Source organism: Myripristis murdjan, chromosome 8 (genome assembly GCF_902150065.1).
Source record: "Myripristis murdjan chromosome 8, fMyrMur1.1, whole genome shotgun sequence".
NCBI classification, from domain to species: Eukaryota; Metazoa; Chordata; class Actinopteri; order Holocentriformes; family Holocentridae; genus Myripristis; species Myripristis murdjan.
This window is the reverse complement of record NC_043987.1, coordinates 8,435,387-8,507,475: the sequence shown is the minus strand read 5'-3', so window position 1 is coordinate 8,507,475 and position 72,089 is coordinate 8,435,387. Positions and strand designations below refer to the sequence as shown.

At 41.3% G+C, this 72,089-nt stretch overlaps 3 protein-coding genes across 5 annotated transcripts in view; all 3 read left to right on the top strand.

Annotated features, from left to right (window-relative positions):
- The first annotated feature begins 12,183 nt into the window (after positions 1–12,183).
- emp2 (epithelial membrane protein 2) lies at positions 12,184–31,969 on the top strand. Its single transcript, XM_030058993.1, has 5 exons — positions 12,184–12,480; positions 26,478–26,781; positions 27,668–27,776; positions 27,868–28,008; positions 29,526–31,969. Exons 2-5 carry the CDS (start codon positions 26,704–26,706, stop codon positions 29,693–29,695), a joined length of 498 nt encoding a protein of 165 aa, XP_029914853.1. The 5' UTR covers positions 12,184–12,480; positions 26,478–26,703; the 3' UTR covers positions 29,696–31,969.
- Positions 31,970–36,089: 4,120 nt separating this feature from the next.
- On the top strand, positions 36,090–51,415 carry atf7ip2 (activating transcription factor 7 interacting protein 2). Its single transcript, XM_030058779.1, has 12 exons — positions 36,090–36,127; positions 36,244–36,419; positions 37,049–37,143; positions 37,239–37,370; positions 44,986–45,116; positions 45,222–45,262; positions 45,361–45,407; positions 46,156–46,201; positions 46,408–46,484; positions 47,023–47,169; positions 48,817–49,004; positions 49,927–51,415. Exons 2-12 carry the CDS (start codon positions 36,260–36,262, stop codon positions 50,135–50,137), a joined length of 1,275 nt encoding a protein of 424 aa, XP_029914639.1. The 5' UTR covers positions 36,090–36,127; positions 36,244–36,259; the 3' UTR covers positions 50,138–51,415.
- A 16,332-nt stretch (positions 51,416–67,747) lies between these two features.
- Positions 67,748–72,089, top strand: part of LOC115364398 (NACHT, LRR and PYD domains-containing protein 12-like) — a 12,322-nt gene continuing 7,980 nt past the window's right edge. The window contains exons 1-5 of one of the 3 annotated variants that reach the window (XM_030058958.1): positions 67,748–67,815; positions 69,894–69,997; positions 70,284–70,336; positions 71,319–71,555; positions 71,905–72,089. The exon at positions 71,905–72,089 is cut by the window's right edge and continues 1,706 nt beyond it. In XM_030058958.1, coding sequence (XP_029914818.1) covers positions 69,912–69,997; positions 70,284–70,336; positions 71,319–71,555; positions 71,905–72,089 — 561 coding nt within the window. In that variant the 5' untranslated portion in view covers positions 67,748–67,815; positions 69,894–69,911. Of the gene's footprint in view, positions 67,816–69,893; positions 69,998–70,067; positions 70,082–70,283; positions 70,337–71,318; positions 71,556–71,904 lie in introns of those variants that run through there. The other 2 variants (XM_030058959.1, XM_030058960.1) reach the window with 2 other exon arrangements.

The window sequence follows — 72,089 nt, the reverse complement described above, 5'->3', positions numbered from 1 at the left end:
TCGCATGATGAGGAGGCTCATCTTGCGAATAGCAATTACTCTGATGTATTGCTCATTAACTTGATGCTGCTGGTAGCAATATACCAACAAAAGTATTAGAACGGGAAAAAGATGGCTCACTCCAGTGCCGGCTTTACCTATGTCGCCGACAACTCTACCTATGACGCCGATAAAATCCTGCCGGTATCCCTCCAGTAAACAACCGCTGCCGGCGCCCCTCCGGCCACTAGCGGCGCCCCTCCAACAGATGGCGCCCTAGGCAACTGCCTATACCGCCTATGCCCAAAGCCGGCTCTGGCTCGCTCGATTCATTTTCTGTAAACAGGAAGTAATACTGATGTCAGATGCCGGCCGGCCAGCCTAACAACTCAGCGTAACCAAAGCAAAATGAGCCGCGGAAGTGCATGGGGAGTTGATGCGTCCTCTAATGAGACGAATAAATTTCCCCTGTATGTTTGTCTTGTAAAGTCCGTTACTCTATTTGCAGTGTGAAACCAAACCAACCGGACCAAATGTATTACAATCTAACAGAATCACGGAGTTTGGTTCGGACCTTGGTTCGGACTTTCAGGTGTGAAAACGCCCTATGAAATGAACACTTGTCTCACTTCAAACTCAAACTCAGACAGTTGTGTTGATTGACCCATCCCCCACCCCATGAGCCTCCTTATGCAGGTTGTGTTGTTCTTTATACTATTATAATATGCGCTACAGGCACGAAATATGCTTGTTATCACTTGTTTCCCTTCTAGTATTACTCTGTTTCTCTCTAGCGGCTTGTAGAATTTGATATCAGTCCTGGTATCACAAAAAACATGCGGTGGTAGATCTCAGTCTCTCGTTGGGTGTGGGGCAGCATGTTTGGATTCTGTGGGCTCTCTGCATCTCAAAACCCCCAGCAGGTGGATTAATATCCAGGGCGATGGACAGAAAGTGATTTAGGAACCAAACTGTGTCTGTCTTCTCAGCTCCTTTAACAATCCTGACAAATTTCAGCTTTCAAATTTCACATTTCTCTCTCACAGTGTCTCCAGGTCCATTTTTTTTTACAGTAAGGTTTTCTTTTTGTCCTGTAGCTCGCTCGCCGCTCACACGGGTCAAAATTTAATAACAGAAGACATCTTTAATAACAGGCGGCCATCTTTGTCTGTGTCACTTGACTCCCTGCTGTCTTTTTTTAAGTAGGTTAGATCAAGTTTTGAGACCTTGCGCACAGTTGAAGTGATTATAGCTGGTTATTATGGTTATGGATTAAATTAATCTCCATTTCAGCTTGTGTGCATTAGCTATTGAGGTGGGCGGACCCATTTCTTCTCCACTAAATTTAGGCTAACCATGACAACCAGCCATTTTGTCAAGCATTAAACAACACACACTCATACACACACACACACACACACACACACACACACACACACACACACACACACACACACACTAAAAGTGCAATAGGAATTTCAGAAGTTCTTAGAGGTTATTCTGGTCAGGCTCCAACCGTTGGAATCCCAGACATCCACTCTGTCTTCACAGCTCCTTCCACCAGCCCACAGCCCCTCAACCCCTCAACCCTAACCTCTAACCACACACACACACACACACACACACACACACACACACACACCCTGAACCCGGCCTGTGCCCATACATCACAGCAGTCCTTGTAACAGCTCCATACGACACCGAGCTCATCTTCCTCTGCACCTCGGAACAGAACAGAACAGAGTCTTGCTTTCAGACACCACCTCTCCCTCTATCCGTCGCCTTTTAAAGATGTTAACACATAAGAAAGAGGAGAAATGTCAGAGACATTAAGCCAAATGTAACAAATAACATAAAAAAAATAAAATATAACAAATGTGATATGTGGAGGAGAGAAGAGAAATTCACATTCTTCTGAGAGGGAGTGCTGGGGTTAGTCATAACCAGTGTATCTGGGTGTGCGTGTGTGTGTGTGTGTGTGTGTGTGTGTGTGTGTGTGTGTAAGCCACCTCGCATGCCTTCAATATTGAGCTGTAAACCGTGTCAAGTGTGAAGGTTTCGGCACTTTAATGTCAGGTAGGTCAGGTGAGGATACCAAGCAACACACACACACACAGGTCAGGGTCGATGGAGGTGAGAGTTCATGTGTGGGGTGCGCTACTGGGATTGTTATGTTCTTTGTTTATGTGTGTGTGTGTGTGTGTGTGTGTGTGTGTGTGTGTCTGCTGGTTGTGATGGGTGTATGGGAGGAGGGGAGCGGTGTTTGCAATGAAAATGTCTTTGTTCCAAGGAAGGAAAGCCAGTTGTTGCAGAAGAGTGTGTGTGTGTGTGTTTGTGTGTGTGTGTGTGTGTGGACTGTATATCCTCGCATGTCTGTATGTTTGTGTAAGGGAAGGAAGATTGGCCAGGATAGCAAACTATTTTTGGTCACACAGTGTCTGATATAAGTTCGCATACACACACACACACACACATTGGCGTTTTCAACTTGAGGGACAAAAGAAAATGCTAAACACTGTATTTCCTACCATACAAATGAATCACAGTGGATCTGCTCACTGTGAATAGAACAGTATCTTTGACACACTGAAAACACACACACACACACACACACACACACACACACACGCACACGCACACACAGGTAATTTGGAATAATCTTTTCTTTTCCATTCAGTCTGATCTGGATAATTCACATAAGTTTCTGTTCTGTTCTCAATGCCACTTCCTCCTTTTTGTATTCATGCAAAACTCGTGCAAAAAACAAAACAAAACAACTAAATCCAGAAAAAAACTGTTGATGACAGAAACACCTGCATACTCAGATATACCTGAATGTACACACACACACACACACACACACACACATACACGATCCTTAAATACTGTATTTAGACAGAAGATAAAGGTTAGATGAAGCAAATTGTGTGTGTGTGTGTGTGTGTGTGTGTGTGTGTGTGTGTGTGTGTTTTGTGCATGCTGGGTTTGTTCCTGCGTGGGCATGTGTGTGTGTGTGTGTTTGTATGTGTTAGTGAGTGTGTCTGTGTGCACTTGCATCAGCTAAGAGGGAAAGTGCTGATAAACCAGGGTGAGTGTGTAAATTTCAGATCCCCATAATGGTGGACCGCTTATCAGCATACTACTTGTTCCAACGGCGATTTCCTTGTTGACTTATGGGGTTGGGGCACCTCTACCATGTGTATGTGTGTGTGTGTGTGTGTGTGTGTGTGTTTGAGGGAGAACAAGAGATAGACCCAAAGTGGTTGGACATGGCGCAGCTCTTGACCTAAATCTTGGCGTGACCCCACCTTCTCTCACTTTCTCTCTCGTCCCATTTCACTCTGTCTTTCTCCCTCAGGCAGGTGCGCTTAAACAAATAAATGAAAATCTGAGGATGCAAATGCAATGGAAAGTAAGGTGTGTGTGTGTGAGAGAGAGAGAGAGAGCGAGTTTGTGTGTGTTCGGGATAGTAGAGACCTTTTATCTTCACCAGACTGGTTTGTCTACACTTACACGGCCTTCAGAATCAACCACCTCCCTCCCTCCCTCTTTTTCTCTCGTTCTCTCTTCTTATCTCCCTGTGTCTCTCTGTCTGCTTGGAGCTGCTGCTGGGAACAAGAACGCACTCCCAGCCAAGCGTCCTGGTCAAATCAAGGTTAAGTATAAGTTTTGTCAGTGCTCTTCTCTCCTTCTTTTCATCCCTCTGCTTGCAGGCTGGAGGAAAGGGAGGGAGGTGTGAAAAACAATTTAACTGCCAGCATTGTTCTGCAATCACATCTCTCCGCCTCTGTCACTATCTCTGTCTCTCTCTCTCTCTGTGATTTTCTGTCTCTCTCTATCTCGTCCATGCCTCATTCTTCTCCTGTAGCCTCCTCTATCCTCCAGTATCCTCTGCTCTCCTCTCTGTGTAGTTTTTCCCCTTGCCCGTTCAGTCTGCCTCAAACTAGTTGCCTGCAGTATGGCAATTAATACTCTGCTCTCCTGTGTGGACACAAACGTACAGTACACACACACACACACATACACACACAAACACACACTGTGAGAAACAGGAACCGGGAGGTGGGGGGCGCTTCCTGTCTGATCCTGGATCTGTGTGTGTATGTGTGTTTCCGTGTGTGTATGTGAGGCATGTTCCAGAGAGGTGAGCTACAGGGGGAAGGAGAGCATTACCTTACACTGCAGCAAACCATTTTTGCAAATCATATGGGGGTCTAAAGATTTCACAACATATAATCAACATTTTCAAATGTCAGTTTTTGGTTGAAACAGCCTCCTTATAATACTCTGTCTCTGCGGTTAACAAAGTTGTTGCCATTCATAAACCACAGAACTCACACTTCTCTGTGTAAAGCAAATGTTTCCCAGTTTCAAATCATCAAAACACAGTGCTGCTGCTTTTAGGAAAACTAACGTGGACGACTTTATTATGGTGATGGAATACTGGTGTGAAGAAAGTTTGAAGTCTCTGAAAGTTCATTTTCATATCGTGGTGGAATGAATGGAAACCAATGGCTGGTTTTAAATAGGACCGCTTGCTTTGGGAAAAGATTAGCAGAAATGTAAATACATTTTGCAGATATTACACTAAACATACAAAATCACTGGCATGGTCCTTTAACCTACAGCAGACGACACTGACAGGTTCCAGTTACCGCGCGCTGTATTGGGTGTCATGGATCTGTATCTGGAAATAGTTTTAGACACGGCGAACACTGGAACCGTGCCTGACTTCAAGCAAAAAAAAAAAAGTTTGAAGAGCCTCAGAGGTTCACATTACATGCAACTATGTCTTCAGATGACTGGAGCTATTCATCCGCTATTATATATGGCAGTCAGATGTAACAGCCAGCTTTGGACATCAACCTGTTCTCCTCCCACAGGGAAATGCTTGGGAAATCCTGCGGTACTAATGCAGGACAGCAGCCTTACCTCCATGTAGACGCAGCTACAAGGATATAACATCACTGTCCTTCATGATTGTTGATGCTCTGATTCATTTGTATTCATTTTCAGGGTCTTACCTAATAGCTTTAAAGGATGAAGAGACTAAGGCAGCTGGGAACTCAATGAAATATTTTTTGGAGGCACCTTTTATGGGCTGGTGTGCTGCTTTTTTTTTTTTTAAGGTGAAGTGAATGAAGAAGTGAAGAAAAAAATTTTGAGGCCATGTCTTACTAATTTATGTGCACATCATATAATTAGATTTGCACTAATAGCCCTGATGCAGGATCTTTACCTGTGCTGCTCCCCCACAAGAGTCAACAAGGCAAATGTCTGTAATGCTTCATTTTTCTACTTTCACCTCACATACAAAAGCTACATCTCCTGTGTGCAAATAAACTTTTATGTTTTAGGAACAGATTACAAAGATTTTTTGCACTACGTGTAGCTTGAAAGCACCATACCAGTGATTTTGTGTATCTACAAAATGTATATTCTTTCTACTAATATTTTCCCAAAGCAAGTAGTCGTATTTTTAGAACGTGGATGTCATTTTTCCTCCCTTTTATCCAGGCACTGGATTCCATTCATCCCACTACGATATAAAAATGAACTTTCAGAGACTTCCAACTTTCTTCACACCAGTACTCCATCACCATAATAAAGTCCTACACATTAGTTTTGCTGAAAGCAGCAGCACTGTTGTGGTTTGATGTCTGTGAGGTTTGGAAATGATAATTGCTTTATACAGCCAGTTATCATTTCTGTGGTTTATGAATGTTGATGACTTTTTTTTAGCCTCAGAGGCAGAACATTGTGAGGTGGCTGTTTCAACCAAAATGTCAAGTTGTGATTATATGTTGTTAAATTTCTTGTACCCACCACATGATTTGCAAATTGCTTGTTGCAATATAAAATGTGGTGAAATTATCATAAACGGGCCAGATATAAAGAAAAAAGAATCACTGATATGGACCTTTAAGGAGGTCAAAACATTTCAGTCAGTGGCTTGAACAAGTTTATGTTGTTGTACATGTTCTGTGTGTGTGTGTGAGTGTGATGTGCATGTGTGTGTTTGTTAATGTGTGCAAGGGTTGGGCCTCCCATAGCCCCCTCTCCACTCTCACTAAGCAGTGCTGAGCGCCTCTAGGCCACAAACTGCAGAACTGGCAAAACAAGGCATCCTTCAAATATTGAGTTTCACAACGTGGGCTAGCCTGCACCAAAAGCTAGACGGCTCATGGCATCTGTTGAGGTGAAATGAGTCTACTCAAGTTGATTTGCCTAATTACACAACCATTTTCCCATATCTCTAGCATCACAAGACAGCCTTTTGACTGCAGGGTTGATGTTTTTCACTTTTCTTGTTGCTTGTACTGGAAGTTTGCATGGGATTTTGTGTGTGGGGGAAGTTTTCGGTACCCTGGGATCCATGAGAGTCATTCATAATATGAAGTCTAATAAATTCATGGCTGCAAAAAAAAAAAAGGTTGTTTTTCTTCAGCAGTGATATTTTTGCTGCTGGTGGATGTCTGCAGTTATCATCACACAGGAGAGTTTTAGGTGGACTTCCCCTTTCGATAACGGTTCTGTTCTTATGTGAAAGGAAGAGAGAGACAAAGACACAGAGCGAGAGAGTGTGTGTGTTTAGCATCTACACAGTGTATACAGTTCATTGGTATCAATGAAGGATTGTAGAAGCAAAAGAAGAGGCAAACTGACAAAAAAATCAGACATGAGAAACTATTTAACTTCTTGTACCTCTTTTCATGATCCCAGCAGTCTCTTAAAAGTGGTGACGTTGGAGATAAATTGCATTTCATGGCGGCAGCAGCAATGTATTTCTGCCTCAGGTGGGATATACTGTACTGAACAGGGTTATTAGGAGGCTTATAGGGTGGAGATCTATATGCCTTATTGTTTCCATCTATAGATTGATAACAATAGGAGTAAATGATATCTGCAGTACGTCTAAAGTGACGTGAGAATGTATCTTTGTGTGTGTGTGTGTGTGTGTGTGTGTGTGTGTGTGTGTGTGTGTGTGTGAGCTGGACATTTGACACCTGGTAAAAGAGGTTAAACCTGTTCCCCCCAACCTTTGTGTATGTGTGTGTGTTTTAGTGATGGAGGTGGCGGGAGGGTGGTTTGGCCAAGGAGCTGAGGATGATGGGATTGCTTTGTTGTTTAAACAGACATGAGTTGAGGGAAGACGTGCAGTTGTGTTTGCGTGTGTGTGTGTGTGTGTGTGTGTGTGTATGCAACTCAAATTTTCACGGTTGTTGAAATGAACAACAGCTGTGCAACAGGCTGAAAAAATAGATGAAAGATGAGAAAATAGATGAGAGATGAACAAAGGATATTTCAGCAACTGTTTCAGCATCGATGGATATGTACTTTCAGATTGCCTTTCTTCAAAAGCAGACTGATTCCTAAAAAAAAAGAGAGTTTATTTCAAATTTAAAAAATATTTTGAGATTTAAGCCCTTAAGACAGAGGAAAATTGTGATCCTAAGACATTTTGTAGACAGTTGCTACTCTGCTCCAATATTAAACATCGATAAATGTATAAAAAGAAGCAGATGAGAGACAAAATGACAGAGAGAAAGTGTATTATGTGTCCATGGCTATTAGGAAGACAGAGTGAGAAAATGAGAGAGAGTGTGAGAGAGAGAATGTGTCCAATGCAGGCCTATCTGCATCATTAAGTCATACAATGTGGCCCAGTCAGCTCAACACACAGATTCCACCCAGTCCTGTCCTGCCTGACTTCCTGCATCATGTAAGTGTGTGTCTGTCTGTCTCTGTGTGTGTGTGTTCCTGAGTTCATGCAAATGCGTTCCCTCTGGCTGTTAATTCTTGTCGGCGCACATGTACGTGTATATATGCGCTGCACGTGCACAAACAAAAAGCCTCTCTGAAAACTATTTCGAGTCTAACGAGAATTTTTGTCCGTGGTAACTTGCTGTTCAGCAGTGGCGTGTCCCGGGGCACTTTAAAGAATCTTAATGGCTTTGTTTGGGGTCAAACTGGGCCTTACTAATATGTGCACTCACTTTGAGAAATACAGCCAATATCGGAGATGAACACCGTAAATGTATGACAGCTGTGGAGTAAAAAGGTCAAGGTGGTTGTATGTAATCAGTGAAGGAACAAATCAAACAATTCAAACCTAACATTATTTAAAAAGCTTAGATTAATGATTTACATTGTTGTTATGCTGTTTGATGTTGTAGTTGTGATGGCTAGCTAAACAAAAGTTAATCCACTGATATTGAGACAAGCAGAAATCTAGCATAGAAGAGGGAGAGCTCACTCAGTGCAGGAAGACAGAACACAGAAAATCCATGGTCTGAGCTCCCATGAATGCAGCAGTGATTGACCTAACTCAATTCTTTGCAGATGTTTTCTTGGCTGGACAGTTTCAAGATATATACATATTTGAATACTGTGAGCTTACTGTGTGGCATAAAACTGCAGCAAAGTAGGACGTTCCTTGCCATGAAAGCCAGCAGTGAGATTGTGCTATGTATAGTTATAAATGATGGATCAACACTTTCTGTTCACTGGACTGAAAAATACAGAACCTATCCTTTAAATAAGTGATTTTGTGTAGAGGATTTATAATCCATGCAGCGTTTTTTTTTTTTTTTTTGTCAGTATGATCTGTAAGATATGCTACACCTATCGTTTTTTCTCCTGCAAAAAAATGCACAGTAGCCTGTGTGGCAGATACAGTCAATATGTAGTTAAGCTTTATTTTCTTCCAGTAAAGTGCTGAAATAAATCTTGGATAACCTTGTTGCTTTGATCGTGAGAATTGCAGGCATTTTCAGCTGACAGAAAAAAACATTTTGTTGGTTTTGGGCCTTTGTGACGTTGAAACATATCACAGTGGTGACATTGTTTTTTATTGTTTTATTTATTTAAGATTTTGGGTGCAGTTTCTCTTTAGGTGAATAGTAATAGCAATGTTCTTTTGTAGCATTTCTCTCTTACAATCTCAGGCCATAGCACCATTCTATAAGGTTACTGACCCCTCCTCTTCTTACTATTTGTAACCTCTATTTCTGTTGTTGATCTTCAAACTGCAGTTTATTCTACCGCTGCTCTCGCTGTAAGCACTTCTGGATAAGGTCATCAGCTCAATGCCTTAATTTAATATGGTTGCTAGCTTATGTTCACTTTTCAAGATTTTGCCCTTTGATGTCAGTTTGTGCAAGTCACGCTCATCGATCCCATCCACTTGAGCAGTCATTGTGGTCTAATGTGGAGAAAATGCAAAGAATTATGGGCTGCACAACAAGTGCAGACAATACCCTCCTCATTTAATTACCTTGCGCCAGTGTCCTAACCGTTTCCTTGTGACCCCCACAAAAGAATCCCACCGCTGTCCCTGTCACCGCAGCAACCTCGGAACACTGGCCACTGCCCATCACCATGGCAACGTTGGGGACGTGGCACAGCAACTATTATGAGGTCATCGTTGAAAGTTTGTCCCGGGTAAAACAATTTACAGCAAATTTATTCTAGCGGTAAGTGTTGATTTTTCAGTAATAAATCATTGGGAGTTGATTGGAGAGTTTATTTGCGGCCGTGCTGGGTGTGGGCTTCTGTAAACACTGGCATGGTGTTGAGTAACCCTCCCAGAGTTACTGATAGGCACTGGCACTGGCACTGACAATTCTGCCACAATACAGGGAACAGCCAAAATCTTACCAAACAACTTCAATTCAGACACTGTCAGATATAGCTTTATATGATGCACTAATAAAGAAATAATTAGAGTGCTGGAAAGGTATTGATCGGACTAAAAAAAAAGAAAAGTGCCTTTGAACCAAAAACCAGTGGACATCATTCAGCTGATTCCTGCCCTTATTTTATATTTTATTTAACCAGGTTAGTCCCACTGAAACTATGAATATTCATCAAGGTGAAGCCTGGCCAGGGTCGCAGCATCAAGACAAGCCTAAAAGTTGCACAAAATAACCCACAACGTGACATCATGCCGTCCAAACTGGAGTTTAGTGGAGTCTGGCTTATCTAGCTATGATTATCTGAGAGAACAGACTACCGAGATGTCTGACAAAAATTCGCTCCCCCTGCTTTCTCTCTCCAGTGATTGCAAAAACTGCTGTAAAATAAATGTAGTGCACAGGCACGGGAGGGACTGGCAAGAAAGAGGCAAGGAGGATAAGGGGGGAGGAAGGACAGAGAGCAGGAGAATTGGAAGGAAGGAAAAGAGAGAGGAAAAAGAGAAGGAAGGATATATATTTCACAAACTTGTTTTTCCAACACGTGGATTTGTTTTTTTTTTTAATCATGTATGTTGGCCCTGCCACCTGCTGTGAATGTTGGTATTAGATTATTTAAGAGTAATAATCTGAGACATTTTGATGTACTTTTTTTTTTTTTTTTTTTTTTTTAAATCTCTATCACTTATTCACCACACGAGTCTATCCTCTTAAGATTCACTTGCTTTGTCCGCAAACATGGTATACAGCAATGACATCTGATCCCTACCCTGGCTATGTTTGACTATAGTTTCCCTTGTCATAGTTGCAGAGTTCTTGGATTGCATCAGTAACAAAGCTGAAGCATGAAGCACCAACAAGATGTCAAAATCAACACACAAAACACAAAAAAGTTATGGTTAAGGTTACTAAAAGGTTATGGTTAAGGTTAGGAAAAGGTAATTTTAGGGTAAATAAAAGGTTAAGGTTAAGGTTAGGAAAAGGTCATTTTAGGGTCAATAAAAGGTAATTTTAGGGTTAAGAAAAGGTTATGGTTAAGTTTAGGAAATATTGGTTAGCAAACTAGCATTAGCTATCATGAATCACAAATTCCTTCATGAACATTACAGGAATATTATAAAACTCACTACAGTAATCCCTTCAGGAACATTAAAATTATATGATAAGGGGAAAAATACCACAAACTACCATAGATGTACTGCAAAGTTAGTACTGAGCACCACACATAGGCCTATACCATGTTAGTGAGGATGCAAAGCTAGAACAGAAGCACACAACCCTGATTAACACACTCCCATCACACTCAGTCTCATCACCGGACGTCAAACTGATGAATAATTGGACTGTATTGATGTGGCCCTGATGTAGTTTTCTCATCGTCACAACGTCAAACAGATGGGTCCATTTCTGATGTCCTCCCCACATTGTCCTGATACAGTCCAGAGCTCGGCTGAATGCTGGGCCCCTCTACTAAAACTCCAGTTTACAATGTCACCTCTACAGTCTACGTCGGGCCAATGTTGAGTGCTATCTGGGAAGAGGCGTTTTCAAATGGGCGCAGCTACATGTGGACATCTTACTGAAAGAGACAATCTCACAGAGCCTGACAAACTGTAATATGGCAAAATGAGGGGAAATATCTGTATGCAGTGTATAGACTAAAGGAATATGAGAGGAGAAACGTGGAAAAATGACAGCATGTATAGGCCACGCAAAATGATCAAAAACTTGCTCTCATTCCCTGGAATGTTGGTATACTAGGAGAGAGAGAGAGAGAGAGAGAGAGAGAGAGAGAGAGAGAGAGAGAGAGAGAGAGAGAGGGATTTTCTAGTTTCCGTTGTCAGTAAATCTCCCTGTGCTGCCTTCCTGTGGCCTCTCCCTCTGTTTCTGTCTTTTTCCATGTATTTCCCTTTTTCTGCCTCTCCTTTCCTCCCTCTCTCCTCTCCCTGTTTCTCTCTCCATTCTTCCTCTCTCTCTGTTTCGGACTCGTCAGCCCCTTTCATCTTTTTTAATATCCTTGTGTCTCTCGTCCATCTGACCTGCCTTCCCTCCTTCCTTCTGCTGTCCGGCCTCTCATCTCTTTCTCTCTTGTTTTTTTTTCTGTCTGCATCCTGAGAGAAAGGAAGAGAGAAAGAAAGAACGAAAGAAAGAAAGAAAGAAAGAAAGAAAGAAAGAAAGAAAGAAAGAGGCTCGAGATGAAAATAGAGATGTTATTAGTCAGCTTTTAAACTTCCCCTCTGACATCCATAATACTTTTATAGACACTTTTCCCGCCAAGCCCTAAACTCCTGTCACCAGGCTTCTCGTGTGTCACTGCGGCTTCTCCCTCCACCACACACACACACACACACACACACACACATACACACACACACACACACACACACACACACACACACACACACACACACACACACACACACACACACCTCCCAACATATTAAACCCGAAACCACACCCATGCAGCTCCAGCCCACCCACGCGCGTTCACGGAAGTCGGGGCAGTGAACGCGCCTTTCTAACTTTTTCTTTTCTTTTCTTTTTTTTTTTTTTTTTTGGACCAGCCTACTAGTAGGACCCCAAGCCGCCGTTTTGTCACGTCTGGTGGCCACTTGCATCACCCTCTCTCTCTCTCTACCTCCTGTTTTTTTCTCCCTCTCCCACTCTTGTTTCTTTACACACACTCACATACACACACACACACGCGCACACACACACACACACGCACACACACACATATACACATACACATACACACCTGGGACTCGACACACAACCTTGTGTTTCCTTTTCGCCCCAAAATCCGGTGAGTAGACTTTTGATATATTCAGTTTGCATGTCGTTTGAATGCACGCAACTTATGAACTTCTCATAACATCCAAGGATCTCTGCGTCCATGAAAAACCACTGGAATATTAATATAGAGACTTATAGTGCATGTGTACTAACTTTGCAGCAACTTTATGATACTTTATGGTATTTAACCCCCTTTAATATTCCTAAAGGGTTTACTATAGTGAGCTTTATAATATTCCTGTAATATTCTTGAAGAAATTCGTGATTTCGTTGTCATATCTCCGCAATATTCCTCTAATTTAGGATAGAGGCGCTTCAGAGGATAATTTATCACACAGTATTATATTCTGCTGGCGTTTTAGTCCTCTTATGTCCTGACGGAGCTGCGGGTATTTTTACACAGATCATAACTCAGCTTGCGCTCAGCCGCTCCAAGTTTCGGACGTTGGAAGTGAAAGGGGCGTTGTCAGCCGCTCGTGTGTTTGTGCGTGTGTGTGTGCTTGTGTTATTAATTGCTTACTTTGAGTGATGCTTTTAAATTCCATTATTATCTTATTACAGAAAGCTTGTTGTTCCTGAATGTAGTGAATGAATGTTTTAGTGTGTTTCTTCTCTAGAGATAGAGAGAGTTAGAGAAGGAGATAAAGGGAGAGAGAGAGAGTTGACTGCTGTTTAGTGAACAATTACTAATATTTCTCTAGGGACTTAACGTGTGTATGCAGGTTATAACACCAGTAGTGATGTAAGAGTGACCTTACGGTTTGCTGCTTTATGTTTTTATGGAATTATGTTCCTTAATAGTGAGTTTATAGTGATCCTGTGGTACTTTATGGCATTTATTCATCTGTTATTGCTTCACTATATGTATACATTTTGTGTGTGATATTTCACTAAGGACCTATATGCGTCCACTGTTATTGTACTTTATGGTGTTTTTTTTTTTTTTTTTTTTGTCATCCGAAATCACAGTGATGTTCCTATATTATTTTTCCACAACAGAACAGTTTACCTGTGATGTTTGCATGTGGCCTTAGTTCACTGAACTGCACTTGCAGGTACAGACAGTTAGTTATTTTAGGTTTACTATGTGCTGGGAATAGCTTAGGGTTAATACTCATAGAACACATGCATGCTAGTTTCCATGAAGCAGACACAGCAGTGTATCAGGCCACTGTTGCATTCTCCACTCAGGAAGGACGCCCTCCTGTGGTTGAGGAAGGGAACAGTTTTGTGCAGTGTCCAGTGATCTGCTAGCCCCATTTGGCAACTCTTTTTCAGACTGGGCCACAGAGATTTACAGAGATTATAGAGGCTTCTCCACATCAGCCAGGGTACAAAAAGGCACATGAAATGCAGCAGTGAAGTTAGTAAGTGAATGAATGAATGAATGGATGAATAAACAAACAAACAAAACAAAACAAACAAAATTAAAACATCAACAAAAATAGAATATAAGCATTACACTAGAACTTGGGATGTAGTTGCTAAAGTTTCTAAAATTAAATGGTTTTGAAACTGCTTGTTATTTTAATTTTGTAACACAATTGTCCCGTTTAATATTTTCTGTTAGTGTCCCGAATCTGATCACATATACTCACCCAAAGAGAATAGCAGCGAGAGGTCACACACAGTGCACACAGATCCTTGATGTTTCATCATGTCCATGGTGAAACATGGATACATTTGGACCTCTCGATGTTGCAATATGCTAGTTCTAAAACAAGAAAGTGAAGATCCGCCCCAGAACAGATTTCACAAACATGACTCCTGTGATCTCCCTAAACCAGATATCAGAAAACCACGATTCCCTTTGCTTAATGTCATCAAATGACACTTAAGAGGATAAACAGGAAGACTCACTGAGGGGTCCTGTGGCAATTTTGGCATTGTCTTGGTTATGCTACCATGATGTGAAGCTGAGTGGGTGTAAAAGGTCAAGCACACATTTTAGTGCATCTGCTGTTACTGTAATGAGAGTTTTCAGAAAGTCTTTCTTGGTGATACTTTGGTGACTCCATTCTTGAGTTTCTGCTTCTCTTCTCTTCTCTTCTCTTCTCTTCTCTTCTCTTCTCTTCTCTTCTCTTCTCTTCTCTTCTCTTTTCTTCTCTTCTCTTCTCTTTCCAGTCTGTCCACGTGAGAAATGAATGACATCTGTCCTCTATTTGCCTATAGTGAGTGTTTATATGTGTTATGTGTTTACAAAACAGTAATGTGTGCATGTGTGTTGTGTGATGCATATCTGTATCTGTATGCACACTGGCTGTATGTATGTATGTAGGTATGTTTGTATGTGTGTGTGTGTGTGTGTGTGTGTATTTGTGTGTGTTGGGGGTACAGCATGAATCAACTACAGATGTGCCACTCCACAGGAAGCTGTTACTAGTATCGAGAGAACATACACAAACATACACGTCCAAAAACATCCTGTCTCAGCTCACTCCTCTCACTCCTCACTCTCACTCATGTCTTTATATGAAGAATGTGATCCATTTACCTCACTGCTGCCACTCGATGCCATAATGATGATAGGTACAGACAGCTTCGGGATATGATTAAAAAATGAATAACAACAGGTGAGAAAATGTAGATGAATGTCGGATGAAAATCCTTTATCTCAATTCAGCCACTTTTTGTATCGCTTTAGTTAATCGATTCACTCAATGTGTTTCCCAGACCTACTTTGAAATTACAATTTTTGTACTCAGCGCATATTTCATTTGGTTGGCATAAACTGTGTCGGTATGAGCAAAAGTGGCCCTGTGGCACAATGGATAGTGCATTGAACTCATAAGAAATCACCACTTAGGACATTCAAAGGTTGTGAGTCCCACTGGAGTTGAGCTTTTAGGATGACTTGGTGGTCTGGAGCTTTAGTGAATGTCCTGTACCTGAGAGATTCACACCATCGCCATGGCCTTGTATACAAAGCTATCAAATTGTCCTGGAGAGACACACTGAGGCCATACTGGCTTCAGAGTCTCCTCCATAGATGAATAAAATATCAAAACCCCTAGAACTGTAAATAGAAAAGAGGTATTCTAGCTCCACATGTATTTGGACAGTGACCCAGCTGTCATGTTTTGTCTCCATGCTCCTGCTACTTTGGATGCAAAGTGAAACAAGGCCTCAGAGGTTGAAGTGCAGCGAAGTGTCAGCTATAATTTGAAGATATTTCCAGGCATATTGAACAAAAAGTCCAAGGCTGCAGGGAGAGACAAAAGGATTTGTGATATTCCACGGCAGGAGCGAGCAGACAGAGGGGTCGGAGTGAGGTTTTAAAAGGTGCTGACAGATGAAAATGTCATGGAACAAGAGAGAAGCGATGGAGGGAGGTATAGAAGAAAAAGGGAGATGGATGGATGGATCTAATGATGGATGAATGCAGAGGAAGACGGATGAACGGACATCTCTCTCTTCACTCTATCTCATCTCTTTTTTGCTGTCTGTGGACTTTTCCCTCACTCCTCTCTGCCATGTGGGAGTCATTACTCAGCGCTGTCACCCAAGGAATGTGTGTGAAAATACACACGCGCACACACACTCACACACCTACTTAAAAAACCATGGCAGTGTTCAACATGAAAGAATTCCTGTGTCTGAGGGAAGTCTTTAAACCCAGCAGGGAAAACGGCTGTGTGCATGTGTGTGTTTGTCCATTTTTCAGGACCCTGCCTCCACTGAAGGAGCTGTTTAGTACACACACACTCTCACACACACGTGCCATACCCCGGCCCAAAAATGTGGGCTTCATTCTGCCGAACAATGTCTGCAGTGTGATGCCTCCATTCTCTCCTAGGGCACAACAAAAGTCAACATAGCTAAAATATTTCAGTTGGAAGCCACAAGGCAGTCAGTCTTTCACAGATTAATGTGAACATGTGCTGATGCCATCAGCGCGGGCCATGGTGCTACAAGATTTTGGACTCACTATAAAACTTCTTATAAAGTCCCGGTCTTGCTTTTATGGCAGCCTGGGACATTTTCACATGAGCGCAATCTTTTTCTAACTTTGCCAAGACACTGTATATGATGTTTTACCACATGTATGCATTCATAGACGGCAATATTCATATTTTCAATTTACCATGCAGATATGGCACTTTACGATCTAACAGGGGCTGTTTAGAAAATGCCTGAGCGCCTATAGAGTAGGAGAACTGTATCTCTCTCTCTCTCTTTCTCTCTCTCTCTCTCTCTCTCTCTCTCTCTCTATATATATATGTATATGTATGTATGTGTGTATATATATATATATATATATATATATATATATATATATATATATATTTTGTAAGTAAAATCCAAAGAGAAAATATACAGGCTATGGCCTCAGACACAATCTACTAGAACTAGAGATTGGTTATTTTTCAAGAGTGGATTCGCTCTTGGCTTGTGGTTTCGAAACTGATTTGTTTTAAGATTTGTAGCTCTGTTTGTACTCTATTTCACACAAAATATGCATCCCTTTGAGCACTGTGAGTTTTTAGGTCTTCATGGGTCCAAACATTCGTGCCCGAACCAAAAAAGACACAGAAATGTACTAGCTGGAACTGAACAGACCCATCTATGATCTAAAAGCTGGGACCTGGCCCCATGCAGATCTGAGAAATACCAGACCCAAACCTGACCTGTCCATTTTTTGAAAAGCTAGTCTAAGACCCATGCAGAACTGAGAAATGTAGGACTTGAACCCGGCTTGGAGACCCAAACCTGATCGGCACCAATTTCACAGATGATTTTAACAACTTAATAATTTTACAAGTTGTCAGAACCAAACTTTGTGTCTTACCTAATTTAACATTAGTCGCCTTTTCCCCTGTTTGTGGACCTGAGGCAGATAATCCATTCAAGAAAGTTGTGAAAATACATCCAGTAGACTTTCTGTTTTTCCTCTCTTGCTGATTGAAACAGCATGGCTAATCCAATCGATTTTTCAGTTTAAAAGTCCACTTGCTGTCCCGGTGACAGATGACAAACACGACTCGTTTAGGATCAGTTTTGTTGCATCTGTACTAAAGATTACTGTGACTGTTCTTTTGATCTACAATAAAAATTACTTGTTTATTGCCACGATTGCTAACATTACCCTGTTGTAAATTACAGACACACACAGCACCTCCATCATGATCAGAGCTGTCTGATCACGGCCGGGTCTTCCTGGAGCCACTCGGCTATTACACATAATGTTAAACAGACTCATGACCCATGGCAATTGATTGGGACCCAACCCAGACCTGATTGACATTGTCAGGTCTCGGGTCGTGGGGTTCTGGGGTTCATGGTGGACCTGTGAAGCCCTCTACCACAACGCTTGCTTGGACAATCAGACACTGTGTGCTCATCCAGGGTGTGGAGTTCTGAGGCTGTATCGGATGTGTAGTCTTTAGATTGTGATTATACCAGCAAAGCAATGAAAAAAACATGCAAAGAGTGCGTCCGTAGAGGGCAGATCTCCACCAGGTGGGTGAGGGGGCATGTGGGTGGTGAACATGAACTGCAGGGCAGGCTGTGTGTCAAGCGTGTATACATGAGTGTAGTTGAGTGAAGCTTTCATTTAGGTAAGGACCTTTTAGACTCAGCTGAATAAAAAAGAAACATAGAATAAGGACATAATTCAGTGGTTAAGTCACGGTTCTCACTGTCATGGGTAACAGCATGTCTGATGATTGTTAGAACACATCTGTATCTGTAACACTTTATAGACAATTATAACACTTTATGTATAATGGATCTAATTTATCATGATCATGTTGTTTTACATTTCTTTCCTTATTTTCTTTATTTCGCTTTCTTTTTTCTTCTTATGTTAATTATGAAAATGGAGTTATTTTTTATGTGTCTTTTAGTTTTCTCTTGAGGAACTCAAGGCAGGCTAGCCAGCACTTACTGATCAGCCCTTTGCAATTTTGCATAGTGCACCTTTAATATGGCATCTTTCAAAACCATATAACATCGAGGAGCACCAACAATAGAAAAGACAGGATATCCAACAAAGATAGGTCACATGCTTTACAGAAAGATTGCTTCAACTTTATACTCACTTTTAGATGCAGCTGTCTTCATAAACAATACCAGTTTTTTTTAGATGGGAGTGGGTGGTTCAGGTTCCTGTGTACAGGTTCTGTATTTGTATTTGTTATTTAGACAGGAGGGAAATGGAGAGACAGAGACAATAAGGGATTCCCGGCAGGAGAAGCTCTGGTGGGATTCAAACCTGGGTTATAGTGGGCCGGAGATCTAAAGCACACGACCATCTCTGGCCACCAAAACCACTCTTTTCTTTACTTCATGACCGAAGAGGATTTGTTTGTGAAATTCCTGCAGTCGCAAACCAATATAGATACAAAGCAGAGGGAGGCTTCTGCACTGATTACTGTACTCTATCTGCAACAGAGAGATTCATACTTGTCCTCTGCTACACTGACTCTTTCAGGATGTCAAGCCTCATGTTGGGATTTCACCTCCACCATGGCCTCATGCCAGGATCGGCTAAATTAGGGCTGAAATCCTGCTGTGCATCATTCCTCTGCATTAGTTAGTCTCCATGCTGCCTCTCTTTTGGGTCCAATTAGGCCTTAAATGGTTTGACCCAGCACATAGACACATTTTTTGAACACAGGAAGCCGCGTGTTGTTTCTGCCCTGTTGTAGATCAGACCTGTAAAGGGATTTAGACGCTGCACGGACGAAACCAGTTGTATTTTTAATCATGAAATTGTAGGGTGACTGGTGCGGAACCTCATGCTGACTGCATGTGTGCTCACACATCCCAGCAGCAAGCTGTGTGCGTGTGTGTGTTTGTGTGTGTGTGTGTGTGTGTGTGTGTGTGTGTGCGCTCTTTCCTAAACAAAGCTTTGTTTAGTGACTGGCTTCGCTCCAGGGAAGATCTGCCTTTTGTGTTTTCTCTAAAAATAAGTCTTATGGCTATTGTTGTGTACACAAACACACACACACAGACACGCGCACGCACACACACACACACACACACACACACACACACACACTAGATGCCTGGAGTGCTGGGTGTAAGGTTTCTGGAGTGGTCTGATGCTGTGTTTGGAGGATGGGGCTTATTTTGGCAGTAATGTTAACAGGAGTTATTTTGAACGCTGCACTGACTTACACAAAAAAGGACATTCTTTCAAAGTTATGTAGCTGAGTTTCAACTGTTAATTCAGACTACAGGAACGCAGGAGAGGCAAGAAGAGCAGAAGAGGACAGATATAGCAAAATTGCCAGTGCCATCGTTTAATATTGTTGGGGCCCTTGTCAACTTTGTAGCATTCTGTTTGTACGTGTCTTCACTTCGTTTGTGCATTCGAAAAGACATAAATCAATGTTTTGTTGTGGTTGTGTGGTTGGTCGAGGAAGCCGGACTGAATTCAGTTACATTAGCAGATGTGAAATGATGTGTCAGCTGAACAAAGGTAACTTGGAATTAGTATGGAAGGACTATTAAGCTGTTAGTAAAACAATGTCAGGCACTCAAGTCTGTAGAGTCCTTGCTGAGTGAATCTCAGTGAGTCCCAGTGAGAGTGAAGGTTTTGGAAAAGAGGAAATGTCACATTTCAGTCTCAGCTGTTTGGCCTAATAATGGGCCAGAGGGCTCTGCTGGAAGCTAACTTGCCTCCTCTTGTCTTCAATCAGTTTTTCCATGGCCAGAAAGGCAGAGGGAGAGAGAGAGAGAGAGAGAGAGAGAGAGAGAGAGAGAGAGAGAGAGAGAGAGAGAGAGAGAGAGCGAAAGATGGAGAAAGTGAGACTCAGAGGCCCAGTTAAGTCTGTGGCTTTGTGTTTTATGAAAAGGGTGAAAAAAAAAAACCAACAACATTAAAAGTCAGCATTTTCCAACAGGCAAGGGAACTGGTCGGCATGCACACACACACACTCTCTCTCTTACACACACACACACACACACACACACTCACTGACACAGACAACACATACCCCAGAGTCCCCCAGTCTCCTATTATAAGGCTGAGTGGAGAGGAGGAATGGCAGTATTTCGGCCTGTTTGTCAGTGTGTGTCAGTCTAGGAAGCTGCAGTCTGGATGTTGGTGAACAGGGAACACAGCGCGGCAGCAGCCAGGCTGAAGCAGCTGACTCATTGATTGGGCGACTGTCTGTCAGCGTTAACATAATTAGAGCAATGCAGTCTGTATTCTTGTTTCTTCTGTTTCTTCTTCTCTGTCTGTTGCATTGACTCCTGAACCAAGCCATCACAAATAAAATAGTTTTAAAAACAAACTTGCTTGCTTGTACTATTTTGCATCCCTAATTGATTTCCACCAGATGCTTAAGTTAGGGGATGCAAAATGGCTATTTGAAATTGAGCACATAGGAGACCTTTGACAAAAAGCAATAACAAATGTGAGATATTTTAAATACAGCGACATGGTATGGAAGCATAGTGTGGCCTTGATTGAAATTGTATTGGTGTTTTTTTTCCCCTTTTTCTTATTTAAGTAGAAACTTTTAGTGGTCATTTTATGTGTTCAGTGGGTTTCATGAACCAAAAGCATTTGAAACCTGATTTTAAAAAAAAAATAAATAAATAAGGGAAAAAAGAGCAATTTGGAAATCGGGAAAACCCCACTTTCTGCGGATGGTGTGTGTTTGGTCCAACAACAGCAGCAAACTCTTGCCTATTATTTACCATCAAAGCTACCGATCCTATCAGCTGATCTGTTATGCACATTTTATCGAGGTTCGTGACCCTGATTGGTTTCATTTAATGCCTAGAGTGATGAATGATGAATATGCGATTAGCACTAACCGGGATGATGAAGGACATAGCCGCTTGTCTAATGATTGACACACCACAGCTGTCATCTAAGGTAGGAGCTACCCTTTGTGTGTGTGTGTGTGTGTGTGTGTGTGTGTGTGTGTGTGTCTGGTATGATAGATATAGCATGTGTATCTGTGAAATATCCATGTTATGCATAGCAGACCAGACAGGCTTCAGTATATGGCATGCATGTGGTTATGATTGAGCTCTCTCTCTCTCTCTCCCTCTCTCTCCCTCTCTCTCTCTCTCTCTCTCTCTCTCTCTCTCTCTGTGCGTGTGTGTGTGTATGAGCGTGCAGCTGTTGTCTAGTGTCAGAGGTGAGTATCAGTAATTTCACACTTCACTATCAGAGCCGAGTGAAACCTCTGCAATGCAACACCGTTCCCAAGGTTCCCTGGAGAATAGAGGGTTCCACAGTGAGGTTAATCTGTGTGTGTGTGTGTGTGTGTGTGTGTGTGTGTGTGTGTGTGTGTGTGTGTGTGTGTTTGGCTCCCGAATAGAGTGAGACAGATGAAGCAAGGGAAAAAGAAACAGGAGAAAACGTCAGTGATTTCAGACCCGCTGTTAATCTCATTGCTCCATAAAAACCAAGCATTCATAATTTGGAAAGGGACAATATACTGAAATTCAATATATTGCAATATAAAAATGTGACAATAGGTACTGTGGAGAAGAGAGGTGAATCATGATATCAGCTACATGTTATTTTGCTATAAGCCAATCCCATTGCTAGAAAGAAAAGAAATAATTCTGCACAGTCATGCTTTGGTGTTATTCAGCTTTTACCTATGACATCATACCGCTACAATATAAACAGCAGTGTGTTACTAATGACATTAATGAAGGTCCTGCTCCATGTAGGTCGAACAGGGTCCGGGTCAGGGTCCTGCTGTTGTTCATGCTCCCAAAAAGACAAAAGCGCACTCTCTGAACCTGAGGAATTGGGAAGCTCATTTTCAAGCTCGCGTGCTTCTGTGTGAATGATCAGGAAAAATAATCAGCACCGACGCCAAACACTGTTTTCATCTTTCTGCTCGATAAAATCAGTAGTGGGCGTGTTGTACTTCCACCCGGAAAAAGTCAACTTTACTGCCGCGTCATCAAAGTGCTTGTGTAAGTTATTCATTGTGAAAATGAAAGGAGGATTAGGAAAATCATAGGCTCTGGGTCATTTGCCTTTGACCTGATATTTATAGACAAAGATAATAAAATCTTTATTAGGGACTGCAATGTTGGTAAGACACACCAACGCACGCCAGCACAAACACATCGCAAATACATCTTCCCTAAGTCAGTCAGGTTCTTATAGCCTGCGTTGTTTGAATGAAATATTCATTCTCTCCTCCTCTTTGGCAGGCTGGAGGTGTGTGTAGGTTTTGCTCATGCGAGTGCATCTGTTCTCTCCCATGTTTTTGTTTTCCTCTCCTCCTTCCTCTCCCTGCAGTGGGCTTCCCTCCTGTCTCTCCACCTCTGCCTCCTCCCTTGCTCCTCCCTTCCTCCTCTCGCACAGAAAGGAGGAGGACAGACAGCTGCAGACAGACAGAATCAAATCCAGATATATGTGTGTGTGTGTCCGGTAGATTATTACTCAAGAACATTCATATGACATAGGTCTTATGGGACCACGGCAGCGCCTCTCCTCAGATCGAAAAGCTAAAATAATTCATTGTAGCGGATGTTGTGAATTCGCTCGTCGCTCTTAATCTTCATCGCCTGTCTCCTCTCCTCCTTTTCCTGTCACCCCGCGCTATCACTGTCCTATCAAGCTGAAATAGCAGGCCACGGCCACCCCTTGCGTCTGATTGGCCGCCCGAGAAATGGAGTGATTATGAAATGTTGTGATTGGCCGATTGGCCGGGAATTTGCACAACTTTGAAACTGCAAAAGTCACATTTCCAACGTGCCGTCGCCGCCCCTAAAAATAAGTTTGTGTCCCACATTTCCGCCCCGTGCCAAGTGTCCCTGACACACACTGAACATCACTATCGCTGTGTCACTGTTACATGAGCTGCAGGGTATCCTTCATGGTTAAAACTCATACTTTAACGTAATGACTAATATTAACCCCAACTTAGGCCATTTATGAATTTTACATTTATTTCTTTTTGTGTTTATTTTATGCGTTTCAAGAGGAAAGTGGTGGGGGAAATGCCATGCCCCTTCCCAGTTTAAGTCGGCCTCTTCCTCAGAGTATTTTGACAGCGGGGTAACTACTGTTTACTTTTCTATCTAAAGCCCATGAGGCAAAGTATAGAGTTTACTTTTGATGTGTCACCCCCTTGTCTTCACCCATCTCCTCCCCCCATCCTCCACCCCAGACAGGGGCTGGCTTATCCTCTGGCACACCCCACAGTTGATTGTTACACACACACACACATGCATGCACGCACACACACAACTGCTGGCTGCTTCCTGTTGGCGGGGAGAGGCTGTTTTTTCTGTGACTCCATTTTGGCGGAGAGGGCTAATTCCTCTGCTGTCTGGCTCTGTGTGTGTGTGAGTGTGTGTGTGTGTGTGTGTGTGTGTGTTTGCACACTGCTACATGCTTTTATGTGTGTTACCCTCCACATGGGGCGTTTAGGGTGGAAGCTTGCAATATGCTCAAGAGGACAGGGAGCTGTAGAGGTAGACGAGTCAAACTATTCACTCACAGGAGTCACATGAAGTTGCAAGGAGCCCTTTTAGACAGAACATTTTCATCACTCTCAGTATGTTGTTGCAAGGAATGTATTCTTGTTTTCAGATTGTGTCAGATGTGATTATGACACATTATTATAACAGTGTGAGGCAGGATGGCGGTGAGCAAGCATTTGATGTTCAGAGCAAAATCCTTTCCTGGATACAAAAAAAAAAAAAAAAAAAAATCTGTAATTTTACCCTCAAGATATTATGTGGTGGAAAAAAAAAACAAGAAACATAATCTTTCAGAAATAATAGAAGACAAAAGTAATATTAATATGAATAGTACACAAAGTTCAGGGTGCTAGACCATCTGCTTCATCAGTGTTTTCAGATGCGAAGAAGAGGATAAGCTTTTTTAAGTATCCTCCTTGACTGAAAACATCAACAAAATGCATAGCTAGAGGTAGATTGAATGCTTTCAGAAGTTCATGACATAGTCCCTTATTGGTGCCTCCATGAAAATCTCATTACAAATTGATCTGTGGTACCTGTACAACCTCAAGAATGCATCAAAAAGTGTGGCTTGAGATTTGTCCTCATGGGAAAAACATGATTTGTCATTTTTGGAGGTGATCTGCCACCTTGGCCAAGGTCATTTATTTGATTCCCATACTGGTTTCAAATCATAACAAATTACTCAGAGTGGTCTTGTACAGCTCCATGGGAAGTGCATTTGCATTTACAGCGCAGGATCTTAGCCGCTGCTCGTATCCAGAGCGACTTACAATGAGTGTAATTTGCTACCTGGAACAATGTAAACAAGGCTCAAAGCTCTCAAAGCTGTAGTGCTTTGACAATATTCTCATCTCCCAAAACAGCGTGCATGCAAGGTCTTGTGAAGGTGCTCTGGATGAAAGTGTCCACAAGACAGTGTGTCATACTGTAGCCTGTAGAAGACTGAATATTAGAGTGCAGGTGGACCCTGTGTTTTGCCTTCAAGACATAAACAGCTAAGTCCTCACTTCTCTCATCAAGTCTTAGTCTAGACTCAAGCCTTCAATCACTGAAGGGTAAATAAAGCACTCCCACACACACACACACACACACACACACACACACACACATATGCACACTCAGGTACACAACACACACATCTTTAAATCTCAAAATTTTCTGTAATTTGCGGCAAGAGTTTCATAACTATAAATATTTCTCAGGCTATATCATTATCCCAGCATTTTTCACAGTTGTTTGGAAATATTTTGGTAATTGGTTGCAGATGTAACAGTTTAGTTCATGTGAACTTCACTCGAAATGACTATACAGTATTTCCTCCCCCTCTCTGTGGTTTTAGAGCCTCCACACGCCCCACATCCCTTTATTACATATCACTGCAGAGACGTTTGCATTTCCAATACAGATGATATGAAAAAACATGCGATGATATTTCAAATGCATGAAACCTTAAAATGAAATGTGAGGTGTTTCTAAATTTGACACAGCTGATGGATGCACAGAAGCTGCAATTTTCCTCCAATTTTGCACGCTCCCTGCATTCGCACTGTTGGGTTTTTAAACCGTTTAGGGGCAGAAAAACTTTTATGTAAAAATGCGCCCTATTCATCATCCTCATTGTGATTAAATCAGACTCTGTAGATTTGCCCTAAATCCTCACATGAAATTCCCTGCCGAGAGGAAACGCCAAATCAAAACAAAATTAAATAAAAAAAAAAAAAAAAGAAAAAAGAATGAAATCCAAACTGTCTCCTAAACAACAGAGCGTTCTGTCCACAGAAAGCTGAGCTCGACAATGTTTTGTCTCCCTCGTCCCTTTGGTATCCTTGGGTATAAAGTGATCACAGTCCGGCTGAGTTGGTAAACATGATTATGCTGTCTGCGGTCCACTGACGTCACGTTTCATAATTTCTGGGTATTGAAGCAAAACAGTTTTTCACTAGGGGCAAGTAACATGCAAAGTGCAGACCTCCGTCGACGTGTATCGGAATGCACGGTGGAAGTCAAAGGTGGAACCGTGCTACAGACATTTGAATTCACATTTAAAGTAACAGTCTGTGATTTCTCCATGATCGTGGACAAAGTACACAGTCAAAGCACGTTTATCGAAATGTTGTGATTGGATCGACAACTAATGCTGTACTTGAACAAGTGACAGATGATCCCTTCAACACGTGCTATGGACTTTTAAGTCCAGGTTAATTTGAGTTTTGTTGATTTGTTTCGAAGTAATAGTCTGTGCATTTACACTGAGAAGTCTAACATGAATACAATAACAGACTTGTACAAAGAGGTACTAGATTTAGGGTCTTAATCTTAGGTCCCTAAGTATCGACCAAAGATTTTTGCTTGATACTTAAAAAAAAAAAAAAAAAAAAAAAATCACATATCTCCCATTCCCATATCTCTGGAACCGAAAATCCTATGACTGAGAACTAACATGCACCTTCCATTAGGGGCTTTTCAAAGATGCTGAACATGCCATGTCTTTACAACCTTCTGTTCCTGAAGATAGAAACATATTTTCTTCTGTAATTTGCTTGTTTGTGTGTAGTGCTAAAGTATCTATTGCATTTTTCTTTCAAGTGGGAAACCTCCACCTGCTGCTGACCTTCAGCCTGCACACCTGCCTGTCTGACAACCAGCCAGCCAGCCAGCCACAAAACCAGCCATCCAGCCGAGTAGACTGACAGACAGGCCGCACAGCCAAGTGGCACAGAAGCGAAGTTGACTGGCTTGACAACCAGGCAGCAACAAGTGAGACAGCCAGCCAACCAGTCAGTCAGATTGAGAGACCCACAGAAGTGCAACCATGTTGATTATCTTAGCCTTCATCATCCTCTTCCACGTGGCTTCAGCCATCCTCCTCTTCGTTGCCACCATACACAATGTGAGTATATGCAGTATGAACATAGATATACTTTATCCTGTAAAACATTTGAATAACAAAAGATTTTACAGCTAACTCAGTGAAGGAAAAAAACAATTACCCACTTACCCCTAGCTCAGTCTGTTTATCCAGATGTGTGATTTGGCGAGGTTTCCACTCAGTCTCCTTTCACCCCAATACAGGGTTTTCAATGTGGCGCTCAAACCGCCCAAAAATTACATGTGAAAAACTCAACAGCAACAGGTCTTTCCAGAAACAACGACTCAGAAAACCAACATCATCCACAGCCCTCAAGGATAAAGAATTACATTGGGAACTATTTCTTGTCAGAGAACACCACCAAAAGATTTGCTTTGTTGAAGGCAGATAGATACACTCTGCTGATCAAAAATAGTTCCCAATGTTCACCCCTGAGGGTTATGTTGGATATCTGTGTCAGTGCTGTTGAGTGTTTCACATGTATGTTTTTGATGGCTTGAAATCGATACCCATCCAGCCCCGTTGTATTGGTGTGAAGGAGGACTGACTGGAAACCTCACCAAATCACACAGAAACTGTATGGACAGATCGACTGCACTTGGGGGAAATGGGAAAATATCTTTTAGTGCATATTGGGTGAAGTGTTCCTTTAAGGAGTAGCTTACCCCCACACCCAAATCTGCATGAAGCCTGACCTCTGCTGGTGAAAAATAGGGTGCCTGGTTTTGGGTAGCAGGTGATGTCATCGTCTGTTGTATACAGTGGGTGACACCAAGCACCTTACCTCTCAGGCTTCACACAGATTTGGGTTTGGGGATTTAGTCACTCTTTAAGTATTTCAATAGTTTTTCTTCTCCAGCTCCCTGAAGCCAAGAATGTCTGTGTCTGTCTGTCTGTCTGTCTGTAGGCATGGTGGGTGGTGACACCACCAGGAGCCGCTGTGATCTACTCTGACCTGTGGTACTCCTGTAATGCCACCTGCTTCCCTGTGGAGAGGAGCCATACTGCCGATGCAGGTAAGACTGGGTGCATGTACCTGTGTGTGCATATATATGTGTGTGTGTGTGCATGAGTGTGTGTGTGTCTAATACTTCCTTCTCTCCACAGCCTATCTGCAAGCGGTCCAGGCTACTATGATCCTGGCCAGCATCTTGTGCTGCGTCGGCTTCTTCGTCTTCATCCTTCAGCTCTTCAGGCTGAAACAGGGAGAGCGATTCGTTTTCACTGCCATCATCCAGCTACTGGCTTGTGAGTCACTGTCTCTCTCTCTCTCTCTCACACACACACACACATATGCCTGCATGCACACACCCTCAAACTAAAAGTGCTTCTCTGTTTGCTATAGGTGTGTGTTAATCTTTCACGACCTAATTCCAGCCCTCTATCAAATCTGTGTCAACTCAGTGCTGTGATGGCATTCGCCCAAGTCACAATTTCTTTTGTCAGATGTGATGTTGTATGATAAAGTAAGATTTGAACATCTGTGTTTTTGATGTAACTGCAATATTCTTGGCAGCTTGTACTCTTTTGCTTTGCGTGAGCTCTTGTTTTGATAAGATGAAGTACTTTTCAAACTGTTTTGCATATTCTGCACTCGTTTTATGGCCACATCCACACAGAGATGGATTTTTGGAAAACGCACTTTTGTTTATTTGTCCTCGTGACAGTAGCTTGCACAAAGAAGTTGAGTAGCGACTGGAGTGGTTTATTGACATCCCACAGTTAGCCACAAATGCAAGCGCAAATACAGTTAAAAACATCTTAATGTATTAAATTGTTTGATAAATGAAGTGGAATGAGCGCCTCCTAAAAGTCACAAATGAATACAGATTGTTTCAATATCACCTGACCACACCAAAAAGGAAAACACCATTTTCGAGAATTTCCACTCAGGATAACGTTTTCCAAAAGTTGCATTTTCAGTGACTAATAGAGTCTTTGTGTGGACAAACAGCCAAAATGGACAGAAAAAAGTTGTGTTTTCAAAAAAATTGTCTCCATGTGGACTTAAGATAAGCCTCCCACACCACAGTGTCCTAGTTAGACCTGGTGTACACGCTTGTCAACTGTGTCCAGCTTTCAGGAGCAGGACCTGCTACGTGGTTGGCTTAGTTTGGCAAGTAGTGCCGTGAAACTGTTGTCTGCACTGACCCGCAGCGAACTCCACTGTAATAAGCAGCTGCACACTTTGGCGGCCCCAAGTGGCAGCAGGAGAAAACTGGTTGAATTTTGACATTTGAAGGACTTCATCACCCAGAAATCATGTAAAGTGATTCCAATAATTTACACATATCTCAGACTTGAACGTCTCCATCTTAGTGCCTGTGTGATGGTGGAAAAAATAAGACTCACAATAATACAGCTGGTGAGTCCAGCTTCCTTTGGACAAAGTGATTTTTTACTAGTGTTTAAGAGATGTCTTGTATTTTGTTTTTTCATTTTGGTCACTTCTTTCTATCCCTTAAAAATATTTTCTGCCAATGATCATTCCTGCCACCAGCATTTAATATGGGCAAACAGGCAAAATTGGTTAGTGTGGAAAATACACACTCTGTTGCAGCTCCAGTTTGTGATTTACACTGACAAGAAGGGTGAATTTTTGATAAACATGTTGGCTTGTGGGGCTTCACATTTCCACTTGGCAACATTATCATTAAAGCAAAAGCAGGAAGGGAGGATGCAGGAACATATTCTGCCCATTTTCTCTGTATCTTCATCTCTTTTTGTCCTCATATTTGTTTCCATTTTCCCTCTCCTGTTCCCAGCTCTGTGTGTGATGATCGCAGCATCCATCTACACAGCCCAGAGGGACACCTTCCATGTGGACAGTATTAAGAGTGGCTCCTATGGCGCGTCCTACATCCTGGCCTGGGTCAGCTTCCCCATGACTCTCATCAGCGGCCTCATGTACCTGGTGCTCCGGAAGCGCAAATAGATGTGATGGGCTTAAATGTAAAAGCATTAGATATTCCCATAGCTAACCAAGCACAACCGGACTCTCAAGCACGCTTACATGCACACACATAAACACAGGCAAACACACACACACAGGCACACACACACACACACTTGCACACACAATGCTACCCTCTAGTGCACCAAAATTAACCACACTTGCATATACCTAGGCCGAATCAACCAGCCAATCAAATCCCACCCAAGTTTCCAGGAACAAATATTGGCATTTTAAATTCCAGCAAACCAAAGGATGTAGAAATGTCACATTTTCAAGTTTAGTAACATGGAGTCAAGCGAGTGAAAAAATCTGCATTATGAGGTAGGCGGGGGGATGTCTAATTGTTGATATGCAACATATTTTTGGTTCAGAAATGCTGACATTTCAATGTATTTGTTGGTTTGCAGAAACGTAAAATGGCAACATTTTATTGTGGTGACCGGGATGCAAATCCAGTGTTTTTTGAAGGTTGTTTGAGATTTTTCCAAAAGAACTGAAGGATGGATGGATGCTCACACCGAGCATGAGATAAAAAAAAAAATAAAATAAAAAAAATCTAAATCTGCTAGTCTGAAATCTCAGGTTTAAAACCAGACAACACACCGCAAAAGCCTTCAGCAACACGCCTCTGCCCTCCTTGCACACTCGAACCCGTGTTCACTGCAGTCCCAAACTGCCACACCCTCCTCACCCCTCACTCCCCTCCCTTTCCCCCTCTTAGCCACTATACGGGACGCGAGCTCTGTCCCAACAAGCCGATTTGTCTCCTTTCTTTGTCTCCTTGCCTCCTGCCTCCTTCCAGCTCCACTCATAGGGACCTAAATGATTGATCACCAAGGGCAGAGGCAAAGACGATAAAGGGGAGATTTGTCATTTTGGGATGCAGCCCCTGGACCTTCCAACGGGTCCATACTTTTTTGTGAAGCTATTGTCATAGGAATTTCTTTTGTACATATTCGCTTTGTATGTATAGTTCAGGTTAATGCCGAGAAAACATATTTCTAAGACTGAAATACTGAAGTAGTAAAAAAACAAAACAAAACAAAACAAAACAAAAAAAAACTATACATATGTACAATCTTATGTTAACCGTAGCATAGAGGAAGTGTAGTGAAGCAGTAATTAAGATATGATATGTAGGACTTTAACCCTTTGTATGTTTGTGTTTTTATCATGTTACTGACTCTTGTGTTTTCACGGTGAAAAAGGAACCAACGCTGTGCTGTGATGTTTGGGATTTGAAAAGAAGACGTAGAACAGTGTAAACTTGAAATCAGAATTTGTTATTTTTATGATGATACTGTGTTCAAGGCTTCGCAGAAATCGATGAAAGCTATTTATTGTTTGAAACCACTGTAGCAAAGTGTGTTTTGGAAGCCGTGTGACTTTAAGGCTTGGTGGATGACGTTTTATCGTGCCTTTTCCCTTTGTGGCCGCGCTACTGTTTCTTTGGTCCGTTACCGAAACAATTCCTGAAGCCTTCTGTGCATGCTTTCCTGAGATTCAGAGCAAGATTTCGTTCCTGCAACTTTTTCTGCAGATACTTTCAAACACAGCCTTCTGCCTCAATTCGCAAAATCAGTTTGGGCTTCATATCCACCTTAGCAAAGGGAAACTATTGTTTGGTGAGGGTTTTGAGGGTAAAACAGTCAAGGCAGACCAGCTTGTAACTCGGTAGCTGCTAGTATTATCTCAAGGAAGTCAAGTGTTCAGTTCAGCGATGTGCTTTATACTGGGTTGTGAAGTGATAGGACTGTAGAACTCATGTTGGGCATTGGCAAAAGGACCATCAACCCTAGAAATGTATTGATTCATCAATAATTAGTAATAATGGGAATGATTTGTCTTATGGAAAATAAAAAGGAAATGAAGATTCCTCTCTACTTCTAGAGGTGATACTTGAAAATGATCAAAACAGCATTTAGAAAGCCAAGGGTGTAACTTTTGTTAGTCTTCTTAAGACCGTTTCGGCGATGAATAATCCACCTGTTCATGATTTTGTCTTGTCAGCTGATCCCTGTAGCTTATACTGAGATCCCAAAATAAATAGTTGCAGCAGTAGGCTGGTCACGGGGCTCTCTCTCTGATATTTTGTTTGTTCTACATTGTGTACAGTTTTGATTTGTTGGTCGAGTTGTCGTGATGATTTGCAATCAGACCAAAATGACATTTGTAATGCTTCACGTCATGTCTGCACAATTCTTCTGCAGAGATTAAACAGAAACCACAGCAATCTTTTTTTTTTTTTTTTTTTTTTTGTAAAGAATTGAGACATATTATTAGAATAGACTGCTCACTGCAGATGGGAATGTTTTGCATTATTGTTGTGATATGTTTTTCCTTATTAGCTCCTAATTAGTCATTAATAAATGCCATGGGATCATACTGCCTCCAAACCATTCAAGCAAAATTCAAAGATTTTTTTGAAGCCAAAACTGTATTTATGATGATTTACCTGTTCAACCCATCTTTTGCTGTTGAAATGTTTGTAATGCTCAATGAAGTATTAATATCTCAACAATTCAGTGACTCTTGTTTCATTTTAGACCGGAGACACAGTCAATGTTTAAGTGCTGAAGGATTTTTTGGAGTATGATCTGTCTTTGTAAACCATTTCTCTCTCTCTCTCTCTCTGTTAGTTTTGTCAGTGGCTTTAAGAGTGTGTTAAATGCCGATTTTTTTGCCTTTGAGAAAATCCTTTATTTCCTCTCTGCTAGACAAATTAAATTACAGGACAGTGAGCTAAAATAATATTTATTTTGACCTCAGTTTGCTATCGTCGTCAAAGGCAGTTTCTGTTTTCTGTTAGATGTGGCCCTGTCCTCTTCTGTTTGCCTGGGGTAAACTAAACAAGTCTGCTGTTGACACCTAATGGACTGCCCTATGAAAAATACATCATCATGGTGCGGTGTATGTTGCTGTAGTTTTAGGCTACAGACTAGACAGCTGCATCACACGGTCCTGTCAGGCTCTAAACCAGATGATTTATCTTGTTTCTTGCTTGGTGCATTTTGCTTTGATCCATACATCATGTCCATGTTACAACACACTCTGGAACGTAGAAACATCTAGACATGAACTGTTGAACAGCTGATCGATGGTTCTGTTACCTGTTCACACAAATGGAAAGAGAACACCCCCTCCCGCCTGTTGTTGATATCAATAAATGTATTTTACAATAAAATCAAATCGATCATCTCCTTGGTTTTTTCTTTGAGTATGTACAGATTAAAGGATAAAACAACATGAGGTGTTGGGTTATCACGAGCCACCAGAACAGCTGGAGGAAAGGAAAGCAATTCTTCCATAAGATATTTGGGGGTTTGATGATGGTGGTAGAGAGCGTCAGTCCAAAATCTCTCAGTGGGACTTAACTGGATAGAGATGTGGTGATTGTGAATGCCATAACATCATGATTTATATCATTTTCACTCTCATCAAATCATTCAGTGAGGATGTGGGGGCTGACTTGCTCCTTTTGGGCTGCTTGTTTTAGACTGAGAAACTGGGCTGTCATGAAAGTTTTTTGAGGGTACCTGGCCTCCCAGAAAAATTAGAGAAAAGAAAATTCTGACAAATTGGCTGAGGAATCTTTGTTAAGGAAAAATATTGATTTTAAGCATTTGTTAACAGCATTTTTAAAGAAAAATTACATGCTCAGTGGCAAAAAATGATTTCTCTCTGCAGTCATCTGCACAAAGAAAGAGGTGGAGGATAACCTGTGGGTGTTGGGCTTATCGACAGACTGGACGGTCTGTGGTTAGTGTGGATATTTGGAAACCAGCTCAACATGTTCTATTCTTGTTGAACAAATACACTCTAATTATTGATTAGATGTTCATTATTAAATATAGCTACAGTCATTCAGGGAGATGTCCAGTCATTTTATGAAAAAACCTAGGACAAATTGCAAGAGAAGCAAACTCAGCTGATTTTGTATCCTCAGTTTGTCCTGAGTGAGGGAAAAAAAGTCCCAAGAAATCCCATTGGTGGAAAGTTTTGAAAATCACCTATTTATGACCACAAATTACCAAAAAACACTATTTTTAACACACAGGGGAAAGGGGTTCAAAATTTTACTTTCAGATATCACTATAAAAGTTGATTGCACACGCAACGACAAGAAAAAAAAGTCAATTGCAAGTTCTTTGAATTATTCTGTTTACACATGCATATCACACATTATCTGATTTGATATGCACTAATTGGAATATAAGGAATAAATGCCAGAAGAGACATTTAAACAGTGAATTAAAAGGTTACTATATATATAGTAACCTTGAATTAAAAGGTTACTACATAACAGTGAATTAAAAGGTTACTGTATATATAGTAACCTTTTAATTCACTGTTTAAATATCTGTTCTGGCATTTATTCCTGATATTCCTTATTAGCGCATATCAAATCAGATAATGTGTGATATGCATGTGTAAACATAATAATTCAAAGAACTTGTAATTGACTTTTTTTCTTGTCTTTGTGTGTGTAATCAACTTGTGAATTTTTATAGTGATATGTGAAAGTAAAATTTTGAACCCCTTTCCCCTGTGTGTTAAAAACAGTGTTTTTTTTTTTGGTAATAGCCTATGTGGTCATAAATAGGTGATTTTCAAAACTTTCCACCAATGGGATTTCCTGGGACTTTTTTTCCCTCACTCAGGACATACTGAGGATACAAAAATCAGTTGAGTTTGCTTCTCTTGCAATTTGTCCTAGGTTGACCCCAATTTTGGCCTAAAATTACTGGACTAATAGGGTTTATGTCTTCCTCTATCAAGTCTGTTTTCCCGTCTCAAAAACAAACAAACAAACAAACAAACAAAAAACTTATTGGCAGAGCAATCTTAAAATTTCTTCATCTGGGGAATATTTAAAATGTAGAATAAACAGCAAACCTATTCCAGTGGAGGGCAGCAGCTTTCAGTGTAGCAGCCTGCCGCAAACCCAATAGAAGCAGAAGAAGAAGAAAGGGGGCGTAACCAGGGCGGGAGGTATTTTTCTCATCTCTCGCTCTCCCAGCCAAGAGTCACGATAGCCGTAGTCAGTCAGATGAGAAACACAATGTAAGTTGTAGACACACTTTGTTAGTCGGTCAAGGTATTGTTATGAATTGCATTTGTCTGTATTTTAGTCGTTTTCAAGTAGGCAGAGTGAACCAGCGGCGGTCTCGTTTGTCAAACAGCTAAACCTGTATCTTTATGTCGCTGTTGTTATGTTAGCCGTTATGCTAGTTAGCTACCCGGCTCGTGAATGGACGTTACGATAAGGTGTATAAGTTGCCTATTTGGACTAGCGTGTTGATTTTTTGTGAATATAGACATCAGTTTCATCTCTTAGGTTGCTAACGTGTTATTTAATGTTATAAAACGGGTGCTTCCCATCCTCAAATGTGATTGGCTGGGCCGCGTTCCATGCCGTTGTAAAAAAAGTGCAACCTACTGCATTCTGAGGCAGACCGTAGCACAAAATATCCCTGCGCCAGTGTAAACGGACATTGCGTTGCCTAGCAACCAACTACTCTGCGCTCAACTTACTTGTTAGGTTACATTTGTTTCAAGAATTTTGTAAAGGTTGGAGGAGATGGACAGGATGGACAAGAAAGAAAAAGAAGACAGGAGACACGCTGACATTAATGACATAGACATTGAATATTTGGAGAAGTCAAAAAATGACGAGGCAACGTTGAAACAAACTATGTGGTCTGTTCGTTGCTTTCAGAGCTGGTGTGAGGAGAAGAGAGAGACTGTTCACTTTCAGTCAATCACAAAAACAGAGCTTAATCAGATTCTCCGTCAGTTTTATGCCACTGTAAAAAACGGGAAAGGTGAAGCCTATGGTTTCAGCAGCTATGTTGGGCTACGTGCGGGGCTTAACCGTTACATCAATGATCCACCAATCAGCCGATCCTGGTGTCTGATAAAGGATGCTGAATTCACCACCAGCAACAATGTTTTTGCCGGTGTGATAAAGCAACTCCGCCGAGAAGGACGTGACAAATCTTCCCACCACCAAGCCATAACTGAGGCAGACTTCCAGAGGATTAAGGACTTTCAGGCACAAAGTTCAAACACACCTTGGGGGCTTGTCTGTAAAGTCTGGTTTGACGTGCAGCTTCATATGGGACGCGGGGTGAACGAGAGCAACCGCAAATTAAAGCCAGACTCCTTCAGGATTTACCACAATGATGAAGGTCTAAAATATGTCACCCTGTCTTTCAACGAATGCACAAAAAATCACAAAGATGCTGCTGAAGAAAAGAAAGAAAGCCTGCGGGGATTCATCTATGAGCAGCCGGGTAACCCACTGTGTCCGGTGGCCTCCCTGGAGAAATACCTCTCCCTGCTGCCTCCTGATGCACCTGCCTTTTATCTCCACCCAAAGCGGACACAGTGTGACAGCGCCGATATATGGTAAGTTAACAGTATACTTTTATTATTATTGTTGTTGTTATTAGAGGCGGGCATATTCCAGTGCAGCATCTCACCACAATACTTTTTTTCTCTCTCTCTCTTTCTACATATGTTAGGTATACCAGCGAGCCTATGGGGATAAATTTCCTCGCGGGCATGTTGCCTCGCATTTGCAAAGCAGCCGGCACCGAGACCATCTACACTAATCACTGCCTGAGAAGCACCACAGTGCAAAAACTGTCCCATGCTGGCCTAGAGGCACGGCAGATTATATCTGCGACGGAATATAAGTGTGAGAGTTCTCTCCAGTTGTACTGGCGTCCAAATTATGATGACAGTAGATAGTGGAGCAATATCCTTGCCTCAGGCAGTGGCACAACCGACGTTAGGCATACGTCTGCGCAAAAACGCTCCTGTCACGAAACGCACGCCACCGTCCCTGCAAAGACGAGTCCAAACATAATTGAACACTATTTTAACAATTGCACTATTAATGGAAATATCCAGTTCACCATTAACAAGCCCAAATAGCCTCATGTGACATCATGATGGCGCTAGATGAAAAAGCAATCTTAGCGTCTGTTTTGCTTGGCAACCATTCTGTCCACTCTATCTTGCTTGGTGGAAGAATGAATAGTTCTCAATATTATTGTTGCATTATTACCAATAATTTTTTTTTTTTCTTGTGTGTTTATTTTATGGGCTGTATGTTTATATGGGCTATGTGGCGGAGGGAGAACGCCCCTCAGCCGTTGTAAAATCACTGTAACCCACTGCTTCTCCGGGCTTATTGCTTAATTAGTAACATTAACTGAGGTAATGTTAGTGATGGTGTAATACAAGTTATGAGTTCATTTGTTGACGTGTTAGCTGTTGACTGCAAACACTGACCTTTCACCTGTGTGTATGTGTGTGTTTAAGTCAGAACAGCAATGAAGAGGTCGTCGTCCAGCAGCTCTCCTCCTGCTCCCAGCAGAGCCACCAGTGAGAGGAGCATTAAAGTCTCAAGAAATGAAGTGAGAAACTTTAAGAAACCATGTGTGTCCATGTGTTTGCATTCATACATCAACGTTTGTGCAGTCATTGAGTGTGTGTGTGTTTGTGTCCATAGATGCAGGCCCTGATCCAGCAGGAGGTTCAGAGTGCAGTGAGGCTGACTGAAATGAAGCTGGATTGCTTGGTGGAGAAAATTCAACAGATGGAGAGTGAAATCATGTATGAGAGCGCCATCCACAAACTGGAGGTGGGTCTGCGTACGTGCAGTAAAATATCAGTCAATCAGATGTTATTTAAAATAAATGAGTGAGTAGTGGAAAACTGGTGTGCATGAGTGTGGATGTAGGGTGGGTTTGAGACTCGGGGGGCATATTTTATAGGGCTGGGAAGATGTGCTTATCTCCCAGTAAGATACAGTCACCATACTTGGGTGCCGGTTTGTTATGCATTGCGATTCTTATGTATTGCGATTTGATATGATTCATTTCGCGTTTCGTTTTTGATTTATGCTCTAGGTTGTGGTTGTACAGTTTCATGAAGCTGTGATTATTCTAGAGGTCACCATAGGTCATTTTAATAAGGGCTCACTACAATGAAATGGCTCCTATGGAGGCTAACATCATCACACATGAATCAAATGTGGCTCATTGAATCAAGAGTCTCCGCTTTCCAGTCAAAGCCAATTTATGCAACTCCAAGACTGTTTAGGCCCCAGTCTGCACAAACACACCATTCTGGTCGGTGTTTACATCCCGTGGCAGCCAAGGTGCAGGAGGCGCAGCGCGTGCTAGCCGATCAGATTCTCAGTGTGGGGCGGACAACCCCGGATTCCTTAGTTATTGTCCTGGGCGACTTGAACTGGCGACACCAGTTCTCAGCAAATGACTCCAGGTCTGTCTGGAGAGGCTTCAGGAACATCAGACTACAAACCCAAGCCCCCCCACTCCATGAACGGCTAACGCCTAGCCAACTGCCTATATGAGTTTTTCTGTCGCTTTGAAAAACAATGGGGCAATCCTGTTACCATCCCCCGTGTCACCTCTTCCTCCACAGCATGCCCAATGAGCCCTCCACCTCAGCTCTCCTCCCCTCCTCCCTCACAGTAGGCTCTGCAATCCAGAGTCCCCCTCTTCTCCCACCTCACCTCTCACCATGCTAGACAAGGGTGTGAACAGACTGTTTAAGAGGCCACTCACACTGGCAAGTTTGATCCGCGCCCAAGCACGATTGCCCCTAAAATCCGGATTCTTTGACCAGTGTGATCGCTCTGTATCGTGCTTGAATACAGTACACTTCCCCCGCTCTGGCACAGTTGGAGGAGGTGTGCTTCAGCGCGGTACGGGCGCATACACGAGCACATGCACGGTCACGCACGCAGTGCGCGGACGTAAATCATGCAACTTTCCTCCTGCCTCTGCAAAATTGTTTAATGTGCGCGGCTTGATTACCGGCGAATGGCCGCGTTGCGCAATCAATAATCAACCATGTTGTCTGTGTCACTGTCCGTTGTGCTGCTGCAACTGCGTATAAACAAAAGTCGGTTTTGGCTTTAGTGAGAATTATTTAGCACGATACGGGCTCAAACTTGCCAATGTGAGTGGGCCCTAAGAGGTAGAACCCCCGTAAAGCTGCCGGACCGGACTCTGTCTCACCATCCACCCTGAAGCACTGTGCTGATCAGCTGTCTCCAGTGTTCACAAACATATTCAACACCTCACTGGAGACATGCCACGTGCCAGCATGCTTCAAAACCTCCACCATTATCCCCATCCACAAAAAAAGGTCACCATAGGTCATTTTAATAAGGGATCACTACAATGAATGGCTCCTATGGGGGCTAACATCATCACACATGAATCAAATGTGGCTCATTGAATCAAGAGTCTCAGCTTTACAGTTTAAGCCAATTTATGCAACTCCAAGACTGTTTAGGCCCCAGTCTGCACAAACACACCATTCTGGTCAGTGTTTACATCCCGTGGCAGCCAAGGTGCAGGAGGCGCAGCGCGTGCTAGCTGATCAGATTCTCAGTGTGGGGCGGACAACCCCGGATTTGTTAGTTATTGTCCTGGGCGACTTTAGCAAAGGCAGCCTCACTCATGATCTCCCCAAATACAAACAATTTATTAAGTTCCCCACCAGAGAGGAAAATATTTTGGATCACTGTTACACCACAGTAAACAACGCCTTTCATGCCATCCCCCGTGCTCCACTTGGTGAATCAGATCATGCTTTGATCCATCTGATTCCTGCCTACAGGCAGAAATTAAAACTCTGCAAACCAGTAGTACGGACATCCAAGCTGTGGACCAGTGAAGCTGTGGAGAAGTTACAGGTGTGCTTTTCAAGGCCGCTACCAACAGTCTGGATGAGTCCACAGAGGCTGTGACATCATACATCTCCTTCTCTGAGAACAGCTGTGTTCCGTCACGCACCAGGATGAGTAACAACAATGACAAACCCTGGTTCACAGCCAAACTCAGACAGCTCAGGTTGGAGAAGGAGAAGGCATTTAGGAGTCAGGACAGAGACAAATTTAAAGAGTCAAAGTACACGTTTAGCAAGGCAGTGAGAGAAGTTAAACGCCAGTACTCAGAGAAACTCCAACACCAGTTCTCAGCAAATGACTCCAGGTCTGTCTGGAGAGGCTTCAGGAACATCTCATGCCCCTTTTCCACCAAAAAACACCTGGTGCTAGTTCGGAGCTGGTGCTAGAGCCGGTGCTTAACTGGTGCCGAACCGGTTTGCTTTTCCACCGGCCAAGAGCCAAGTGGAGCCAAGTCAGAGCCACGTCATTACGTCATTGTAAAACGTGATCACGTGGGTGTGCGAGACGCTTGCTCGGAATCACAATAATAAACATGGACGACCCACTGTAGTGATGAAAATACTGCTCATGTGTTCACAAGCCTACATTGTGGTCCAGAGGCGAAAAACGCAATTATTGCCGGCTACCTGTCGTATTCGTGGTCGGAACGAACGGTGAGTATGTTTACCTATACGTTTATAGCGTTTGCTGCTCCCGTTTGAGTCTGTAAGCCCGCCCACCAATGACGCAGTGGGCCGCGTCATCGGTTCTTTCTCTGGTTCTCTGGTTGGTGCTTGCTTGGAACCAGTTTGGCCGGTGCTTGGGCGGTGGAAAACCAAAAAACTGGTGCTAAGTCAGGCACGGTCTCCGAACCAGCCCTGGAACTGGTTTAGTGGAAAAGGGACAACAGACTACAAGCCCAAGCCCCCCCACTCCATGAATGGCCAACGCCTAGTCAATTGCCTATATGGGTTTTTCTGTCGCTTTGAAAAACAATGGGGCAATCCTGTTACCATCCCCCGTGACACCTCTTCCTCCACAGCATGGGAGCCCAATGAGACCTCCACCTCAGCTCTCCTCCCCTCCCCCCTCAGAGTAGGGGGGATGGGCACTTTACTGCACAGTAAAGTGCCCATTCTGTGTGACATTTTACAGTTTTTCAATTTTGAAGATAATCACACCAAAATGGTTTCAATTTGCAAAGTAGTCAATTTTATGCATATTTTATGTATGGTGAAATTCAGAATGGGTACTTTACTGTTGAAATTTGGAAGCGAAAACCCAAACTGTAGGAATGTGGAGCTTAAGAGATTTGGTAAAAAGTTCATGAAAATGTTGATGTTTTGACAAGTAAATGCATTTCTGGTGCAATGGTCATTGTATGTTAGATTAATAATGAACAATTAACAAACACTAAATAAATATAAGACAAAAACGCAAGCTACAATGGTCTAATATTGAGGAATTTCAGTATTTGCAAGTGGTGAAATAGCCCCATGTATGGGATAGCAAAAAAAAAAAAAGAAGAACTTGCATAAAGAAAAAATGTTTTATATCCCAAGAAAGAGCAAGCTTTGAACTTTAAATTAAAACAAAAATCAGATTTTTTTAAGACGTTCCCACATGCAGTTATGGGCCAATGAAAATGTGACATGAAAACCTTTTTTTGGATTTGGAGAAGCTGCCATCCAGAAACTGATGAATATATCTGACTAACCATTAATGCTTTGCACAGTCCATGTATGTATCTCAAAGCTCTGAAAAAATCAAGAAGCTGGGGTATATACAAGGTTGTTTTCTGAAGGCCCAAACATGGTCGAACACAAAACCCGTGTAATTTTTTTTCCATTTTTGAGGGGCTGGCATGCCTACCAGTTATGATGTATGACAGATGTTTTTTGTATATTCTGAGAGAGTAGGTGGAGGTGTGTTATTATACCAAATTTCAGTTTCCTATGTGGTGTAGTTCCTAAGATATTGACACCTGAAAATGGAGGAAAAATAAGGACACGCCAAAATCGCACCAAAATCGACACATACTCCCCTCACTAAAATGGCCGTATCTCAAAAAGTATCCATCCAAGCAAACTAAAATTTTACAGTGTGCCTATTGGATACATAAGGAACAACTGGTGATTTTTTCAGAATTTTTTGAGACCCAAGTGCATGGGGCATTTGGTGAAATGACATGGAATGACCCACAGGTGAGCGGCGCACACATACTGCCATATATACCTTTCATTATAAATCAACTTTTGTTCATACGTGGCTGCAGCGGCACCGTGGACAATGACACAGACAACATGCTTGATTATTGACTGCGCAATGCGGCCATTCGCCGGTAATCGCGGCATCAGGCGAGCCTACTTGCTGGTTTACATATGCAAGTACAATACATGTGTATTTGCTTAGACCCCCAATATTAGACAAGGGCGTTTTTTCAGGGCATTTTCAATGGAAAAAATAAGGTAAGGTAAGCTTTATTTATCCCGCATAGGGGAAACTGTTTTTACCACCAGCAGAGACAGAAAAACAAACAAAAAACATGACATGACATGATACACAACAAAAACAATAGGACAATAGAAACCAATGAGACGATCTAGAAGTAGGACATGAATTGTAAAGAGAGGACATGATAAGATAACACAGAAGCGTGCAAGATTTAAAAATAAATAAATAAATACTGAATAAATACCAAAGAAAGCTATGCAGCAATGCCAAATCTGAACCTAACAATGTTTGTTAAAATACCTGACAGCTGCAGGAACGAAAGACTTCCTAAAACGTTCAGTGGAGCACCGAGGCATCACAAGACGCTCACTAAAAGAGCTTCCAAGACCCATAAAAACATTGTGCAAAGGATGGTTTTCGTAGCACAGAATCAGTTTTAATTTAGACCTGGTTCTCTTTTCAACAATAGCCTCGAGAGACTCTGGGACAAGGCCAATAACTGATCCAGCCCTCTTGATCATCTTATTGATCCTATGTTTATCATCAACTGATATGCTGCCCCCCCAGCATAGTACAGCAAAGAAAAGGACGCTAGCCAGGATACTCTGATAAAAGATGTCCAAGAGCCTTGTGCTAACATTGACAGACCTGAGTTTCCTAAGAAAGAAGAGCCTGGACTGAGTCTTCTTCAGTGAGGCTTGGGTATTCTCTTTCCAGTTTAATTTATTGTCCAAGTACACACCAAGGTACTTATAGGACTCGACAATTTCAATCTGTTTGCCTTTAATCAACAGTGGGGGGGGCTCCACCTTGCTCTTTCTGAAGTCGATAATGAGTTCTTTAGTTTTTCCTACATTAAGCTTCAAAAAATTTGAGTCGCACCAGTCGACAAAAGAATGGACCTCGTTCCTGTAGGCCAGGTCGTTGCCTTTGTTGAGCAAGCCCACTAGGGCTGTGTCATCTGAAAACTTTTGTAGCAAGCAGGATGGCTGACTATGTCTATAGTCTGCAGTGTAAAGAGTAAATAAGAAAGGAGATAAAACTGTGCCCTGTGGCGCTCCAGTGTTTGTTAAGATAGTGTCAGAGATTTTGTTGTCAAGTCTGACAAACTGAGGTCGGGACAGAAGATAATCAAGAATCCAGGCAATTGTGCTGTTGTGCAATTTAAAATCAATCAATTTGTTAGCTAAAATGTGTGGCTGTATTGTGTTAAAAGCGCTAGAAAAATCAAAAAACATGATCCTAACAGAGCTGGCAGGGGTTTCAAGATGACTATAAATATTGTGAAGCATAAATAATAAAGCATCATCAACACCCACACCCTTCCTGTAAGCAAACTGAAGAGGATCCTGAAAGGCAGACACCTGCCTCGTCAAGTGATCCAAAACTACCCTCTCAAAGCACTTCATAATGTGAGATGTCAGGGCTATAGGTCTCAAGTTGGCAAGGTCACAAGACACATTGGTTTTCTTTGGAATAGGAACAAGGCAGGATGTTTTCCACATGGCTGGAATTTTAGCAGAAGATAAAGACAAAGAAAACAATGAGTGGAAGACTGAGCACAGCTGGTCAGAGCAAACCTTAAGAGTTTGTGGTTGAACACCATCAGGACCTGCTGCCTTATTGGCTTTAATGCGCTTTGACTGCTTGCGGATCTCCTCGGTGTCCAAACTAATAGCTGGGCTACAGTCCTCAGAGCTAGCCTGTTTAAGAAAGGAAAGAATTTCCTCATGTGAGGATGAAAAATCAAATTCGTCAAACCTGGCAAAAAACTGGTTGGCATCATCAGCTTTAATTCCAGAACCACAAAAACTGGAGTTACTGATCCCATAGCCAGTGATAGATTTCATACCTTTCCAGAGCCCTCTAGTGTTACTATTGCACAGGTGACCTTCGACTCTTTCTTTATATTTTGCCTTGCCCTGTCTAATGATTGCTTTCAATTCCCTTTGAGCATCTTTAATCCTGTCTTTGTTACCACTGTAAAAGGCAGCTTTCTTCCTATTAATAGCAGCTTTAACATCGTTGGTCACCCATGGTTTATTATTGGGGAAAGACTGGACCTTTTTGCAGGGAATAACAGACTCAACACAGAAATTAATGTAACAGGTGACTTTATCAGAAATACTGTCCACATCATTGTCACCGTCAAAAAACACAGTCCAATCTGTGCATTCAAAGCATCCTCTCAGAGTTTCACAAGCATCTTCTGACCAGATGCGCACAACTCTGGACGTGGTCGGCAGTCTACGTATCGCTGGCATGTATCTGGACATCAACAATACCAGGTTATGGTCCGAGTTGCCCAGCGGCGGGAGAACTTTAGCCACAAAGCCCTCCTTAACGTTAGTATAAAACAAATCAATAGTCCTGTCTCCTCTCGTCGGAGATGACACCATTTGTTTAAAAGATGGTAGAGCCGTATTCATATATTCGGATGAATACGGCACGTTCTATTTAAATAAGTAAATAATTCTCACTAAGATTTATATTAATAAACCTGAGATTTATTTTAAGAAACCAGGTTGCATTCTTTTCTGTACTTAATTCCCATGTGCTACTGGTTTGTCAGCCTATTTGGGAAACAATAAGAGAATCGATAAAAAATTGATTGATAAGCAGGAATCGATAAAGCATCGGAATCGCTAAATCCTTATCAATATCCATCCCTACTCTGCAGTGGGCATCATCAACACAGCCAGGGATAGACATGGAGACTGACATGGAAACTTGGCAATAAAAATCTTTCTGATTCTGATTACAACAGGCCAAAAGAACACATTTAGACTGCATGCAAACAGCTGCATGGTTTGTGGCCCAAACTGCATGCAATCAGCATAAGGTGGGCATGTGTGTAAAGGGGAGACCCGTGGGTGCCCAGAGAACCCATTTTCATTCAGATATCAATAGACCCCGCTGAAAATGGCCATGCCAGATTTTCCCTCACCAAAATTTAGGCTAACTTTGGAGCAGTTGCCTATATTCCAGCAACCTAGCATGACAGGTCACGGCTAAAAACTTATCCACGTGAATAATAACAATAACTACTGAAAAACATTGTGATTGAAATCAAAGAGTCCATTTTTTTTCTCTTGAGCAGGCAAAAGTGAAGAGGGTCAAGAGGAGAGGAGATGAAGCACTTGCCTACATCAAGACATTGGGGTTCAACGGGCGCCAAGACAGCACATCGGAAATGGCTGGAGACACATCAACAAAGTTAGACATCGGCAGGTATGCAGAATCAGGTTCAGTCCTGTTAGTCCTCAGAGACAGATGCTGTGCGCTGTACACTTGTTAAGCATTTAGAGTTATGCAGTGTAATGTTCTGTTTTGCAGGTCAGATTCAAAGGAAGAAGTCATGGAAATCGTATCAGTCAGTAAGGACTCTGTTGATGTGTGTGGTTATGAGTATTTTGTATTTGTCAGTAATGTGACATATTTATTATTATCAATGCTGTGCTTTGTTTTTTCTCAGTGACCAAGAAGAGAGAGGAAGACAACCTAGAGCTCTTCAAAACAGTGGTACGTTCATTCATTGTCAATGTTGTTATTCACACAGTGACAAGGAAGAACTTCAGTTATTATCCCAGGATTTAATTTGCTTTAATCATTAAAACCAATCGGCCTATATTTGGGCCCTGTGTCTGTTCAGGACCAGCCTTTATTTCCTTCTGCACTACTTTGCAATGTGAGAGAGGTTCAAAGATGGACGTTGTCACTGTCTTGCAACCAAAGATAGCCTGGGACAATGTCAGAAATTTAGGAGAACCATCTCATCATGTGACTGCTGCTAGAACCTATGTCTGCTAACCAACCAATAGGAATGCACTGAGCAGCATGACACTAGAACTAAACCCAACGATGGAGGTAAAACAAGCAAAACAACATGTTTTGGATTCCAACAAAGAAGAAAACGACCAGGTCCAAATTCTCCTCTTTTTTGGATTTTTGTCCAAACATATTAACATCACTATTGCAAGGTCTCAATTCCTGCTCAGCTTCATTGTTTAGCACTACAGCAGCACAGATTAATGACACATGCTGATGAGGTTTTCTGGTGTACTGACTTGCCTCGTAGCCTGTAAGATTCAGGAGATGTGATCATCATACTGTCCACATACATCAAACTTGATGTCCTACCCAAGTTTATTAGATCTATCTTGCACTGTGTGGCTTGCAGAAAAAAACTCATAAGATTGCTGAAATCTCACAGTCTGTAGGCACCATAACGGTTGATGTTTGTGTTGAGATTTGTGCCTTTTTTTTTCAGGAAACCACCAAGAAGGCACTTAAGAAATTGCAGGAAGATAGAAAAGGTACCATGATTGAATATCTGAAGTTTACAGGATGAATTGATGTTATCTGTCCAGCCTCTCTCTGTTTCCTTCTGGTTATATTAATGCCCTTGGTGGCAGGAATAATGTGTTTTAATGGCAGCAGTCAGTACATGTTAGTGTCCACATTGAAATTCCTCACTTTTCCTTCATTCTGATCCTTGCTAATCTACTTCATCCATGTTCAGTGTTGAAGGCTGCCATAGCAGATATAAGCAGTGAGCTGACTACTTCACACAGCAGTCATACCTCTCCTCCTCTAAAGGTAGGATACATCAGTATTTATTTGAAAAAAAAAGTTACGTTTTAACATGTTTAGCGTAAGCAGTCTGTGGGGATGCAAATGGGATGCAATTTTTTTTTACTTGTCTTTTCTAGATTTTTTTTTTTTTTTTTTTTTTTTTGTCTCTACTGACTCGTTCCTCGTTACTAATGATTGTTAATCAAAAATCTCAAAGCACCAGTGGGCATCACTACAGTATTGTCACAATATCAATATTGAGTTATTACATCAAATATATTGAGATATTTAATTTTGTCCAAGTTTCACAGCCCTAGATGCCACAATAAAGAGGAATAGTTTTCCAGTGTCATTATGTCATGACATTTTGCAGTCGTGTTGTACAAATTTTGTTTGATCAAAAGCCTTTAAAGGCATGAGACAAATTTTAGTCTCAGAAGGTGCTTCATATTTAGGGTTTTCTCATAAATATAAAATGCAAGACATACATACTTGTAACTTTTTCCCTTCCTTTCTCTTTTGTTTTCTTATCATTCATGCCTTGATTTGTTGTTTGATTCAGAAGCTGTGCAGGTTAAAGCAGGAATCCGATGTATGTCCAGTGGAGGAGCTAAGGAAGGTTAAAGTAGAGGAGGAGGAGTACAGCTCTGTCGTCAGAGTGGAGTACCCCCCTAATGAAAATCACACAAGCTCCAAACAATCCGAGCGGGTAATTTTCACTTCCATTATTTTAACGAACGGACCTGGTTTAACTTGGTTTAGAGTAAATATCTAGAGCCAGACCGATATATTGGTTTGCTGATATTATTGGTTGATATTGGCTTATCACAGATATATTGGTATTGGTGTATATGTTGTTTTTTTTTAACAGAGCATAATGCATAAAAAGATGCTTTCGATGATGTAGACATGGATATCTGATATCGATTTTCCTTTTTCTTAATTCAAGTGTTATTGATATATTTAACTTAATATATTTACTTGTGTGTGTGTTTTTTTTTTTTTTTTTTTTTTTAATTTATAGTTATTCAGAACTATTAAATTCCCAGTAAAGTGTATTTGATATCCATGCACTGATGTCCAAAAATGTGTGTTGGTGTATATATCGGCTGATATATCGATGACACAATTGTCTTTACTCTGTCAGAACACAAACAATTATAAAACAATTGTATCTTTGGTAAAAAAAAAAAAATACACTGAACCTTAATCACATGTACACGGTGGACAAAACTCAATTTTAACAAGGCTGTTGTTTACAAGTTCAGTAGTTGTCTCTGGTACTTTCCATGAGTGTCTCATAAAGTAAAGAAGCAGTCCATCATCTGTTAGCAGCTGAACCAGTTATGTGCACATAGCTGCTACACTTCAGCCTGTGTTCACTCCCTTTCTTCTCTGATAACATGATGTCTTTGAACTCAGTGTGCCTTCCAGTTGTTATCAGACTTTTCTGTGCAGGAAAAACATCTCTCTTTACTCTCTCACACTCAGTATACTCACTCACCCATAACTTCATTTCCACAATAAGGAAACATCTAACCCATTTATGTATATCAACACTGTTATTTGAACACACTGATTATGTAGTTTGATTAATACAATTACATACAGTCATTTTATTTTGAAAATATACTTTGGATTGAACTAATTTCCCTCGCCCCTCATTAAAAGTATGTGGTTTGTGTAAAATGTGACTATGTAACCAAGTGAAACATTATTGTTGCATTATTACCTAATACATAGTAAATAGTACCTCGCTGTATTACTCATTAAATTACTTTAGCATCATGCTGAGTATGTTGGTGAGGTATGCCAGCAAGACCGTAGGCTATGGAAAATTATAGTCAGAAAATAGTGTCTTCATTTTTAAGGCTAACTATAACTCATCTCTTAAGGCTTAAAAATGGCAGTAAATTAAAAAAAAAAAAAGAGAGAGATAGCCTGCAAGCTTACTGTGGAAACTTGAAAAACAAAAGAAAATATTAATGTGTAAATAGTATTATTTCAAAGGCTGCTTATTAAAACAGTAACAATGAATAGCCATCCTGTAAGACATCACATCTTGAAGTTAGTGCTTCAACAACATAATGATCAGGCTGTTAACATAAAAGTATCTCATTGTAGCTGAAGGATAAATAACTATCAATTGTATCTAGTAGAGAGGCTTTTAAAAAATACTGAGGGACTGTTAACCGTTGTAGGTGCATGTGGTACCTACAGCAGTAATTGCAACACTCTGTCCCATTGCTCAGATAAGTAATGCTATCATGTAATATGATATGTACTCTTAAATTCATGCTGGTTGCTTTCCCGCCACCACTTTAACCTGATGTCCTCTACTTTCGCTACACCTCAGGGCGAGCTGTCGTACCCTCCTCTCCCTGACACCCCCTTCCCCTCCGTCCTGAGCATGGAGGCCGCCTCCTACAACATCCCACAGAGACTGACCCTGCAACTGGCCCTCATCAAGAACCCCCCCGGCCTGTCTTTGCTCTGGAACGTGGAGGAGGAAGACCCTTCAGCGCCCCCCATGGACAGCTACAGGTGAGAAACATAAGAGGGCAACAGGTTAATAAGCTGAGGTTCAAGCCTCTGCCCTGCTGAAGTGTCTTTGAGCAAGACACTGAATCCCCACCAGCTCCATTAAGGATAGGTATCACAGTAATAAAGCCCCATCCTGATGTAGGGGCTTCTTTGATGGTAACACATGAATGCGGATTTCTCACTGCAGTTGCAAAATGCAAGGTTTTTATGATAAAAATATCATGCGAAAATCTGATCAGTATGGCATATACAGTGAAACTACAACCAAAAAAAGATCTTCCAATACCCATTAACAGAGACGCCATATATTCACCCTGTTTGCCTCAGTTAAATTACGTTATCAAGTTAAAAAAATGAATTGTTTATCACATGAGCAGCTTCAGCATGTGGCCACTAGAGGGAAATAGAGCTCTTTCACCACTATACTCCTTGATTCCTTGTCTTTATTGTAGTGTCTCACTCGTTTTACCCTCCTTTCATCACCTCTCTCTCCTTTGCTTCCACCGACCCTTTTCACCCAAATTTCCTCCTTCATGTTTCCTCTTGGTTTAATTTCATCTCCTTCTTTTGCTTCTTCCCTCTCACACAAAAAACGTCACTTCCCTTCTTCATCAATATTTTCCCTCCCTGCGTCCCTCTGCTTGCCTCCGTTTTTCTTTTCCTCTCCGTATAACTGACCCTCTTCTTTTCCCACTCCTAATCTCCTGTCCCTGCTTCCCTGCCTACAACACTATCCTTTCTACTGTCCAATAACATTGCATTATTTTCCTTTTCACTTTACCATACCACATTCTTTTATCCCTCATTGTCTTTCATTTTCCCTCTATGCTTCTGTACCTTTCTTGCTCCCTTCCTTTCTCTCTGCTTCTACCCTCTTCATCGCTCCTGTCTTCCTTTCTCTTTCTCTCTCTGCCTCCTGCAGCATCGTCATGACCGTGGAGAAAGTTAAGGGTTCCAGCATCTTCCCAGAATGGAAAACTCTTGGTGAGGTAGCATCCATCCCTTTGCCCGTGTGCCTGATGATTACGAACTGCAAGCCAGGGTACAAGATGTGTTTCGCCGTGGTGGGGAAAGACAAGTTTGGCCGTTATGGACCCTATAGCAAAGTTGTACCTGCCATCATACCCGAATAGTTGGGAAACATTTTTGGGATCCAAGGACGGAGACTGCAGTGGGATCCATGACTAAGACTGTCCCACTGGCCTGGAGAGAAGAAGTGTGCTGGGCTTCTGGAAATTCCATCCAGGGAAAATGCAGGGAGTATACCTCACTGTTTCAGCAGTAATTTTAAAGAACACGTCTTCTGCTGACTATCTGCAACTTCTGTATTAACAGTGTTTTATACAGTGTGCCAGTTGTTACCTTTTTTCCAGTGTTCATATTGTTTTGATTCAAAAACATGTTTTCATACATTTCTGAATATGTGTATGGTGGGGTGTCACTTAAAAAGCAAGCAGAGAACAAGACTTTCAATGCGCTCTCCTTACTTTGTACATTGTTTTATTAATTTGTGCCCCATCGGAGATGACGGAGGTGTACTCATGTGGGTGGTTTTATAAATGCACATGCTCAGATGAAACTGAATGCAGACCAGGGGAGCAAACTCAGCTCACAGTTTGAAGACTGTCATTTTTATGCTGGAGATAAAGGCTAATATGGTCCTTGAAGGGTTTACATTTTTATGACACCTGGATGCTCCTGGAGGGTCAGAATTCAAAAATCGACCACAGGTATATCATGTTTGTTTAGGACGATTTTGTTTAAACTATCTTGTCCTTAGAGTGCCATATCACTATAACATTTACTTCAAATATGGCATCACATGAAAATAAAAATCTCCAATCCTTTTTGCCAACATGCAAAGCAACAATAGCCTTAAAGTTAGTAAGCTAAGTAAGTAAGCTAGTATCACTAGCTTACTCACCAGGTTGTGTCACATTTCTGCTGTTTTATGTTGTTGAATTATTTTTACTCTTTTTTTGTCACATCAAAATCAACAGAAACCAAAATCAGGCCTTTCTCTGCCTCATACTGATCGGCTGGGCTGTTGATAAAATAAACACTTGAAGTTTTCTGAATTTCTTTCAGTGAAGGAATGGAATTTGTTCAGAAGAAATGTAAAATATAGACTGGCTTTTGATGTCAATAAAGTTGTCTCAAAGTCACATTACGCAAGACTCTCCAACAGTCTTTGTGAATATGCAGTTAACTAACTGCATTATTTGGATGTTTTATTTATCTCTTTATCTGAATGACTGGTTCTGCAAAGGGTGATTTCCTGATCCAAGCATTAAAGGTTCCCCATGTAGTTTGTGACCACTAGTGGCGCTGTAGTGCACACTAGGAAAATCATTTGTTTAAAATGTCAGGAAGATGAGAATAAACTGTTGTTTTGCATTGGTTATGCCCCTATTTTTCAATCCTATTTTTTCTTAATTAAAATTTAGTTTAAAATGCTGTGAGAACACTGAATCGTGAACCCTATCACACCTATTTGATACTGTACTTAAGTTTCTTTTTCTTTCTTTCTTTTTTTTTTTTTTTTAAGAATTTGTACTTTACTGGAGAATCGTTTGTGTTTCCTTTCACTTCTACCTCACTACATTTTGAAAATAAAATGCTTACTTTCTCTTCACTACAGTTTCCCTAACCACTGTTGTTATTTGTTAAGTTACAAAATATTACGGGTGTGCTGCTGGATCCTTTATGGATAATGTGTTTTCTCCACCAATGACTACTGGCTGACTGTTTTGGATGCAGTATCTGTGATTGGAAAGGCACAGCTGATAATCACGAAAGCTCTTCATGGGCACTGTGCAACATGTAAACATAAGAAATCAGCCATGTTTGGGGACAGCTGTTGTTTGTTTTGTCTCTTGTTGATGCTCATTGATGACCACAACCTGATGGCCAGCTCTAGTGAGGAGAACCTCGCCTCTAGTGCTTCCTGCTATCCTTCAGCGCAGCCCAGCAGTCCCTTAGAAATGGCCTTTTGTCAAATATGTCTTGAGATTGTCCATCCAAATAAATAAATAAACAAACACAATGTGCAAAAAGCTGCGCTGCATTCAGGGGTGCTTGAAATATTGTAAATCTTGAATTTATTTTGATGAAAATATGAATTATGAAACTATATTGTGTATTAGTATTTAGCACAAGTTAAGTATTTAGTTTTTATCAAATTTAGGAAACAGTTTTTTTCCCCTTGAGCTTCATTTATTATTGCCTATAAATCTGACCACAAAGCCTTTTTTCATATATATATATATATATATATATATATATATTTTTTATTAAGCATTAATTAAGCACATAAGCTAATTTACTTGTACTTTTGAATATTTAAGTACACTTAATATCAGATACTAGGACCTTAATTTTAAGTATTGGGTCACTTTCAACTTTACTCGAGTAGTTGTCAAATGAATTATCTTTATTTTTACTCTATGAATTTTGATGATGTTTTACACCACTGTATGGTGATGAGCACGCCTTGAGCATGAGAGTGACACTCATATAAGCAATCCAACTTTGCAAAAGTCTTTTAAGGTGAGTAATGCATTCAGCATGTTGATTAGGCTTGAGGGACACACTTGTGTTTTTGTGAGAAATGATCAATCTAAACAAAGCCAAAACTAGTAGGGTGCAGCTCTCTGCTAGGTGTATCTCCCCTTTTCAGGATCACAGGCTGCTCTGCGTGCTGTGCAAAACTCAGGAGAGACTCCGCAGCCAGCTGTACCGGCTTTCATCAGAGAACAGCACTGAGGCCCACTGGTCCCTCGTCCAGCGTAAATGCTCCCTGGCCCATGCAAGACGTGACACTTGGGTGCCTCTCACCTCCCTTAAATGTGCCTGGAGTTGAATGGCATTCATCATCCGGTTCCGCAGGGCACCGTTCACAATGAAGCGGTCATCAGTGTGGGATGTGGCCAAAGGACGTCCACTTCTATGCCTTTCTGTGACTCTTCCAGTCTCTCTGTATCTCTGTTGCAACCTGCTGATGACACTCTGTGACACTCTAAGCTCAGTGGCCACTTCCGTCTGAGGACATCCTGTTTGAAGCCTCGCAATGGCGAGGTGCTGCTGATCAATTGTTAGGTGTCGTCTTGGTCTCATGATGTCAAAATGTGAACAGCATGATGAGGAGGACTGTTTAAATACCAATTCTAATTGAACCAGGAAATTTATTGGTCGATTCATGGATCAAACACCTGTTGTGAATTTTGCCGTTAAACTCCTTGTTAGAGAACAGCAACTTGTGCAAAAAGTACTGAAACATTGAACAGTTGGACATGTGCATTCAAAAGTTTACAGAAGGTCACATTAAGTTCACCTGTAAAGGTTATAATGCATTTTAGGTTCATCCTGAAATTTCACCTGAAAGCCGAATATCCCTAACTTTTTGTGAGTAGTGTATGTTGGGATTTTATTGTGAAAAAACTTAATAAGTGGAATTTATCTATATAGTGATATATGAGGAGAGGCAGACAATGCAAAAGTGGTCGAGCGAGCTAGACAGTGCATTAAGAGAGAGGGAGGGAGAGAGAGTGAAAGTAGCAAAAATAAATGGTTTGCAACAGTTTTGAATCAACCATGAGAGGAAACAAAGTATTAGGCTGTTAGACCCAACACACACACACACACACACACACACACACACACACACACACAGGAGTGAAAACACTATCTCCCCCAGCCACACCATTCAGAAATAACAAGTGTTCACCAGAAAACTACAAATTTTAATGTTGTTGTTAAACCACTCTAAACATCATTTTATGTGTGTCTTTTGCTTGCCAGAGGGTTTTTTTTCCCCCCCAAATAATAGTTTGTCTGTTTTTTCCAAATACTAAAGATCTCTGTAAGGGACATAACATATAAAATATAAAAAAGTGTTTCTGCCAAATTAACATCCAGATGAAGGTGTTTCCTGTCCTTCTCACAGTTAAGAGAAGTAACAAACGGAGAAATCCAAAGAGCATGATATTTGTTGCAAGTGAAATCGGAGCCTGAGCCTCTCCAGCAGATAAGAGGCTATAGTGGCTAACAGAAAGGCCTCGGGCAAGTCATGCACGCTACTGAGAGCTGCACCGAGCCATTAGGCCCCCTGGTGAAATAGAGAAGTGGAATCACAGATGTGGCAGCGAGAAGGCCACAGGGACAGATTGAGAGAGAAAGGGTGAGTTTTGGTAGTTTTTCACTTCTTTTTTCCAATAGCTGTCATTCAGGAACAAAGATTTTAAATTGTATTGCCTGAAATTGGAAATTGAATGTGCTCACCGTTATTTAAATTTCATGTTGGAGCTGAACTCTTTGACTGCTAATTTACAGTGATGGTACAATAAGAGTGGAGACAAGCAGAATCTTACAAAAAAAAAAAAAAAAAAAAAAAAAAATCAATGTTTAATGGCATGTTCCAAATGGTACATTGCATGCAGCTGTCAAAGCCAAGAAGGACCTAGACTACGATGATGAGACGAGATACCACTCAGGATAAACAGGCAGAGGGAAAATTAATGTATTATCACTCCATCTCCATTTCAAGGAAGAAGGAAAGAAAAAAAGAGATGAAGGATGTGGAGGGAGGGAGAGGACGGATGGGAGATAGTTTTATAGCTTTTATAGTCAGTAATTGGCTGTCTTTGAGATGGGGCTTGTTGCGGGTGCTTGACATTTGTGACTTTGTGGGAGAAACAGGCGCGGCGTGGAATGAAAGCAGAGCAGCCTAATTGAGTTGTCGAATGGTTTCATTAAATGCGGGGGGGAAACGAAAAAGCCTCGGGCCTATTTTCCGCCCACAAACACACCACGCACAAACACAAACTTTCTACTGATGCTGCCGCTACTTCAACAGAGGCAAGAAGAATAGCAGCCCATTTGCTCCGGTATTGTGTGTGTGATCACGCTGTGTGCGGCGTGTGTGTGTGTGTGTGGCTCAGGCTCTCTTGGTTTGCAGACACAAATACTGGGAAGCGGGCTAAGCAGTCGGCTCCCATGCAAACCATTACATTTACGCTGATCCAAACAATAGCAGCAGTCATGGTGTTTTTGATGTTTGCCATATTGACTTTTAGATTTGGCTGCTGCTCAAACCTTGTCTCCTAAAAATTCTGTTCTCATACAACTAAACTGCATTCACAGTTACATTTTGAGAGGAACATATTTTTGTTGTCTTTTGCAAACATTACATTAATGCCTAAACCTAACCTTCTCCTCTTAACTAAGTAGTTTTATTGCCTAACCTAACCTTTCCCTAACCTTAACTAAGTAGTTTTGGTGTCTAAGATAATAGAAATGGCTAAAAATGCCACCCGACATGATATAGAAAATGTTCATTAGAAATGTATTTGTGATATGTCAGAACACAACAAAATAGCGTTTTCCCCCTAACTGTAATTAAGAATTCAGTTTAATTGTATGGGCAAAAACATAGTCTGCGTCTCATGCTTATTTCACAAATTCAGTTTTGTCACGGAGAGGAGAGGAGAGGAATTGATTCCTAACTACAAAGAAGAGGCTTTGCAATCATGATTGGGGACGTTTGTGCCTTCGTGTTGCTGCAGTAGGAGCGCACAGATCCAGCAGATGCCTTTACCCCTCCCTGCACTTTGAGTCAGGAAGTGTGCATGCAGCCAAAGTAGAAGGGCTAAGCTGGCCAAGTCCATGTCCCACCGTTTCCCCTCCTCGCTTACCAAGAAGTTGGAGGAATGACAAGAAAGAGAGGAAGGAGTTGGGGGGAGCAGAGGCCGCTGGGTTCACTTTATTTGCTACTTCAGTATCTGCGATTAACAAAGCTGATGTGGCCCCACAACATGACTTGTTGACTGTGCCAACCCAGTGGAACATATGAATCCATATTGATATTCTGCCTGTGCTGTCATCCTACTGGTCATCATTTGGTCACAGATTATAAAATCATTCTATCGTAACACAAGTCAATACTTTTAGTGGACTTAGTTCCAGTAAATTTGAGTCATGTGACATTAAATACAAGAGATATGAAAGCTGAAATAGTCTTCTAGTCCAATAGCCATTCAACTTGTGTTGATGTCATATTCTGGTTGTAGTCACAGTGATGTCGCACTCCAAAAATTTTAAATATGTCATGTGAAGGATACAGCTGTGCTGTCTCCTCTGAAGGAGACTTCAGGAGTTGTCTCTCTTGTCTCCTCCACTATTGGAACAGAGATTACCCACATCAGTTTCTAGGTCACAAAGGGGGAGGTGGTGTAGAAAGGCAGGGGTGGTTTTTTTGGATGCACCACTGGGAGCTGACCAGAACAATTTTACCGTCCTTCTTCTCCAACCTCCGGCTTACTCCCGCCCTTATGCCCCTGTGAAACTGTTATACTTTTTGACAAGCGTGTGTGACCCATGTTTGAACCAGACTGCTTTCTCATGCTTGGCACAGAGGCCAAGCAAACTGTCAGCCATTTCTCAGCACCACACCTATGCTGTGTCTGACTGATAACAGAGTCAGAGTGTGTGTGTGTGTGTGTGTGTGCTGTGTTCGTCATCTATGGTGTGCTAATAATGACTTCTGTTGAATACCTCTATGCTCTGCCATGCAATACTAATATTAGACACATTTGTGTGAGTATTTAACAATGCTCAAATATATATATATATATATATATGTATATATATATATATATATATATATATATATATATATATATATATATATATATATATATATATATATATGTATACAGCACAGGCCAAAAGTTTGGACACACCTTCTCATTCAATGCGTTTTCTTTATTTTCATGACTATTTACATTGTAGATTCTCACTGAAGGAATCAAAGCTATGAATGAACACATGTGGAGTTATGTACTTAACAAAAAAAGGTGAAATAACTGAAAACATGTTTTATATTCTAGTTTCTTCAAAATAACCACCCTTTGCTCTGATTACTGCTTTGCACACTCTTGGCATTCTCTCCATGAGCTTCAAGAGGTAGTCACCTGAAATGGTTTTCCAGCAGTCTTGAAGGAGTTCCAGAGGTGTTTAGCACTTGTTGGCCCCTTTGCCTTCACTCTGCAGTCCAGCTCACCCCAAACCATCTCGATTGGGTTCAGGTCCGGTAACTGTGGAGGCCAGGTCATCTGCCGCAGCACTCCATCACTCTCCTTCTTGGTCAAATAGCCCTTACACAGCCTGGAGGTGTGTTTGGGGTCATTGTTAAGAATATCCAGCTAATTCATGTGCATTGGGATATGCATAAGCAGGGCATGAAGACCCTCATACAATAAATATCTTGCACTGAATAAGTGGGATATAAAGATACATATATTATTATTATTGAATAGGACTATAGCCAGGATATGGGCTGTTTATCCAGAATGTGCACATAGCAGTGCAGCCATTGAGCAAAATTTTGGTGAGGGATAAAACTGGCATGGCCATTTTCCAAGGAGTCCCTTGACCTCTGACCTCAAGATATCTGAATGAAAATCAGTTCTAAGGGTATCCACGGGTGTCCTCTTTGCAGACATGCCCACTGTATGCTATTCCTATTCAGTTTGGGGCACAAACCTTGCAGTTTTTTACATGTAGTACAAACGTGTCATTTCCTCCTATTGTAAAATGGTGAATTTGTGCAGACTGGGGCCTAAACAGTCTTGAAGTTGCATGAATGTGGTGTTTTGGAGGGACTTTGATCATTGTTATAATTTCTTGATTTGTCAAAACTGGTTAAACTTTGCACCAAATCTGTGCAACAAATACAGTAATATCAACCCCAAAAATTGCTGCAACAACTTATGACACATAATTGAACATGGGAATGACCATCATATGTTCCTATCTTAATGTTCTACCCCTTAAAAACTCTTAATAAATTAAAAAAAAAAAAAAAAATAGACACCTACACAAAAACACAATGCACATCACAGACTTATGACTATAATATCTTGACACACAGTATGAGCTGCATCACAAATCAAACTTCAGCTTCCCAGCTCTCAGATGATGTTTACCACCTCTGTGTGGCATCTGCTGTTGACCCCACTGTTTTTTCTCAGTCAGGGGGGGGGAAAGTGTTGCTTTCACAGTCAGCACTATTCCTTCCACATACATATATGACCGACAGCTGAACTCAAGAAGTTCAGGTTTGTTTGATGGGTGATGTCAAAAGGCATTCTGGAAAATCACTAACTGAAGAGGAAGAGTAGAACTACATGAGTTAGAGGGAAAGCAGGTACACAACGAAGGTGAATTGCAAGTCATCAAATTGTGCATGTACTTCCTTATTCTGTGCATGTGAACATGTAATTACACATGTACTGTATATAGCAAAGCAGAGAGACTATGTGTTCTGATTTCTTGCCTTTATGTTATCTCATTTCACATTAAATGAAGCAGATATGGACTTCCTGAAGTGCAGCACTACTATTTATTTATTATAGTGAGAATTTGTGAAGTTTTTTTCTGCGTTCTTGGACAGACCACTGATGGGGGAAGTGGTGTATTCTTTTTTCTTGATGGTCTTTTTGACCCCTGAAAGAAACTAAAGAAAAGAAACTAAAGCCTGAACTCCTCTTGACAGACGTACCTATCAGCTGCCGAGTAAGCAAGAGAGTGAACATATAGTAAAACTACAAACCAGTTTCGCCCACTTTATTGTTTCTTCTTTTGCAAATGATAGGTTGGTTCTTGACAAATCAACACTAAGTGATGTAAATGTCAGTTTTGATTGTAAGTGCCAGTTTTATACCTTGATCCCACTCTGAACCGTACTCAAGGCAGTAAGTGGGTAGCATAGACTGCACGGTTTAGTGGAATCTCTTTAAGGTATGGTGACCAGATGTCCTAGTTTGTCAGGGATTATCCTGGGTTTCAAGCTGGATGTCCTGATCGAGTCCTGACCTGAAATATCGTTTTTCAATATTCACTAACAAATTGTCATGTTTTTTTTTTTTGTCATTCAGGCCCACAATTCAGACTGAACATATTACCAAAAATATTAACCATTTTCTGCTGAATCTAATGGTAACAGGGTTGAAACAATCTGACCTCTACTTTCAATGCTATGACAATAAGCTCTTTATACAACGATTTTTTTTTTTTGTCTGCTGAGGAAATGTCCATGCTGTTGAAAGGTGCGTTGGTGCTGAAATGATTGTCACCCATGAAAATGATGATGAAAATGCCTATGGTGTGCACATAAGTGCGTAAAGGTGCAAGTGCAGTACATGCAGCAATTTGTAGGTTCAAAAATATGGTCACTCTACTGTAGGGCTCCTTAGGGTGGTAAGCACTAGAAACCTGGTGCTTCACAGTCATGACCTCCAGCACTTGACTGAATACTTTGGACATCAAATTCGTCCCTTTCCATTTGCATAACTTTTGGCCAACCAAAATCAGTGCAGAATTTCTGTAAGGGAACGTAGGGGTATTGTCTCAGGGTTGCACACATGAAGGGCTCTAGTTTCGCAGACCAGGCGAGGCGGGGGCGTAGCGCAGATGCGCTTCACCAACTGGGTGTGGCCAGGCGGATTTTCCAAGTTTGGCACGCCGTTCTCGGTGGCGCAAGTACTCCGCCGTCCCTCCTACCGGCGCAAGGGAGGAGAGAAGGCGTGGAGTGGGTTTGATTCACATTTAACCAATCAAATGAGCCCCTGTCCTCGCCTTTAAAATGCGCTGCGCGAAGGCGTAATGAAAGTTTACACAGCTGACATGGAGGTCTACTGCCGCAGGCGGAGCGGAGCTCAGGAGACCGGCGAGCTGTGCGCACACGTCACCAAAACCTCACAGGCAGGCTTCCGGAATGTCAGGCACATGAACAATGCAATAAATACCGAAAAAAAACACTATTCAATGCTACGATCACAATCAGCACATACATATATCTCCATATCAACTGTCCCGTCACAGCTGATGTCAGATCAAAGGAGATTGGCACCGTTTGTGCTGATTGTGAGGTTTTGGTGATGTGCGCCAGGCAGCCAAACTTCCACTGCGCAGGCTCCGCTCCGCCTTGCGCTGAAAGTAGACGTGGTTTCAGATGGCGAGCTTTTGGCGCACCTCGGCGAAGCCTTTTGGCACGAAACTGTCACTGCGCCAAGTTGAATCTGTTGACACCTCCCCCCGCTGCGCCGCCACTCCCATCTCGGCGCAAGTCCGTCTGCGAAACTTGGACACTGTCCGCCTCTCCCGTTTTGCCGGTCGAAACTAGCTCTGCGCGGGGTTTGCCTCACTGCGCCACCCCGCGCTGCGCCGGGAAACTAGAGCCCGAAGAGTCAAAAGGTACTGATGATGAGATTTTGACTTGGGTGGGGGACCTACACAGTCTACCACAAGCCTTTCAAATGGTTCCCCTATCACAGGAATAGGCCCGTTACCACCAAAAGGTTCCTGGTAGTAGCTATTTGGGGGGCAGGAGCTACTACAGGAACGTCCTCTCGGTCGGCCCTCTCAAATGCCGTGTCTCCACTGAGAGGGCCGAGTAGGAGGAAGGTTCCTGTAAAGTTGCCGGACGGTTGCGCGACCATGACTGGGGCATCAAAATGCGTGTTGTTAAAAAAGCCTGTTGTTAGCGTTAGCTAACGTCCGCTAAAGCTAACATTAGCGTTAGCTTGGTAGTGTTGGCCGTGTTGCTAGGGACACCTAACGTTAGTTAAAGCTAATGCTAACGTCCGGCTATTGAGTATATCCAATCAGCACCAAGTAAACCCCAAGCCCCACCCAGGAGTTTTTCGGGGCCTCTCAGAGTCCCACCCAGGGGCCTTTTTTTTAGCCCCTGTAAAAGTTCAGGAACTCTCTCCTTTGGGGTAGTTCCGGCAGAGACACGCAACAACGGCCCCGGCCCCGTAAAATAACCCAGAAGTTTCGGCGGTGGAAGCGGGCCTTATATGAAGACATTGTATTTCAAGACTAGCTCTCATATCAGATTTCCAATCTCTCCTATCTCTCCTGCGGTATCAGGCTCAACAGCCCTTCATTTCGCCATATGAGACAATGTGTTTCTAGTCATGTCAATTTCACATAATCCTTTTGTGCCGGGAAAGCATTTCTTTTACTTTTTATAGATGGAGTACCTATTTGCTCTTTAAGACTCAGTGCTCAATTCCTGAAAGATGAGGAGACCCGACTGCTTTAAGAGAATATGTGTGTAGATACTGTATATGTGCAGTATTTGGAGACACTGAGGAGGGCCGGATCTCATTTCCTTATGCCGTTAAAGACAGTTTGATATTATGCTGTGTAGGAAGGAACGGGAGTGCAACTGTAAAGGGAGTCATTAGACCCGCGTTGAAGGCCTGAGTCCAGCATCAGCAATTGTCTGTGTGTGACAGAGTGAGAGTGTGTCTCCTGTCAACTGGCGGGACCCAGTTGAGAAGCACAGCAAAACGATGGGCCTCTTAAGACCACTTAAAAACACACACCCATATGCACACACATGCACGCGCACACACAGGGGCCTAATTAGAGCTGACAGCCGAAGAGATAGAGGTTATGAAAAAAGAAAAAAGGTGTGAGGCAGCTGAAGAAACGTGGTACAGAGAGGCGGGACAGAAAGAGAGCAGAGGTGGAGCGCAGGGAGGAGAGGGAGTGATTAGGGAGCAAATGCACTCTATAAAAGTTTTAAAGTGAAGTGTTGGCAGAATGGCGTCCTGTGTCCTCCATCCCCTCTCTGCTAATATGGATGTTGTCAGAGGACAGGATGAGAGATGAGGGGTGACAAGAGACGGGATGAGTGCTGAATGAGTAAGACCAAGTTAGGAGTGAAAAGAGCTGAGGGCAGAGGAGAGTGGCTGAGGTGCAGATTGTACTTATAGTTCATAAGCATATTTCTTTACAGAACAAAATCTCATTGGTTGAGTTGATTAAAAGACATACCAGTGATTTTGAATGTTTGGCCTATTTACTACAATTTATTCACATATTACACTGCAACAAGCCACTCTGCAAATCATGCGGACAAGACAGAGTTCACAATAATCAAAATTCTCCCAATTTTTAAATAAGAATTTTTGGTCAAAACACCCAACTTTTAATGTTCTGCTTCTGTCGCCCCCCTTCATAAATCACAGATGTGTAAAGAAAATGTTTCCCCAGGGACTATTTTCCGGGGTAGAATGATAGTTTCACTTGGCCCAATTTCATCAAAAACACAACAGTGCTGCTGCTTTTAGGAAAACTTGTATGGAGGACTGGTGTGAAGAAAGTTTGAAGTCTCTGAAAGTTCATTTTCATATCGTAGTGGAATGAATGGAAACCGATGGCAGGATAAAGGCGAGTAAAAATGATGCCAGAGTTTGAAAATATGACTGCTTGCTTTGGGAAAACATTAGCAGAAATGTAAAATATATGCATTTTGTAGCTGTTAAGCTAATCAAGAAAAATCACTGGTACGGTTCTTCAAGGTAAACAGCAATCTGCGTAACAGATAATGGTTGTAATGAAAGGCTTTGTGTAAAAGGAAAAATAGTTCTGCATAGGATATTTTGAGAAATTATTCTTCAGAAATTCAGCAACTCCCTGTTGAAAATACATTTATTCATGTCAATCACTGAAACCAACACTTTTACTCATGCACAATAGTGGCATTTGTGATTGTGTAAAGTCAGAAAACTAGGGTACCTCGATAGCTATAGGCCAGTATGACTAGTGTGAACTGGCCATGAGCTGCCTTGTAGGTCAGCTGAAGGCAGGTGCACCAGGCTGGATCAGCTATCTCTGCCCCGTGCCTTTGTCTCTGTCATAGAATGGGAAGAGAAACTGTGGTTCTTTTGTTTCACCTACTGATATAATTTCTGCCAGTGGTGGAAAGAGCACCACAAATTGCGACTCAGGTAAAATTACTGTTGCTGATATTTTACTTAAGCAGAAGTAGAAGTCCTGCTGTAAAAATCTACTGAAGTAAAAGTAGCTGATGTAAAATGAACCCAGTAAATTTTATTGGGTCACTTTTTTAAAACAGTAACTGTGTTAGCTGTGATCTTTTCCATGCAGTTAGAAAAGGAGAAGAGTACACGGCTCAAACTCCATTCTTTTAAAGGCGCATTACGCAAAATTGTTGAGGGTTGATTGAAGTGAGGACCCTGTAGACTCAACTGAGGAATGTGGAATAAGCACATAATGTGATGGTTGAGTCTACAAGGTCTTCACCGTCATGCCAGCTCTCTGATATTTTTCTCCTTTTTTCCACACTTACCGCATTTTTGCCCATTGAGTCTGAATGGTCCTCACTTCCATCATTTATAGTGCGCTTTTCATTGGAAGTTTGGATACAACGAAAAGTAGAACAAAAAAAGAAGAATCAGATTCCTCTTCTCATCTTTGCTGACTGAGCTTTTATTGTGAAAGCCTCGTCAATCTGTCATTGATCATTTGTTCTGCGTAATGGATCTGATTTAAAATGAAGTGAAGCACAACGCTCAAGCAAAAATGTGCCTAAGTACAAGTAAAATTACTGACTTTAAAAAATACTCAAAAAAGTACAAGTACACAAAAAACGACTCAATTACAGTAAAGTGAGTCAATGCAATTAGTTACTTCCACCTCTGATTTCTGCCTCCAGAGCAGCTCTAGCTCTTGCCTGCTTGTATGAAGTGCAGACTGCAGTTGAGTGCTGTCAGGAGGGTTGTGGAGGAGGGGGAAGGGTCAGAAGAGTTTTTAGCTCAAATGAGACTGTATTATCCAGAGCCTTCCTCATGGTTTGAGAAGTAGGCAAACATTTGCAAGACTCAGAAATCCAAGTATAAACTGTATTTTGCTGAGTGGGTTTGTTAACTTTTTATTATTATTATTATTATTATTATTATCATTCTTTAATATTACTCTTTATTCTTCTTGATTGATGTTGAGAAACAGATCCATAGCTAATATGTTGATTATGTAGTAGTATAGTTTGCTTTCTTTATTTTTACTCACCAGTAGTCTTGATAACCTCTACATATGGCAGGGAGGCTAGTTACACAGTATAAAATAAAAGATGCAATTAACTTTATCTCAGAGCAAGAAAATGAGTCAGGTTACACTGTCTGTATGTATGGGAGAGGGGAAAAAATGATAAATGACAGCCAGATAGAATAAGGGCTTTTTATGTGCTCGCTCAGCTTTGGCTAGCTGCCAAGAACACAAAGAGGAAAGCTGTGGGAGGGAGAGGCGAGCGAGAGGATAGAGGGAAGAGACGAGGACACAGAAAGTCTCAGCCTCCATGGCTGCAGCCCGAGCCGCGGTGAGGACACTGTGACGTCAAAGTCAAGGCATTCTAAAAAACATGCAGAGAATTTCCTGCCTGCTTAGATAAGCGTGTAGAGTAAGTTTATAGTGAAATTAAATTCTTTCAAGTCTTGTGTAACAAAATTGGCCCATGCAAAAGATTAAAAAAAAAAAAAAAAACTCAGATGTAAATCTTTGCTTTTTGAACACCAGTCACACAAATTACACCACAATTTTAAGTGAGTTGCACTTCATAAATTAAACATACACGTCAGTTATTACACATGCAGTATTGGATAGGCTACTAGAGATTCTGATTCTGATTTCATATTTGTAGGAAAGTCTTTTCTGTCTAAGTGACAGACAGGTGGACAAATTTACAAGACCCGACCGGCCCCAAAACAGCACTCAAATACTCAGAACCCTAATTATAATGCTGCCATCATCTCTCAGTTGATTCTAACATGACAGTTTAGACTTGTCTGCATGAGAACACATGTCAGTGTGGCAGCACGAGAACGTACTGATATGCAAACAGAGTAGTGCTCTCTGTGTTTGTTTATGCATTCCTGCAGCTCTGGCCAAGTGCCAAGAAAACAAAGACAAAGATATGAAAGGGAGAGACATTGATGCCAAGGAACATGATAGAAAAAGTAAATTTATATTTTCAGGGTGATAGGTAAAACTTACGCCAGTTATATTTCCAATAGTGGTTATATGACTTTAGGACCTGAAAGATGAGGTAAGGCATGTTTATTACACTTTCAACACAAAGAGCTTTACATGAGACATAAAAATTAGTGATGGGTGGGTGAAGCCTCATGATGCACTGCAGGATATGATTTATCTATATGTACATAAACATCTAAGGTACTAATTGTTCTCTTTTTGTCTTTTCCTTTTCAGGTAGAGATGCAGCAACAATAACATCAGAGCAGCAAAGGATGTTTGTCCTGTAAAAACTTGGAGTGTCTCCCAACTACAGAGATGCCAACTGTGTAACAGAAAGAGAAACTGGACTAAAACTTTTATATCGCTTTATCATTGATTGAGATCTCTTGCACGTAGCCTGTTATAACCCCATAAATCCATTATTCAGCATCAGGTCAGGTCCTGCCAAAAACACACACATGGTTGGTTCAAACAGTTTGACACAGTCAGCCACCACATCAGGTGACTGACACCAGGTAACACGATTGTTAGGAAAGCAAATTTGTATTTTCGGATGATAGATAAAAATACTCCATTTACTTTTGCTGTAGTGGTTATATGAATTTAGGACCTGAAACCCTCAGTGAACTGATCACTAAAACTTTTTCTTTGTTGTATTTAGACTTTGCTACAAGGAGCCACGGTGTGTTTGTCTGCCGTCATTTGACCATATCTTATCATCTATGCTGAGCAGATTCCTTCATTTTCCCACCTGTAGGCTGTCTGACAAGTATCAGCAGGTAAGATTTTTTTTTTTTTTTTTTTTTTTGGCACAAACACTACAGAAAAACTAGTTCAGCTTTGTAGAATTTTTACCAACACTGAGTCCAAAGCTTGGGGTGTATTCCAGAAAGAGGTTTGTGAGTTTGTTAACCCTGAGATGAGGGAAACCAAATCAATCAGTCAGTCTTTGTATATCTCCTTTCTTATAGTTTAGTACTATTTTAAGTGCAAAGGGGAAACATGTCATGGATGCATTTAAATCCTAGAGGAAATAAGACAGAATCGATAATGTAGAATAGCCAAATGGATGGCCATAGATATGTAGATATATATGGGATAGCTCTCTAACACATATAATCCAAGTCCAGGTGTGTGTATATATTTTGCACACACCTGGACTACAATTATAAGTGTCAGAGGCGCTGGTAACAAATGCACAGTGAAAGCCCCAGTGATTGGACAGCAGATAATTCTCCATTGTCTGGAAAACCTACAAGAAGGGTTTAAGTTAAAGGCCAATTTAAGCCATGAGGGGACAAGCTGTCGAGGGAGGAGATCCAATATGTTTCCCGCTGCAGAAGCTCCTTATTAGGATCATCCACTCTGAGTTCATTTATTGGCATTCCCAATATCCCAGTGTGCTCACATTACACAAGTGAATGTGATTAGGTGATTGTAGTATCACTGGTCATTTGACTGTATATGTACCTCATTCACTTCATGTGGGTATTTGCCAAAGGAGTGTAGTTGGCTGAAACGTCACAAATAAGGGAAAAGGAGCTCTCATTCAGTGTGCAGGTACCTACTGTACGTAACATTACAGCATAAAAGGGCTGTGATGAAAAATGCACACCACGTTCAATAACCCACAGGACATTTACATTGTTAAAATGAAGTTGATCATTATGTTCTCAATCAATCAGATTCATTATTAGATCATTGTTAGTAGCTGTTTTCTGAAGTTTATTTATGTATTTTCAAACACATCTCCCTAATTAGTACATCGGTGCACCACAAAATGTGGCAAGGCATGTTTATTAGACTTTCAACACTAAGACTTCAAAGAACTTTACAAAAAAATTAGTGATGGCAGGGGGGAGCCTCATGAAGCATTGCAGTATATGATTTATATGAATATATTCCAGTAAAGCTGCAACAGCACAACAACATCTGCCAACACAGAGATGCCAACTGAGTAACAGAAAGAGAAACTGGACTTTAACTTTTACATCGCTTTATCACTGATTGAGATCTCTTGCGTGCCGCTTGTTCTAACTCCATAAAACACAGCCTCAGTGTCCAGTCAGGTTGTGCCAAAAACACACACACGATTGAGAGTTTGACACATGCTGGTGTTTGCTTAGGGATTTTAATATCTAAAAACCCTGAGCAAGATAAGACGTGGGAAACTGTGTGCTGAGGCCCATACCCTGGGCGAGGCTGTTTTGCCACTTTGCATGAATTGTAACCCAGCTCAGTTTTAACTAGTACATGTATTGTCTAGTGTCTCTGCAGGCCTGTACATTACAGAAGAGAAAAAAAAAAAAAAAAAAAAAAAAAAAAAAAAAAAACAGTTGTGAGTGCTCAGGGGGGGTCAGAGAGACCTGTAGTTTTTAGGACAACTGAGGATAGTGTATGTACCTGTTGTTTGATCAATTATGGATCATCTGAACGGATGACAAAATTTTAACACAAAATACAGTCGGCTGTTGTCACCCCATTTAGCTGAACTTGTGGATAATCATCAACTATGGAGAGCTGCCAACTGCCCTGCTCTATTCTTGTTTTGCTCTGTCTGCCCCTGCAAGGCCAAAGAGAAAACGTCACCCAGAATTTCAGGCAGACAGACGCTCTCACACACTGCGGGCTGGGCAGAGTTCCATACTGAGAGAAGTATGTGCAATGTGTTTGCAATTGTGTGGAGTGTTGCACAAAAAAAAAAAAAAAAAAAAAAAAAAAACACAAACCATAAACCATACATAAACTTATCAAGGTCAATAAAACTGGACACTGAATCTAGTGTGCAGCTGCATGCAGAGAGGCCCTCCCTCCCCCCATCCTGTAGCTCAACCCACTCACCATTTCTCCTCGCATGCGTGGCTTCCTGTGTGTTGTTTCTCTCTAGCTCGGTAGCGTTCGGTGGTGTTGTAGCATGTCATCCGTTGCTGTAACTTCACGGTACCACTGCACAGCAGGCACAAAGGTAAAGAAACAGATTTGGATGCATAAATGTACTGCATGTGTGTATATGAGAGCTTTGTGTGAACACATGTAAATTTGGAAAGAGAGATTCACACATTTGAACAAAACTGTGGATTACTAGTCTGCTAAAGTTTACTGCATGGTGCATTACTGAATCAGATGCCAACCTCCCAACCTGCCCCACCCTCATTTAGAAAACATTTTTATCAAAGTATTCAGACAAAAAACAAATGCAGACAGAACAGGGTTGCAGACCAAAAAAGTTTTTACTCCAACTCTCAAAGACAGAGTTCCAGCTGCTATCTATAATCTTGCTCATATCACACATATTATTTATAGATTCTGTCCAAAATCTTGTCAATTGCTTCACCATAGAGCTTCTTACGCCTTGCACATCTCTGTGCACGGCTCTTGCACCATCTTGCTTCCTAATCGCCTCTAAAACCTCCCACTCTTCTCTGCATTCTGTTTTCTTCTTCTTTATATTATGGTTCAAACAAATGATTCTCCAAAACATCAAACTAGTTAATATTGTCCTTTCCTGTGTAAAGTATGTAATAGCAATATCTCTTACAGCATCCATGCTGTCATTTAGGCTGTACTACGCCTCATACTAGGCTCATACTATGCCTGCATTCATAAAAATAATGCCATTCAGCTCACAGCTAGCCCTTTCAAAACTAGTTCCCTACAATGTCTAAATATTACTGTTGGGTAGTTCTTACCCATGTAGTGATATCAGCTAATTCTCATACGAGAGTAACAGATGAAGTTTGACTTGTCCGTCTAACCCGCCCTTCCCTGTCATGAGAACGAGCCCGTCACTGGGACTGTTCTTCTCCAAAATGAATGAAGTGGATCTGGCCCAGCAAATAACAGTGGCAACTCAAAGCTCTGCATGTTTAACACACCTGGTGGGTGAAGCCATTTTGTAGTGATAAAGGAACAAAGTAATTACACTAATTAGATGAGGACATGCTATTTCATTCTCATTGTGAATATGCCTGAGATGACAATAAACATGTTCTTGGGAGAGGGAAGTGGTTGATGGGTCAAACTTGGAGGATCTATGACACTTGTATACTTGTACTGTAAACACCACCAAGTCCAAACTATCACTTTAATGCTAAACCATTCAAACCACACAAATCTCTTTGCAAGGAGCCCAGGAGTGAGCATGTGTGGTCATGCTGAATAGCACCACCATCTGGACTAATTGGCAATGTCTCAAATGTTAACGTCAGACTAACATTTCAAATGCATTTGGAGGATTTTCACTGGACTGCTCTGATGGTAGCTATGTTCTGTTTTTAGTTTTCATTAGTGGGTTTAGTATAAACAGAAGTAGTATTATTACAAGAGTAATGTTTAATACACATGTGTATATATTTTTGAAATTGTAACTGAACATGAATGGTTTAATTTGGTTTCAAACAATGACTATTGCACCTTTTCTATACCAGGAAAAGTCACAGATATTTTAATTAAAAGAAAAAAAAAATGGAGATGTCATTTCTCTGGTGTGTTGTAGTTTTTCCACAGCACTGGTGTAGAGACAATGGCCCACTTTCAAAGGGTGCTGGCAGGGACATTAATACACAGGTGGCACAAAAGCAACATATGTTCTTCCTTAGCTGTCACAAGTATTTCAAAGGGATCCTGCACTGAGACTGTAGTCAACACCACCTTAGTCAAGTCCAAGTTTATTTTAAGCTCAGATCCAAAGGGGGTTGAAAATAATACATTATAATACTACTACAGAGATTTAGATTTATCTGCCTGATAGATCTGAACAATACCCTCCAACATCTAACTAACAAATTATCTGGATTTTGACTAATTGATACATAACAGCTTGAGGATCATTACATCCTATACACATTTACTCCCATAAATGATTGTAGTCCTGTTGGGAAGATGAATAAATGTGTCCCAGGCAGAGAAAAAAAAATATTGAAAAAAGATCTCTGCCAATACCGCACCAATTGTGGGAGTCCAGTACATGTAAAGCATAATATTTGTCAAATGGAATAGTTTTCTCTGACTTTATACAAATTTTCTCAAACTGACATATTCTAGAGATGAAGAAATAGCACAATGTCGAATCTCAGTGACAGCCAAAAAGGACCATGTCCACAGGAGGAAGGAACCGTAGAGGGGAGAAATGAGAAGGAGACATCAAGGTAAAGACAGAGATGTGAAGGAACCTCTGGTGAAGTACAAACAATAAAAAATGAACAAACTAGTCTTATATATGACAATCCAAGGTGAGACTCATCACAACTCTAGCAATTATCATATACTGTTTACATATTTATGCTGTGACTATTTTTAATTGTTAGGTGTAAACTAAATTGCTTATGTAGACTATAAGCCTATATACTGGAAATTGACATTTCTCATAGATTTAGATAAATGCAACATTCTTACGTGAAGCTTCAGTTGAACATGCTTTTTGTCTCTTGTCAGTCCTTACCACTCTGAAACATGTGAGGCTGCTTCAGACATGACCAAAGAGAAACGTGAGTTAAAGTAAATCATTTACAAAGCTTTAATACAGTATATTCAGTTTTTATTTCAAACTCTTTTTTATTTCAAACAGAGAAAAAATAATGCATGTGCACATGCTGTAGTTGTGGCTATCGTCAAAGTTCACCGTATGCTTACCACATTGTGTTACACCTGTCCCAAAGTTGGTAACTCTTAATATTAAGGTCCTTGTAATAAGTGTTGACAGGTAAGTTAATGGGTCCCCAGCTGATGACCCGTGAACGCCCCTAGGTGCATTCTCCCAGCGTTCCCCCAGCAAAAGCCTTGAGTAGGAGCCCACCTGTTCACTAAGGCACCGGCGGAGGTGTGACAGGCAGAAATGCCCCGCAGGTTTACCACCAACCTGTACATCAAATGATATATTAACTAGTAGGATTTCAACACATTTAAAAACACTATGGTTTTTGCAGCTGCCATACCTTGAATGAGCACTACATGTGGTCAAGGTTAAGCATTATTCACTGTTAGTGCATAATATAGGATTTATTAACTTTGCTTGCATTTACCATATCTAAACTGTGAAAAATGCTTATTAATGTTAATGATCCTTTATTATGCACTTGTTAATGGTTAATCATGCTTTTCACAGCTTTCACAATTTGGAATGAGCGCAACATGTGGTCAGTGTTATAGCATAGTTAAACCATCTATGAACTGTTTTTTTGAGTGCTTATAAATGTTTTCATAATTGAACAGCATCACATTATAAACAGTGTTTATGCTATGCTTATATATTCTTGTTAACATTTATTAATGTTAATAAGCATCTTATAAAGGACTTATAAGGCCCTTATTACCGTTACACTAATTACAAGGACCTTAATATAAAACGTTATCCCAAAGTGTCATATTTGTCTACTGTGTTATATTCAACAAAGAGTAAGCTGTTAACTGCCACTGCACAAACAGTGATACCTAAATGATATTATGCCAGCATCTATTTTGTCCTTGCAGAAGCAGAATGGGTTGACAAGAACAGAGCTAACCTCATTCAGACTGTACCCTCAGTGATGTCCATTGCAGACGAGCTGCTCCAGTGGCATGTTATACATAAGGAACTGTATGACAATATCCATGCTGCCAGGACCAGCCAGGACAGGATGAGACTATTGTATACCGCCCTCACATCTGAAGGAGCCAAATCTGCTTTCTACAAAGTCCTACAGGAAAAGCAACCCAAGATCTGTGAAAGTAAATAATTTAATGCATTGACTTACTTTTGGTAGCTAGTGGTGAAGTAAATTATGCTTAGCTTAGTTCCTTGTAGAGGACTGTATAATGTTAGCAATAAATGTCGTAGGAAACAGGCACACATTGCAACAAAACATGTTTGATGCAGTAAGTGATGATTAACCCAATTTTTTTCAGTATATTTAAAATTTATCTTCTGCATAGTGGCGTGTGGTGCATGAAAACATGAGTTTTAATACATTAAGAGAATCAAGGATGATCCATATAGTTACAGTTGCAATATGTGCTGTTCTCCACAAATCAGATGGCCATGATCATGCTTTAACAACTGTAAACTTTTTCAATACAGCAGAAGACATCATCAAAGAAATCATCAAAATACATAAGGAAAACTTAATGGACAAGTGTAGATATGTATTTGAAGGCACCGCAGACAGCCCTGATGATGAAAAACCATTGGACAAAATTTACACTGAGCTCCACGTTATACAGGGAGAGAGTGAACGAGTTAACCAAGAACATGAGATACAGGAT

Bases quoted from the DNA above. Each gene is read 5' to 3' on its own strand.
- emp2 (XM_030058993.1), top strand. From the start codon at position 26,704: ATGTTGATTATCTTAGCCTTCATCATCCTCTTCCACGTGGCTTCAGCC. The intron at 26,782-27,667 runs GTGAGTATATGC...GTCTGTCTGTAG, and splicing joins TCGTTGCCACCATACACAAT to GCATGGTGGGTGGTGACACC. The intron at 27,777-27,867 runs GTAAGACTGGGT...TTCTCTCCACAG, and splicing joins GAGCCATACTGCCGATGCAG to CCTATCTGCAAGCGGTCCAG.
- atf7ip2 (XM_030058779.1), top strand. From the start codon at position 36,260: ATGGGGATAAATTTCCTCGCGGGCATGTTGCCTCGCATTTGCAAAGCA. The intron at 37,144-37,238 runs GTGAGAAACTTT...TTGTGTCCATAG, and splicing joins TTAAAGTCTCAAGAAATGAA to ATGCAGGCCCTGATCCAGCA. The intron at 46,485-47,022 runs GTAGGATACATC...TGTTTGATTCAG, and splicing joins ATACCTCTCCTCCTCTAAAG to AAGCTGTGCAGGTTAAAGCA.